The sequence below is a fragment of the Clarias gariepinus genome, chromosome 16 (genome assembly GCF_024256425.1).
Source record: "Clarias gariepinus isolate MV-2021 ecotype Netherlands chromosome 16, CGAR_prim_01v2, whole genome shotgun sequence".
Taxonomy (NCBI): domain Eukaryota; kingdom Metazoa; phylum Chordata; class Actinopteri; order Siluriformes; family Clariidae; genus Clarias; species Clarias gariepinus.
The window spans coordinates 12592531-12664619 of record NC_071115.1 but is presented as its reverse complement, the minus strand read 5'-3'; the positions used below and the strand labels follow the sequence as shown (position 1 = coordinate 12664619).

The following is a 72089-nucleotide window of genomic DNA, read 5'->3' as shown; positions in this document are numbered from 1 at the left end:
CTTATCTCAGATAACATCAAGGTAGAAAGTTTTTGCAGTACCCCGGAGCCATGATCAGACTTCATAGTTCACATATGAAACACTGGCCCCCCAGGAACTCCTTTAATGGCCTGAACATGTGGAAATCAGTTGGAATGTGTGGTGGATAAGGCCCAGTTGAGTTCCTTTATTGTGCAAGTGGTGTTGTGCCCAGTAAGCATCATCATGATATGATGACATGAAGCATGACATGAACCAGACTGATCATAGCTCAGATTTACTGGAAAAAACTTTCCATATCGATGTATCCAAGCACTAGTGCATTAGTGTAGTTGGGGATTATACAAAGAAATAAAGGTAGTTTTTACTGTCATAACTGTTATTCTATACAATCAAAAGTCCCGGTTAGTTCTGAATTCCCGTCATAGTCTATATATTGTGCACAACAGAAGAAACATATTGTTAGACTTGTGTTTCTTTTAAATGTGCTTTAAGGTAAAGCTTTCCTGGCCATTTGTCTGGACTTGGATATGTGTCAAAATTCATTTCCATGGCAATCGCCCATACAGTACTGTATGCTACAGATGTATTAAATACAATACCAGAGTTCTTCTGTAATAAATATTTAATTCAATGCCAGAATTGCATATATTGAAAAATGACACACATCCTTCAATATTCTAATATGATTAAAATGTCCTCTCAATATATTAATGCAAAATTTATAAGTTAAAAACTAATTTGTTCAGCTACAAATGGCAACCACACACCATCCTCTGAATTAATCATAAGCAAATGCAATCATACAGTATTCATACTTAAACTTAACGAATAGACACTTATTATTATTATTATTATTATTATTACTACTGCATCAAGGGTTATGGTTTCAGAGTGGAGTGTATTGGAGGATTCTGGAGGGATTCGTGTCCCAGTGTGACTGCAATGCATAGCCACAATTTATGAATCACTTGCAAACTTTGCGTCAGGTTCAGATTCCTATCTGTTTTTGACACCATACCAATAACAACACTTCACTTCAACCAGGACACACATGAACATTTAAGAATAACATCAATGTGTCATTTTGTGCTAAAACTGTAAAATGTGAGTGGCTATCCTAGCTATGTTACCTGAAAAGTTAATTATCCACATATTCACCCATCGAGTGCACATGGGCGTAGCTAACATTGATTTTATTATGTTGTATTTGTCCAAAAGCCTGAGTGTCAATCATCTATGTTGCATTGCGTGTTTCAATTCTGTAGACAGAAGCTTTCGTTTACTGTTTATTTATTTGTATAATGTACTGTGTGGCTGTAACTGTTTATGATAGCAATTGTAGTGAATTATAGTATTATTAGTGCTTGTTTGAATGATGTGCAAGCTGTTTTATTGTGGTCAGCCCTTATTCACAGTAAGTATTATCATGAGCAAGAGAAAGCGTGGCATCTTAGAAAAGTAAGATGAGAGCAGTAAGAAAATAAGCAATAGTCAAATGATACTACAACAAGTGATGAGTCAATGTTCCTTAATAGAACAGCAAAAACCATTCAGATCAGATACAAGTGATTTGCTGATAATATTATATTCTTTCACTTTGGTGCATTTAGAGTACAGACAGAGAGAGAGAGAGAGAGAGAGAGAGTGAGAATGCAAGGATGCTGACAGAGCACATGACATGGCAAAAACTGGTTAGGACTGAGAATTATGACATCACCACAGTCAAATCCTGATGTTGATTGAAGCTATGATATGATAAGAAGTAAATTAAAAACAATTTGTTAAACCTTTGGTCAACAAATAAAAAGATATATGAATATCTTCATATAATGTCTTCAAATAATAAAAGCACAGATTTTTGTTTATTACCATATGGTTATGGTCATAGTTTATAAACTCCTGAAAAAGAGAAGTAAAACCATAGTAAAATAATACAATACACTGTCAGACATTATTGTAAAAAAAAAAAAAAAGAAGAAGAAGAAAAAAAAAAAAGACTATGGCGTATCGGGGGCCCCCCCGCTACTCCCCCCCACAATGCTGACTCTATGTCTACAGCAATGATTTAAATGGTTATGCCTATAAGCACCGACGCACAAATTCACATTAACATTCTGCACAGTTTTATACTCCTCATCCTGCAGTGCTTTAAACACACCCTCTCGTAACAGCAGAACAATCCCGACCATGCAGACCACCATGAATTCCAGTGATTTGTGGGTAGTCATCTCTATTTTGCTTGCACATTGAAGGATGATGTAACCTGACATGGTCAAACGCACCTAATAATCCTGTCAAAATCCAACACTTAACAGATATTGATTGGTCTGTCTCTGCCATTCACAGAGCTGATAAGAGACTTTTAAAGCTGCAGATGTTTAATTCTGACTCTGAGTCTAAATAACACAGTCTGTGTCACTTTGCCTTTTTTTTTTTTTTAAAAATGTATTTTTAAACAGATGTGACCATTGTGTTTCGAAGTGAATGAGCAGTGATTGAGCAGTCACTTGCACTCCCTGGTTCTCTCCCTGGCTTGTGTTTCTCTGGTTCGGCTTGGCAGAGGTCCAGAGGGTTTTGAGCCTGTGCCTCAGTAATTTTGCTGTCAGAACCGATGAAAAATATCGACTTTGGCCCTTGTCCTTGACAGGGAAAAGTTGCGTGTTAGTGGTTTAGACGCAGTGTGTGGTTGTGTCAGCCGACCTCACGGTAACACGTGCTAAAAGAGGGTATTGATATAACAAAAGGTGTTCAAGTCAAACTGGGTCTTGTAACGAAGTTTCTCATGAGTGAAGGCATGAATCCGATTGAAATTACAGAAGACTTGATGCACAGTATGATGATGAAAGTTTTTGCTGCATTGAAATAATTAAATGGTGCAGTGATTTAAAGAAGGCCGTATACAGTATTTATGAGTGACGATCCACAAAAAGGTGGCTCGGAGCCCACTGCAGTTGTTCCAGTGAAGCGAGTGGAAAGCACTCCAACTTACTCATTCTCTATACCACTTATCCTGTATTGGGTCACGCCTAGTGAACTTGGGGCACGAGGCAGAATACACCCTGGATAGGGTGCCAGTCTATTGCACACACAGTGCATGCAATTTGGAGATGCCAATTAGCCTAATCTGCTAACTGCATTTCTTTGGACTGTGTGACATTTGGATGCTCCTTATAGAGTGTGAAAATAACTCACGATGCTGATATTGTACACTTTGGTGATTCAGGAATTGTGCTTATTCCTAAATGCCTGGGAACGTTCTCTTTTATAAGAACAGACCAGTTGTTAGGGTTATTGATATAGTGTAGTGTGTTTGAACTCTGGTACCCAACACATACATTGTGTGTTGTCTGATCCCATGTAATTTGCATGCAGAATATATGGGATTTAAGCAGATAAAGCATTCACACTTCTTAGGACTCTTTCTAAGATTCCAGTATTCCAGGGGTCTCCACCTTCTTGTGGATTTTTCCCTGGGTATAGTCTTATGACTCTCTTAACAACTCTTGTTATTAAGCAAAAAAATTATTTTGAGAAATAAAATGTCACTTACAGTATGCATCAAAACATTCGATCTGATGGTTCATACCTTACCAATAGGAGGATTAGCAAAAATAGGAAACATGTCCTGCCAAAAAGAAAGTGAGTGGCATGGAAAGAAATGACCCCTTTGGAGTTTGTATAATTATTGTTCTGGGTTTCAGTAAGTACCTGACAGGATAAAGAAGGCAGAGGCCAGGGCAGTTTTGGAAAGGGAAAGCTTTGTAAGAAAAAAAAAAAAGGTTTTGTAAGTCGCTCTGAATAAGTCCATGCACACAGACCTGAAGGCAAGAATCAAATCTTCCACCTTGGAGGGTTTAACCTGAAAGCACCTGATTTTTGAGTCACTTCATGTATGACAATCATGTACTTGGTCCTAATCAAAACCCCCGCCAGAGTCCTCCAAACACAAGGGGGCACTTCCAAGTAGCAAGTAGCCTGGATCCTGGTCCTCAGACTGGATTTGATGACGTTGCCACTAGTGCCCATGTATTTCTATTAATTATTTTATTATTTTTATTTTTTCTATTAATTCTCCTCTTTTGTTAAGGTATACACCATCAGATTGAATGGTTTGATGCATACCCAAGTGACATTTTTTTTTCTAATATTCCATTACCACCATAAAATCTCAATGCAAAATATTGTACAGTATGTGTTGGGTACCAGAGTTCAATGTACAAAAGCCTAGCACCTGATCTGCTCTTGCAGAAGAGAATGTAACCAGGCATTTAGTATTAATTCCTACTGTATCATCAACTGAGTACAATATCAGCACCATGAGTCATTTTCACACTTTATGAAGAACATCCAAATGTTGAGTGATTTTTATTCTCAATAAAAAAAAGCATCAGCAGCAGAAAGATTTTTATGCTCAGTACCCCAAGGAACTGCATTACAGTGGACTTAAGTGCTTCTCTGCTACAGTCTGAAGCAATATTATAGTTTGATTGCTTTTATCACACTCTTTCTTTTAAATATAAATAGTTTCTTTGTTATAGGAAATGCTATACGAATGATTTCTTCTATCCCAGTCTCTTTAGATTTCCACCCATTATAAATGTTTCTTTCTTTTTTTGTCATTTGAAATAATAGATCTTGGTAGGCGGTCCATTTCAGTCTCTTTGTCACTTTTTTAGGGTGAGTATTTTTACCCAGTCTCCGAGGTCAGGAAGGTTGTGTCTAACTTTAGCTGAAACTAAGATCATCATGGCACTCTGTGCATCGTAGACTCAATTAACCAATCCCTGACCTGCTAAATGAGGTCACCACTTAGGCAGAATCCTGCTGGGGAAAGAAGCTAAAATGGTCTTTAATTCTTTTTTACTCTGGTGAGATAGTGGCTAATAAAAAAAATAATAAAAAAAGGTTTGCCTTAAATAAACACATCGACGTGACCTAGTTGCTCAGATTTGGTGTTTAAAAGTGGAACCGTTATTTCTCTTTGTCTTGAAGGTGTCCCTCTTAAATACATTAAAATTAAATCTAATCAAGGGATCTAGACAGACACGTAGAGCAAGAAAGACAATACAATTATCCTTAACAGCACAAGGCTTGCCTTTGACCTTAAGGGACCAATAGACTTCATCCTGTCTCACTAAGGGCTTAATCAGGTTTTTCTTATGTTTACTTAATGGTCTATTGGAAGAGAGAAAAAAAAATGTGGATAATAAAAATTATACACTGGTGTAGACTGGAGGAAAAATGCATGTGGGTCATGGCACAATTTTGTTTTGCTTCTTTTTTTCTTTTTTTTTTATAAAAATATGGTTATTGTTTCAGGTTATGAAATGGCCAAACCATTTTGCATTTTATTTTGCTAAAGTCCAAAAGCAGGTAAATTTAGTGTCTATCCATCTATCCAGCCATCCATCCAGGAACCTCTGTAGTTCCATCCATCCATCCATCCATCCATTGCAGAGATTAGAGGATAGACAGAGTGGGGGAAAAAACGTAGGGAATATTTAAAGTACTGGGATTAGATAGAGTGTAGGCTTATTTCTAATTCAAAGACATGAGATAGAAGAAATGTGTGTGTGACATGTGTAAAACTCTGTATGTGTGTGTGTGTGTGTGTGTGTGTGTGTGTGTGTGTGCCATTCATTAAATGACTATCATAGATGCCAGCTTTCTTTCTGCTTCTCTTGGTGTGACAGAGTGTGAAAAGAGAATTGGACTATTATCTCTGCTGCACATACGATAGTATTTGTGACAGTGGAGTCAAATCTTTCTCGATGATTAATTCATCTTTGACCTCAAGCTTTATTTAAATACATATCTTACCACCATTTTATACCGTGAAATACAGTAAACTGACTCTATTTCACTTTTTATGAAAGTATATTACTTCTTTGGCAATCTGCGTTAGCTCGCGACCTTTGATGCTAAGCAGAGTGAGAAGGTGTGTTTTTCCTAAAGTCCACTCAAGGTAAGAAACACCTGATCGGTGTTTTTAATTAGATTTAATTAGCAGCATTATTAATAATGTCAGTGGAAGGTCCTCACAAGGATGGTAGGACAAAAATGTTGCTTTTTAAAGTATGTAATGCTGCGTGGCCAAAATTAAAAGGTCAAAGTAAAATGGTCTACTGCTGTAGGTCTGGATTATTTCTTATCATTTTTGGAACATTCACTAAAGAAATGAATAATTGCCAAGACTTGCATGGGTGAAACATTTTGGGGACAGCTGTAGAGTGATTCACTGCTTCAGTGCTTAAACTAATATAAAAGTCCAAGCAAGAGCTCAACTTCCCTCTTGCTAGAGGTTTGTGTGTGTGTGTGAGTGTGTGTGTGCGCGCAAACATGTGTTGGGTGATTTTGTACCGTATGTGTGTCTAAACATCAACCAAACATAAAAAGTGCTGACTTAAGAAATTCTGTTCACAAGGGCTTTAAACCAGGCTTTAAGGTCCTCCGCACACACACACACACACACACACACACACACACACACAAACACAAACAGAGAGCGACCCTGCTAGAATACTGATTTCACTTTGGTTTTTTTCTCCTCAAGCTGTGGACATGACAAGAATAGGAATTGAGGGAATGAGTCCTGCAGCAAAACGAAAAGAGTGGGAGGGAAAGAGAGGTAGAAAAAAATACAAAGGGAGGAAATTTTACACCTGAGGTCTAGCATGGACTGGGCTCCTAAAAAAATAATCAAAATGGAGTGCAGGGAAGAGAGGAAAAGATGAGAAAAGGAAGAGAAAGTTACGAGCTCATGACATATTACATGAGACAGAAGAACTTAAATACAGTATGATGTAGAAGAAAATTATTTTAAAAAGATGATTCAGATAATCTTATGGTTGTTTAACTTATTTACTGCTCAATTATGCTGACGGCATCCACTTTGAACTATTAATACTGGTGGTGTGACATGCTGTAGATGGTGTGTTTCCTGAAACCTGCTTTCTGGAAGCTTGTTACAGCTCAGTCTTCCATCAAAAACACACTGTTATTGCCTTTCTTGGATATCCCTGATCATGCGATGATTTGGAACAAAGTCCGAATGATTTTCCTAGATGGGATTCCATTATTTCATCCTGTCTTGTTGAGTTCAGTAAATGTTTCAAAGATGCAGTGGATTACGTGTACAAGTAAACTATTAGACTCCAACAATGATGTTGGACAACGTTTTATATTTCCAACAGTGGACGCATGCAGTAAAATGTCATTTCATTTGCTTTCTCTAAGATAACTGAAATAAGGCCATCAGACAGCAACTCAGATATTCTTGTGTTCGCAGCTTAACTTTGGCAGCCAATAAATAATTTTTTTTCTAAAAGTATACTACACCATGTATACTATACTATAATAAATACTACAGGTTCTTACAGTGAGTAATAATTACTATAGTAAATACTACAGTTTACTACAACATGGAGTCAGTTGCTATAGTAACTGAATATAAGTAGTATTTACTATACTATAGTAATTTACTATGGTTATTGACTCCAAACAGTTTACTACAGTGTGCATACAATTGCTAAAGTCAATACTACAGTTTTCTAAAGTTTGTACTAATTGCTATAGTAAAGATTCCAGTTTACTTATATAATATATAATAATAATATATAGTATAATATAATAATAACTATAGTAAACTATAGCTTTCTTTTACTCTAACTAAGCTATAGCACACGGCCGGGTACATCCTGTCTGTTGTGGCAACCCATCACAGGGCACAAGCACATACATTTATACACCCACTACCCACAATTTGGAAACATCAATCAGCACCAACCACAAAAAGAACAAATAAACTCCAAACAGATACGCATTAGGGGCAAGATCAACCACTAAGCCAATGTAGCATATCCAGAAACATGGTTGGTGCTGTATTTTTACAATTCTTATAAAAAAGTTAACAGCTGTCTGCCATTCACACCACATGATTCATTAAAGACAAATTTATTGTGTCTTTCAAATAGAATTTCATTGGAGAAGAATAATAAGTGATTTTAGGTAAAAGGGGTAATGGTGAATTTTGTCCATTTTTTATTCCTTTTATTGTCCTTTTATTCATTGACATTTATTTCCATAAGCAACTATTTTGCCCAGAGCAACAGTATATCAAAGCAATTGCATGGATGAATAGCAATGTACAAGCTGCCTAGGGCAATGTCATTGAATGCAGATCTTGCAGGAAAGACTAAACTTTAAAACCTTGGAAGGTTGAAAGCAAGGTCAAATTATCATATAAAAGAATAATAAAAAAAAATTCCACTAATTTTATAATACAAACACACTTAACTGACCAATTTATAATATCTTTCTAAGTGCATTTCTGTTCTTAATAACTCATCTCAAGTTTCAAATTGTGTTTAATACATCCCAGTATTGTATTGTATACTGGGATGTACTGTATGTAACCCAGAGCCAGCCATGGGTCTCTAGAGTCCTACACAGGGGATTTCCAAGATTATGATTCTCTTTTCTTGAACATACACCAAAGACTGATCCAAACTGCAGTGTAAGAGCATTTTCAGAACTCATCCCACATCATCATGACACATGCTCATTGCACCACCATGTGCAGGTGAAAAAAAATAACCCTCACGCCTAAGTAGGAGCATAGTGTAGCAGTGAAATAGAGGTAAGAGGTTATATTAAGAATAATGGATCTATATGGTGTGTTTATCAGAGGGTAAAGAGGTCAGCGAGGAGCAGTTGGACAAACAAAAGGCACTGAATGTAGATGTGCAACGTGTATTGTGTATGTGGTGTGTGGCTAGGGTGAGGAGGTGGGGAAGGTTGGTACATATATGTGAGAGCATTCTTATGGAATGCTGATAGCTATGTAAAGATTTGACCAGAAAAGTTCAGATACTTGGATTAATGAATTTGAATGTGAAACAGCAAGCATTTATTTAGAATTGCCAATTATTTAACTATATTGGTCTTATTATTTGAGGCCAGCAAGTTGGTGCCAAGAGCAATACGTAAACAGATCCATCAAGCAACCTGTCCCTGATTCACATCAGAGAAAGAGGGAGAGAGAGACTAAGCAGGTGGACACACATTATCAGTAATAGCACGGCAGAGTGAGAAGACTTGGTTCACAGATTTCTCCCCAGACGATCAACATTGATGGGTGCTGTAATGACTTGGTATCGAACCCAAAGCCCACTCATGTTCATCAGAAAACCCACATCTCCGCTTAAAGGACACACTTATAACTAGTGTTGGGTCCAATCGCTTTAAAACCAATTACGAATGATCATCTCACTCAGAGTGCAGTTTTAAATTGCAATAAATTACTTTTATTAGACTTCAATCCTGCTTGCCAGCATGTTTACAACCACCAGGTGTTGGTACAGAAAATCTGTTTTCTCATGATTTCCTCAGCACCTGGTTGGCCACGCCCACTCTCTCACGCACACCTGTTCCTAGTTAATGGCTTCATTATATCTCATTAGCTTGTTCATATATTCTTATTTGTTTGTCAGATCTAGTGTCTCTTTTCCATGCCAGGTGTCCTCAATGTCATTTTCAAATGCCCCAGTCCTTTTTTTTAGTTAATCGGTTGAATGATAGAAAACATATAGTTATTATATTACATGCATATATCAATTTAGGAGATGCATGCTCATTTATGCAGCTATCAAATCAGTCAATTACATGGCAGCAGCATAGTGCATAAGCTATACATATATACTACATTGCCAAAAGTATTCCCTCGCTTGCCTTCATATGCATATGAACTTAAGTTATGAGCAGTGACTATTCCAACAATTCTTATTCCATAGGATTGAATATGATATTGGCCCACCATTTGCAGCTATAACAGCTTGTTACGTGTTAGATGTTAGATAACATTTAAGTGAGATTTTTTGCCACAGGGGTAAACCATGAAGAGTCGTCAGGCAAGTGAATAAAGATAAAAGCAGTTTTATTTTAACCAATTTCAAAAATGTAAAACAAAAGAAATTAAAGGGAAAGGAGAAAACTGAGTGACACCAAAACAAAGAAATTATCAAAAGCAAAAGAAGTTCTGATAACTAAACCCCAACCCAAATACTCTAACTACCAAACAAAAATGTAGAAAAGAAACCGGAAGCTTCGGCGCATGCGGCGCCCAAACTAAACTACTCTAACTAATAAAACAAAAATACAAAGGTGGTGGTCACTCCTTACCTGCTATTAACAAAAAACTAAATTCTAAGTTACCAGTTTACCTGTCTCCTTTCTCTTGGGTATTTTAGCCAGACTTAAATAACAATAAAGCTGGATTAATTAAGGCAAAGCAGTGCTTAAGGTTCATTACAAACGTCATTCAATAGCAGGTGTTTCATACGTCTCGAGTGTTCGAAGGTTTAAACAAGCTACAGCAGAATCAGGCTAACTGATAGCCGCCGAAGACAGAATACAGACTAAACACGGCAAGCTTAAATTCACCACAAAACCAAAGCGCAGTCAACACAAAATGGACAGCCGCCCGCTGGCCGGAAAGCAGGACGACTGACGGCAAGTCAAGGGAGCCCCGCCTCTTTTATAACGACAGGTCTGGTTTCATTGGAGGATTGGCGAACCCCGGACAACCACTGTGCTGAACCTGCAGTATACTTTAGAGAGAGGAGACAAAGAAACAGATACAAGAAAACAACAAATACACGAGGGAACGTAACACAGCTTCAACTCTTCTGTAAAGGCTTTCCACACGGTTAAGGAGTGTGTTCATGGGAATTATTAACCATTCTTCCAGAAGCGCATTTGTGAGGTCAGACACTGATATTGGACTGGCTCACAGTCTCCACTCTAATTCATCCCAAAGGTGTCCTATAGGTTAAGGTCGGGACACAAACCAGTCAAGTTCTTCCACACCAAACTCGCTTATCCATGTCTTTATCGGCCTTGTTTGTGCACTGATCCGCAGTCATTGGTCTCAGCCCCTTACTTCCAGTGAAAGGGACTCTTAATGCTTCAGCCTACAAAGACATTTTGGACCTTGTGAAAGCCGGCCGGAAGAGTTGTGGCTGTTATAGCTGCAAATGGTGGACCAACATTATATTAAACCCTATGGATTAAGGCAGGAGGGCGAATACTTGTGGCAATATAGTGTCCGTATATTTCAAGAGTGTCAGGTTAATTGTGTCGTAAAGTTGAATAGCAAAATGGGGGAAATATGACAACAGTAACTACAGTTCTCTTGGTGGAAATGACCTATTAATGAGTGAAGCTGACCAGAAGTCAATGGTATTTCAATAATTACTCTTTACAACCATGCTGAGCAGAAAAGCATCTCAGAACTCATAGGTAAACCAACCCTTGAGGTGACTAGGCTACAAAAGCAAGAAGAAACAAAAACACACTGATATTCCTCATGTCAGTCAAGAACAAGGATCTGAGGCTACTGTGGGCGCAGGGCTCACCCAAATTAGACAGCTTTACCTTGGAAACTAATGGCCTGGCATTCTGATTTTTATTTTATTGCCCATTTGTTCATTTTAAAGCATGATATTTACTCATTTCAGTGAAACAAATAGCACACACTTAGTTCTTATTTACAAGAGAAAAGTCTGTATGGAGCCGTTCTTGTTCTTAATCCCTTTTCAGAGCCATTTGGAACTGTAAATCATTACGTGCTGAATAGGTGATAAGACTAAGTCAATGTCACCGTAAATTGGCACTCAGAATGTAAGTGTGTGTGTGAGAGAGAGAGAGAGAGAGAGAGAGAGAGAGAGAGAGAGAGTCCACTGCTATGATCTGGAAGCCAAATGAAATAATGTTGATTCAGTGCCAAGGAACAGAATGTCCTCGCTGTCATTACATACAAGTTTATATCCGGACCGCACTGTGATCATTGTGATCATCATTATCATCATCATCATCATTGAGGTTGATCTTCCTTTTTTCCTTTCAACCTTCAACAATGCTGAATTGGAATCATTGTCCTTAGAAATGTGACCTATTGAAGCTGCCAGTTAGTCTAATGATAGAGTCATTTGTCAATTGAGAGAGACAGAGAGAGAGAGAGAGAGAGACAGACAGACAGACAGAGAGAGAAAGACACATTCAGATATATAGGTGGCTTAAGCAGGAATTGATTTAGTTGACATATAAGTTCATTGAGAGTTTTTAGTATAGACTTATAGTAGCACTATTTGTCTATTTTTCTTTAATATAGCAAGTGACACGGTGAAAAAGATGAACGAGTAGAGAGAAGGCACGAGGAAGAGAAAAGCAGCAGTGTTAGATGAAAGATGTGTTGTGTTGTTAGATAGAATGCAGGTCACAAAAAGGTAAAGCGAAAGAAGCTTAGAAGAGATTCGTTTTGGAGAAAACCATGCTTCTCTCTTGATTCTCTCTACCTGCCTCTATTCATTACACTCTCCGACATCCATCTTTTCTTTCTCAGCTTTGCCGTGTTATCACCTCTTTTCTTCACTTTTTCTCTTCTCATTTTCTTTCCTTCTATGTTTTTGTGTGCCGTTCTTCATTACAGCTGCTGTCACTCTCGGTAAGGCATGCTGAGTGACTATCGGTGTGTAAGTGAGTGTTGCAGAAAATGAGAACCGTTTTCTGAATAAAGACCGCAGGTCTGGCAGATTGTTAATTTGTGAAAGAATTTCAATCTCCTTCAGTAATGTCTGCTCAACTTTACGTCTTTAGAGGATTTTCTGCCTCTACAGGATGTTTTTTTTCTTCTTCTCATTATACACATTTGCATTCACTTTCCATTCTTAACTCTTTAGCTCATTTTATTTTTGTAGGATCTCTTATTGCAGACATTCTTGATGACAAAGCTGTTCATGATCGTATGCGTGTGTCTTTTAGCTTTGCTGAAAGAGCTGAACTCACCGTCTAAGCTGACTCCAGCTGTCATATCACCAAAGGTCAAACTATTGATCTAGTAACAGGCCAACACTTCAGAATCTCATAACAGGCACGATGCTCAATTATTGTTTTGCACAGCATCTCAGTGTGGGTGGGTGTATGTGTGTGTGTGTGTGTGTGTGTGTGTGTGTGTGTGTTTCAGTTAAAGTCTCAATAGTCAGGATTATGATACTACCATTAATCTCCTGAGTCCCCGAACCAACTGCTATGTACTGTACTATATCACAATTCTCCCCACTATTTCTGTTTATTAGAGGCTGATAACTCTTTAATAAACATAGGACTCAGCAGTGACCACCCAACATTGATGATATTACAATGCCTATGTGCGGATTCAACCACATGGTGATTAAGTATATAAAATCCCAGTATGATTTTACATTATTTTTAAGCAAACTTAACATATAATTCACTTTTCCCTATGCCAATGTGTAAATAGTTTACAGCGTACCGCCTGTATGATTATACATAAACATGACTTTTTTTACCACCTCAAAAATAAGCATGCATGGCTTTTAATATGCGAGTTTCGAGACTAATTTGTACTCGAGGTGATTTGAGGCTGGTGAAGGCATGTGTAATAATGTGACTCGTGCATGTTTTTTGGAAAGTTAATTTAAAACTATTGCAATTCATAACTGCATTAACTTTCCCCCTGTAGTCTTTGAACTGTCTTTATCCCCAGTCAACTATCAGGAATATTGCAAAAAATATATTTTTCATATCTTCATATGAAGCATGGGCAATATACAGTAGTCCATAGTCATTTTAGGACATTCACATATCAAGCAAGTGGTTAAAACAAACTATATATATATATATATATATATATATATATATATATATATATATATATATATTGTGTGTGGGTATATACAGTGGGGCAAAAAAGTATTTAGTCAGCCACCAATTGTGCAAGTGCACATTTTAGGATTTTGAAAGAATTTATTTGCAAATTATGGTGAATAATAAGTATTTTGTCAATAACAAAATTTAATCTCAGTACTTTGTTTTATACCCTCTGTTGGCAATAACGGAGGTCAAACGTTTTCTGCAAGTCTTCACAAGGTTTACACACTGTTGCTGGTATTTTGGCCCGCTCCTCCATGCAGATCTCCTCTAGAGCAGTAATGTTCTGGGGCTGTCCCTGGGAAACACTGACTTTCAACTCCCTCCAAAGATTTTCTATGGGGTTGAGATCTGTGGGGCAAAAAAGTTTTTATTCAGCCACCAATTGTGCAAGTTCTCCCACTTAAAAAGTTACATCTCATATATATATATATATATATATATATATATATATATATATATATATATATATATATATATATATATATATCCCACTGAAAAAGTAATTACTTCTCTGAAAGGATAAATTAAATAGATTCAGGGGCTCTGAACAATTACTGCATGCATTTAGTTGCACAGTTTGCCAACAAATTGACATCGAATTGGCTAAAAAAAAAAAAAAACAATGAATGCATTAGTAATTATAAAGCTTATTTAGAATATAAAAATGTAAATTATTGTTGCATGCACAAAAAGATGAAATCTGAATGAGCTTAAATATGAATCCTTAAAATTTTACCTGATGTTCACATTAGCAAGGGTTTATGTGCACATTCATAAGCTAAAATTTCAACAACAGTGAGTGATGCAGAATTAGATTTCCTCAATTTTATGCAGATTAGGTATGACGCAGCAAAGCAATAGATCTAATCCTATACTGCATGTGGACTGGTGTCTTTACCCCTCAATTTTATACATGACTTTATTAATGTCACTTAATTTTTACCTGCAATTTCCATGTACAGTTTGACTCACAACAACACATTAAATCAATTTAACATTTTATATATATACACAGTATATTGCAATTAAAATGTATATATATATATATATATATATATATATATATATATATATATATATATATATATATATATAATAGAGATAAATGGATGACTAGGGACAGTTAGGGACAGTTAAAGGGATGTTCATCCTTGGACCAGTGATGCATTGTGGAGTGAGCCAAAACTTAACATACATATAAAGGCAAGTGTATTCCCTACACCTCTGAATTCTGTTTTGCTATATTCTGTTTACTTTATGCATGCAAGAGAAAAAAACATATTTTTGCTTTTCTCCTCCTTTCTCATATATGCAACTACCTTTATTTAAAGCAGTATACCATTCAGTTACAGTAAATACTACATTACAACTGGCTTGTTATGTAAAATGTGTAGGTATTTTTTTATCTTACAGTATGTGTGATGGGAATTCTCCATTCTTTATTGTATAACAGCTCTCCTACTGTACTTCCTCCATTCATTATTTAAATATTCACTTATATTTCCACACATGTCAAATGCAAATGTTGCAAAACAAAAAAAACACTCTTCAAAATTCCATGTCATTAAAAATTAATAGCAGTGTAGGACAACTGCAGGGGGCAAATAGCTTTTTAATTCTTTGTTGTTGGAATAAATATATTTTTTTCTATGCATGTTTGCCCCACATGGGGGAAAAACATCAAATGATGCGATGAGTGAAATTTGCTTTCATCAGTAAACAGGACACTCTGTGAGAACAATTCTCTTCCACTAGTCTTTACTTCAAACTTGTATCCACTGCCTGAGGAAGAGGCTCTGATTGGCTCTCAATTTACATAAACAAAACCATCTAACCAATCATAATTAAGATGAAATTCTTGTAAATCTTTCATAATACAAGAGGGGGAAACATGTGAAGCTTCAGACCTAACCTCAAAGTTGATTTTTTTTATTTATTTATTATTGTTTTCTGCTGTATTTCTGTTGAATTTCTGCTGTATTTCTGATTGGGGTGTGCTGAATGCTGAATGGGGTGAACAACTTTGTGCATGTCAAAATATTTACAGTCTGATTAAAGGTTTTTGAGCACGTAAACCACACATCGGATCAGCTTCCATTTAAACAGTTATGTTGGAATTTCTAAAGCACAATGATTTTAATTGGATATGGAAATATTGTTTCATATTTTTTCCTATATTGTATGTAACTATAGCTAATGAGAAATAGTGCTGCAAATCAAGTAAACAATATTTTTTTAATTAATGAATGGAGGAATGCATGCCTATAGTATTTTTTTAAAAACTGTGCTAGACAGAAGTTAGCTGTGCTAGACGGAGGGGAAAAAAGTGATAATGAGTCAGCAAAAATGCACTGGCTTACAAACCCTTTTCGGAAAGTCACACTTCAACTTCAACAAGTAAATTTAGCACATGGTAAACACTATTCGCATTTTCACTTTCAGACTTGTCACATATAATGCATTTGTTTTAATACCATTATGTACCTATTTTTTTCCATATTTGTAGAACACATGGCCTTATTCCTTACAGGTTGTTTTAGTTGCTTTTTAAGTCAGATGGATGCTGGAGTCTATTTAAGCATATTCAAGATCACATAGTTCTCAAATAATCACATAAAATGTATGTGACATTTCCCATAAAGTCATAAAGATGTGTCACACAAAGGACGGACGCATGCTGTGGTAACGAGAGCACTACTGCACAAACTGAACTGATTGTAGCCTATTTAAAGGAGCAGACTACACTATTCCAGATGGCAGACTAATTTTGCTAAATGAGGCAAAAAAACAACAACTACAAGCAGCTAATTTGCTGAGTGCTGATTTCATGGCATTTTCTGCTTCGTGTTTTTAGCCTTGAGAGGTTTCTTTATTAGGTCTTACTTTAATTAATTATTAATAATCTATCAATTAATAATTAATAATTAATATTCATCATTCATTATATTTGCAATATGTTTTCATTTAAAGGTTTTTAAGATGCATGAAATCTTTATTCTTTACTTAGGATTTTCTTTGTAACTTTTTCTGTCAAACTACTATAACTGATTATTTTCAATTTCTTTGCTTTTAACTTAATCACATTCAATTTTAATGTTCCTGTTTGGTTGCTGCTGGTGATGATTTTTAGATACCATACGAATGTAGTTTCTAATGTAGTTGGAATGTAGTTGTTGTTATTATTATTATTGTTATTATTATTATTATTAGTAGTAGTAGTAGTAGTAGTAGTAGTAGTATCGTTGTTGTTATTGTTGTTGTTGTTGCTACGGCAGTATTTTTAAATACCATAAAGATTTACTCTCTGTGCAAGGTTTTACATGTGGATTTCTGACCAAACACTATAGCACACATCTTTATATTGTACAAAAAAAAATTCAATTTCTGTGCTTAAGTATAGTAAAATAACATACAAAAAGTAAAAAAATAATTGATGGTGCAACATTTTGCAGCATTTTGGTGACCAGTTCTTGTATAAAAAAGGGTCCTCATGCCCCCAGAACCACTTTTTTTTTTTTTTTTTTTTTTGCTACAGGCCCATGCCATCAGGAAAGGGGGAAAACAATCAATTGATGTTGTACTGACTTCATTTTATTGCCACATAATGTTTCTGGGCCTAGATGTGACTAACTCAAGCAGCCTCAGAACACTGCCTTCACAGCCTTGTACAGTGGGCACTGTGCTTAATACTTCCTCCTTATGCTGACACTGCCATCACTCTTGAGTAAGGTCAATCTGGACTCATCAAAACACATGACCTTTTCCATTGCACCAAAGTACAATTTTTGTGTTCCCTATAGAAGCTTTTTCTTCTGATTAGTCACACTAACACGTGGTTTTCTTACGGCCACACAGCTGTTCGGTCACAATCTTGTGAGTTCTCATCACATTGGTTCTGTGGAAATACTTACTTAGCTACTTACTTTCTTACTTACTGACTGACTGACTGATTTACTTCCTGACTAACTGACTCACTCACTCACTCACTCACTCACTTACTTTCACTATTAAACCGCTGTAATTTGTACTCCTGGTTGCTTTTTACAATGCAGCTTCACCATGTGCTAAAGTGATCTCCAATCATGATTTTCTTCCGACCACATTTCTTCCACAAACTGAAATTACAGTCATTTCACATCCCATTAGTAGTTCTTTGACAGATGCCGGCCAATAATTTGACCCTGCTAAAACTGTCAGGCAGTGTGTTATAAGGGTATAATGTTCTCATTGTTTTAGCTAAATGATTTCAGTGAATGGTAGTAATATCATTTCTACATCATACAGTTCATTAAACTAAAATTCACACACTCGCTTTTGGTAACTGCTTTATTCTGATCAAGGTTTCAGTAGATCTGGATCTGGAGCTTATTCTGGTAACCATGGTCGCAATGTGGGAGTATTCAACCCCACATGGGATGCCAGGTCATTTTAATAGGATGACAACAAACATATATTAGTGCTTTAAGCTCTTCTTAATTTTCTTAATTCTGCCTCTCATGCCAATATTAGAAAATATTGTAAGGCAATAAAACAGCCAGAATGGAGATCACTGGATGTGTGATGTGGGGAAATTTGATTGCTCGCTATCTTCAGAAACACGTTAATGTATTTTTTTCAGCTGCTCCTGTTGAGTGGTTGCCACAAGGACCATTTGATTCGCACAGCAACTTGGCACCGGTTTTACGCTGGATACCCTTCCCTTTACATTTTATCAGGGTTTGGGACCGGCACTGCCTCCAGTGGCTGGGGTTTGGGCATTGGGTGGGAATTGAACCCAGGCAGGAAACCTACCTGCCTATCACTGGGCCACCAATCCCCCAACTTCAGAGAGACATGTATGTTGTAACAAATTTAAGAGACTTGGCAGATTGGCATTCTGGTATATTTCCACTTTACAGCCAGTGTTCTGGATCCACTGTGACACTGACCAGGACAAAGTGGTTGAACGAAGGAATGAATCTTTGAGAGATTTGGCTTTCCTAGCCCCTAAATGTTTAGCAGATTTACATTCATCAACCTATACTGACTTCAGATACTTTAGAAATTTCATTAGGACAATTTAAAAGCTGAATGAAACAACCAATCTACTAGAAATTAACTATTCATTCGGGTTCTTCAACGTCTATAATTGTTAGTGTTCAGGCAAGTAATTGTACCAGTTTGAATTAGCGCAGCATATGCCTTGTGTCTACAAGTTTGATCCCTAAGTACATTTTAGTGCAGGTTCATGCTTTCACTGCTGCATTACACTTAGCCTGTGGGAAATAAATGGATCAGATTAAAAGCCGAACCCCTGAGTGCACATGAGCAGCTGGTGCATGAACTGTTCTTAATGGCAGCGTAGCTTTTCTCGTCTTCTTGTCTTCTCCTCTCCTCCATATGCAGAGCCCTTGTAATTGATGATAATTAGGATATGGTGCTCTGGACTAGTGAAGCAGCTCCTGAGAGGGTGCACCTGAGAAAAGCCCCAGAGTGGAATTAGATTCTGAGCCGCAATGCGGCTGAACTTGGTGCAGCCTGAAGCAGTGAGCGCGTAACTCCAACAGCATGGCAGACTACGCTTAGAGTTTAAAGAGAGAGAGAGAGAGAGAGAATTACAAGACTGAAATAAAAATGTTGTAATCAAAGTGTCCTCTGGGTTCAGGGGAAGATTTATTGTTTGCCCTGTTCTCCCTACACTCCCTGTGTATACAGTATAACTTCCGACATGCATGAGCAGTGCTGCATTGCTGGAAAAAGGATGTATGGGTCAGACCCAATCAGAAACCATGTAATCCACTGTGTCCTTAGACCTTTTCTTGCATGGCCAGTTGTAAATCATATCCGCTTACTTTAAGGAAGATGCAATCTAGTTTCAGAACAACAACGACTAAAATCACTGCAGCATATTATTTTCAAAAGAGTACAATATTGGATGTCGTGCAAGAACACACACTTTTTTAAAGGTCAAAGTGTTTGGTGTGAACAAGTACAGACATTCCTGAATAGTACTACACCTGGTGTGTGTGTGTGTGTGTGTGTGTGTGTGTGCGTGTGTGTGTGTGTGTGTGTGTGTGTGCAACACAAGTGCCACTAATAATACTTGTCAAAAAATGAAATGATGCACACGCACACACACACACACACACACACACACACACACACACACACACACACACACACACACACACACACTGCAGTGTTTTTCTCCCAAAAAACATAAACCAGGCATTACGTTTGCTCTTAACACTAAATGACCCGGTCTCAGTCTTGTTAATTTACTGCAGATAATAAAAAAGCTCACCATTTTCTCTCCTCGTATTGAGCTCATTTCCTTTTCCATTCTGTGGTTGTATTAAACATATGGATTAGTAGAGACTATTAAAGGAACACAGAGAAGCAGCTGTGGCCTCATCAGGAGTTCATTAATTTAGAGAAACTATCTCTTTCTCTCTTACTCGGTCTCTTGACACCTGTAGCGTGTTCTTCCCAGTGTTTACCGATACAATTTAAGTGACTATCTGTCACATCAGAGCAGCTCAATAGAAGCCAGCTGAGCCACACTACTCTCACGTACATGCTTTCTCATCTCGCATCATTCCTTTGGTTAAAGGAAAAAAATCATTCCTTTGGTTAAAGGAATGTTGCGAACAAATGGAAGTGATTTTTTAAAAAATTTTTACATTTACATTTACATTTTTCGTCATTTGGCAGGCACCTTTATGCAGAGAGACTTACATTTATCTCCTTAAACATCTAAGCAATTGGGGGTTGATCCTGTCCAGGAACGCTTAGTGCAGATTTTGGTTCATTTTTAGATTCTCTTCTGGAATATGGCCCTTTCACAAAAACCAGTGGACTATTATTAGACTTTTTTATTTTTTTTGAGTGTCAAATAGTGTCAGTTGCATTTTGAGTCTGGTTTATCTTCACGTCTGAAATACTGACCTCCCAGGAACCCAAGGAACATTTTAATAGCATTACATTTGAAAATTGCATAGAGCATTGCAGGGGATATGGGAGTTACTCCCAAAAAAGTTTTTGTAATGTGCAAGTAATGTTTATATGATTGGCTGCTCAGTTCCTACAGAAAGATCCCGTAGATCCCACAGATCTCACAATTCCTCACAAGTCCCAGTTTGACTTGAACACCTTTGTACATCACTAACAAAAACTCTGTTCTTTTATTTTTGCCCTTCATATTGTGTGTGTGCATGTGATTTAAAGTCATAATTACTATATTTTTAAATAAATAAAATAAATAATAATATATTTCTCCCATTTAATAGTCCACTTCAGAATGTCCACTTCTTACTGTTGCCTGTATTTGGGTCTTGTAAAGGTCAGTGTGTGTTTTAACCTTGTCAAGTAACGTCCACACTTAAGCATCATTAACATCATGAAGCCAACTGAGCTTTGGTAGGGTTTAACCTTTTGTTTTATTTTCTGGGTGACATTTTATGTTTTACAGCAGCTTTTTTTTTTTTTATCTTTAATCCCATTGGGCGTTCTGGCTATGCCTTCCAGAACCTCTAAATTCATCTTGTTACTCTGCTTCTCCTTCTTGTCGTTTCTATATTTCCCTCTCTCTCTCTCTCCTATTCATCATGCACTTCACATATAGCTTCCTTCATTCATTCCATAACTTTTACTTCTTTTATTCAATCAAACCTTCACCTTTCAATTTCTCACCATCCGCCCTTGGGCTTGAATTTGGTTTCTGTTGTGAACTGTGCTGAAATATGGAACAGCAAAATGCATTCTCATAGCCCGACAGCACCAGTGGAGCAGAATTACACTAGAGAGAGTGAGAGCAAGAAAGAAAGATGGTTTTCTATAATCTCTTTGCCATGCCCTGCTGGCAGGGTCATGTGATAACCTGCAGATGCCAGCAGGTGTCTCATAACAGCCAGGTTGGCTGGAGACTTGCCATCTCATCATCAGTGCACCTGACCGTGACAGCTTAGCACTGTCTGTCTGCCTCTTGCACTCATTTACAAGCTTTCTCTCTATTATAGAAGTTCAATATTTCATTTATAGGCTTTGAAGGTTTTTATGATCACTTTGAAAGTAACCCTGAAAGATAAATATACCCAAGATTATGTGGCACTTTGAGTCCTCATCTGTTCTTTAATATAATTTCACTACCATAGATAAGGGCCTCAGTTGGTCTATCAGTGCTCAGTGGTGTGAAATGATCTGGAAGGGATGCCATTTGTTTTGTTGTAGAAAATGTGTCTTTTGCGTGCTCTGTCAGTTGGTATTGAACTTGTTGTTTGTGGATGCCACAGAAATATCATGTCAGAATGCAGCTTGTCTGAAGCCTGCCACTGAGTCAGCTCTGCAGTAAACTATCGCTGCACTTTTTTTGACTTCACTTATCTTTCTTCACATCACGGTTTTTCTCTGATCCCTTTTCATTCTTACTTTTTCCTGTTCCTAATCTCTTAGAGACAAGGCTAGATTAAGGATGAATAGGCTAGATAAGATAAGATAGTCTAAAACATAACTGATTTTCTTAACAATTCTCAGAGCCTGAGAGCACCAGTGGAGCAGAATTACAGAAGAGGAATAGAAACTGAGAGCAAAAAAAACAGAAAGATGATTTTTAGGGTAATAATATATTAATAATAATATACCTGGACTGACCATGATCCCATCACCATGGACACCCAAGGCCCTATGTCCATGAGGCCAAAAGTCCAGCTAGCCCAACTCAGTCCCACAAAACAGTCAATGGCATCCCAACTGCTGAAAAAGGTCAAATCTAGCCATGAGAGAAATGTATTAAACCACCTAGCACAGCCTGCCACATACAGTGCTTAGTAGGTAAATAGTTTAAGGTTGTTGACACAGGCTCCAAATTTCTGATCAGATCGACCGTCCTGTTTCACAGAGGTCCCACACCTCCCAAATTATCCGCCATTAAAATTCTGGTGCTGAAGAACACAGCCTACCACACACAGCGGTCCTTTGGAGCCATAACCATAAGCCCAGTATATTGCTGTAATAAGAAGAAGATATAAGAAGGAAATTAAGATATTTACAGACCTGACCACCAACTGCATGGTTTATTTTTTATTTTTTGGCTATATAGTGCCAGCAAAAATGTAAAACTACTTGATCCCATGCATAAATTTATTTCACTACTTTGCCCCCTAGTGGAGTGACAGAGACTCTCTCTCTCTCTCTCTCTCTCTCTCTCTCTTTTTTCTCTCTCTTTCTCTTTCGACATCGCTGGTCAACAAAATTAAAAGGATTTTTTCTTACTCTATATTTTCAGTTCCTCAAAACTGTGATGGGAAATGCTACCATTTGAAGCAATGATACATCATAAGCTTTTTGGAATTTAATCACTCTCTAAGTGATTAAATTCCAAAAAGGGTTCTCTAAGATTTCACTGTACACTACCCATCAAATGAAGGTTCTGACTTTTCTGACTGTCTGAATCTTCTTGAGATTTAATCTTTGACAGTTTTGTGTGGAAGCCTTTTTTGGAGCTGGTCTGGAATCCTGTCTTGTCTGTCTTTGTTCTCGCTGCATGTCACTTTGTCTGCTTATTCTTTTTTTGTTTTTCTAACTTGAATAGGATTCTTTTCTTCTTGTTCCTTGTCCTAAGGAGAGATGAGATGAGATGAGAACCTCGAAAATACAATTCAGGAGTTTCTTTTAGAAGAGCAATTATAGTGCTCTGTGTATGGGTGATGTCTAATCAATATCTTTTACAACCACAGCCAAACAGGATTAAACATTTCAAGTCCAGAGGTCGCATTTGTTTAGTGTTTTATTACACGCTTGCATTGTTTCGGATATAGTTTGTGGGTTGGTTTTGGCAGAGATTAGCAGACAGATGTAATTGCAGCAATGCACATTAAAACATCTTGCTTTGCCCTCATTTCACCAGATGTTGCAGCAGCACACACGCAAAAAAAAAAAAAAAAACCTATTGCCAACCTCCCGTTTTACTAACACCTTACTTTTCATCTCTTCCCTCAGTCCTATCTCTTGGGAACAGAACTACTTGCTTTGAGGTGAACCTAATGGCCTGCAAATGGGTTTGATAAATTTAGTCCTAACAGTGAAGGAACTCTGTATCACAGATGGACATTAAAAAAGGGAGAGAGAGAGATAGAGGGGGGGAGGGAGGGGGGTTGTTAATTGAAAGTGGAATATAGGGAGATATTAGAAAAGAAGAGTGATGGATTCGGCCTACAGGGAAAGAAAACAGTTTAGCCAGATATAGAGCACATCTGCAAGACCCAGATTTATGTGGAGGAAACTGTTAAAGCGGAATATGACACACAATGCTTTGTGCCATTTTAGTCAGTTATTTACAAACAGATCGATCCTAATATTAGAATTATGTTATTTTTATTAAAGAACAACTAAGTGATATTTATCACCAATGCAATCTCACAATACACATTATTCACATCTTTACATTTTTTCAAATAATTAAGTTCGGTTCTCTTATTGTGGAGGACGCTTTTGCATGTAGGTAATTTGTCCACAGGGTCTTATCAGGGTCAAGGCAGAAGATGTGCTATTCGGTTGATATTGCTGTTTAGTGCACTAGAATTAGAAGCCGAAAATAGCAATAAAAAAGAGCAATAAAGAGAAAATAAGCGTAAAAGAAGCTAATCTCAGAGGATCCTCAGTGCAGGCAGCTATAACTGGAAAAAGTTCATAATTACAAGTGACTTTCACAATGATAATAATGAGTTTGTGATTTTGCTGTGGAAGCCGGCAAAGAGTTAGTCAGCTGAAATAATTGTAACGTATAATAATAATGATAATGTATAGAGGATAGAGGAAAAAGGAGGAAGAAAGGCAGACGCTCGAGTTTAGCTGTTATAGCAGGTATTGCTAGCGTGGCTATGAAATCCCCGTGCTAGTGCTGACTCACATCAATGCTCTGTGCATACTGAGCAAGTCACATCGAATTTGAATCTGACCCAGCACATTCAAGTCACATGATCACTTATCGGTTAAACTGTATATTCACTATACATTTAGGACTACGTGCGAAAGTGCCGTTAGAGCCTTTCTGAAGAACATGAGATTTGTAGTGTTCAGACAGACTTTGTACCTTTATAGGGCAGAAACATGATTTGTAAATAGGTACATAGTATACTTTTGATAGGGTGTAAAACAAAATAGCTTTAAAGAAGAAAGTTGTTAGTGTCGTTTTATCCAAGATATCTCGAACCTTATTTGATGAGAAAAGTGTGCAAATTGAAAAATGAAAGACGTGAGGAGCAAAGGCCCTTGTGTTCTGCCGAAGAGAGGGAAGGATGGTTAAGGATGACAATAAAAAGCATTTCTCATGGTTCAATTTTTTAATACTAATGATACACACTTGATGTATTATGCATAATAAGTTTTACAAGCTTATAGGTTTTCTAATTGCATTGTTTCTGTCATGTGATTGCGTGAGTAAATTAAATGTGTTTATTGGATTTTTAGGGAATGTTAAAGCCAGAAAGGGTTATTTACACTCTGTCATTTCAGGTCCACATTATTAATAAAATACGAGTATGTATCAGTTAACATCCACAATATGTTCTGTAAAATAGGACAATGTGTGATTTGGATGTTGTGCGAATGGCATGTTATATACTGTACTTAACAAAGCTATAGTGGAATGCTGTAATGTAACTTTGTAGTGCAACTTTCTGTTTCACTTTCAAATTGATATTTATCTTTTTTCCTTTCTCTCCTGCTATCAGCAGCAGGTGTATTTGGGGATCGTGATGCAGTTATAGTAATGCTTTTCATAATAAAAAATTAGGCAGAGAAATAACAATGTGTGTGAGAAGCTAATGTGTTTGTCGCATCTGCTTTGTCAACTTCTCTTTTTCTGCGTTGGGATTTTTAACAATGGTATAACTGTAAGATACCACAGACATATGTCAGCTGATCCAGGTCATAAGGCACATACCCATGTTATGAGAAGGTGCTGCAGTCACAGTAAAACTAAAACTGGTAGGGAAGGAGGCTGATGATGCTGCAAACTAAAATTTTTCTATAATATTTATAATGTTTCTTATGATCTTCTAACTTGATCTAATTTGGGAAATGAGACTCATTAAAGAGAACACAATTAAAGCAAGAGTTTGCTATGTTTTTATTTAAACTTAACGAATATGTTATTGATACTTGCATATGTAATGAACCAAAAGTGCAACTGCAGGCTATTGTGTAAAAACTGTGGGATATGGAGTTATAGCTTTTTGCAAAATCACACAAACATCATACATTCACAACCAAAATAATTTTAACGTAATATTTAGGCATGTATGCTTTTTAACACTCTTGTGACTCGAAGAAAACATGCACAAAATATTTTTGCTAATCAGTTTACAATATTTCTTGCTTCATTGGAAAGTAGTTATTTTTTTCTGTAAAACTGCAAAAAAATATATATAAATTTATTCTGCTGTGAAATTATTCACTTGGCCTCCAAGAACTTTTGGGTAGGTGGTATGTGTCAAGGTAACATCCATATAAATGCCAGGACACAAGGTTCTCTAGCAGAACATTGCCCAGAGCATCATACTGACTTCACTGGATTGCCCACTGCCAAAAGCCAATATGGGCTCACTGATCTGTTCTTCAGCTAGAGAGCTCCATACACAGCAATGATGGGTGTTTTGACACCTTTCTTTCATAATCATCATTCCTTTTTCAGCAGTTTAAGCTTAGTGTCCTTCCGTGGACCATGTGGTAGATACTAACCACTTGCATACCGGGAACACAGCACGAGTCTTGTCATCTTGGAGCTGCCCTGACCCAGCTGTCTAGCCTTTACAATTTAGCTCTTGTTAAAGTCACTTGGATCATTACACTTGCTCATTTTTACTGCTTCCAACAAATCAACTTGAAAAACTGATTGTTCATTTGCTGACTGATATATCCCACACAAGTGCCACTGTAAGAGGGCGAGCAATATTATTCACTTCACCTGTCACTGGTTTTAATGGAATGGCTGATCAGTTTATTTTGTTAAACATAGTTGTAACTCTGCAAGTGTACTTCTGACCATGTATTCATTTAAACCCTGGACCTGAACCTCACCCCACACAACATATCTCTACATGACAGGAAAACTTTACAATATTTCTTTGTAATTGTGGTCTTAATAGATCTGCTAAGCCTGGAGAATTCTGGCACTTGCTTTTGATTTCTATTTGTCACTATCTGTTTCTCTCTTCCTCTATCTCTATCTTGTTTTTTATTTACAAGAGATAAAGATAATTAATAAGGCAAGAATCCATCACCATCACCATGCTTGCTCTTTGCCCTATTACTGTATTTGTGTCATGCTGATTATAGTTTTATTAGTTCCTGGATCTTCCTATACATTTTTTACTCCATATATTTTTTTAAATTACTATTATCCTTTAACAAAGACAATTATCATTCTAATAACTATTTACTTTTTATTATACAGACATTTTGACAAACTGTCTGGCCTTGTGAAAGTACATTTCCATTGTTGGTTGCTCTTTGGACAGGATATGTTAATAATAAACAGCAGGACATTCCCGAATAAATCAATAATCTAACACCTTATCAAAGGTAACTGTCACGTGTTGGACAATAACAAATATGTACACAATTTATGATTAAATCAATAGTGTTGATTAGCTTACCAAAAATGTGAAAATAGGAAAAAGACAAAAAAAAGATTTATTTTTCCTAACATTAAACAATATATTCACAAAACTAAGGTTTTAGCACTGCCACTTGTTCCTCCAGCAGTTTCACAACTCTATCTCTGCTGTACCTCATTTGTTCATTAACATGAAAATACACCTACAGTATTGGTCAAAAGTTTGGACACACCTTCAAGTGTTAATTTAATGTTAATTTTTTTATGTTTAGTGATCTATTCTCTACATCCCTGAACAATACTGGAGATTTCAAAACTACAAAGAGCACATATGGAATTATGTAATTAAGCAACTTTTTTAAACATTTGCAAGTATTGTCAAGTGCCTTTTGAACAATCCATGAACCACCATGATGAAACTGGTTCACATGAAGGCCATCACAAGACCAAATCTTACCCCTGCTGCAGAGGAGCAGTTAATTTAGAATTAGCAGACTCAAAAATCACAAATTAACAGCGCCTCAAATAAAGAGCGGTTATAAAGGCTTTCCCGAGCATAACTTGCAGACTCATCTCAATATCAATTATTGATATTATTGCAAATTTTGGATGTCTTCAGCATTGTTTTACAGTGTAGAAAAAATACAAATCAGGAAGGACCATTAAATTAGAAGGTGTGTGCAAACTTTTAACTGGTACTTTTCAACTCCTTATAATTACAGAACTGCTTCTCATGGGAGGATTTGGGTTTTCACACCATTCTGTGAAAACTCCAGACTCGATTGTGTGTAAAACTCTCAGGAGATCAGGAGTTTCTAAAAAAAAAAAAAATGCAAACCAACCAGTCTGGCACCATTCACCACCTCCAGGTCAAAGTCACTGAGTTCTCATTGTTTCCTTCTTATGTTTGATAAACCTTTAAGCTCAAGCTTTTGAACTGTATCTGCATGTTTTTTGTTGCCAAACAAATGGCTGATTGGGTCATTGCATTCATACATAGATGTAAAGACATTCCAAATGGTTAATATAGCTGATTTTATATTCATATTTATACAGTATGTACATTTATTGGAAAAATCAAATCAATTTTATTTCCTACAAAGCAAGTCTTCACTGGTTGTTCTTCTTTTGTTTAATACTGCACCACTGTATCAAAGACTAGCTTTCGATTCCTAGGTGGGGAACCTAGGTAGGAATCAGTGCCAGTCCCAAGCTTGAATAAAATGGGGAAATTAAATATGCAGTTTGGATGATCTGCTTTGGCAACCCCTAACAGGAGCATGTAAAAAAAAAAAAACAACAACTAAAATTTCACAAGTAGGAATGGTGGTCAGTAGAACTGTTGTTAGTGCTGACTGCAGCTTATTCACCTGCAAAGACAATGCGATTATATCAGGGCAAACATCACTGAGGTCGTTCGAGGTCAGCGCTCTGAAGCTTAAATTTCAGTCAGTTGACATTTACCTGAGCATAGGACAACAATGTGAAACGGCAGCTAAAATGAATGCTGCAAGGTGTGCAGTGTTCTGTGCATGTATTCATCACCTGCAGGAGCAGGTGCTCAAACTCAAATCTGTTCTGCAATTCCGGGAGAAAGGGGATTTTCAAAGGTCAAAAGATCATTCTAGTATTGCCCTCCTGGCTTCTTTATCAACAGAGGGTCTAAACTTGTTCTTCCTAAGCTTATGTATGGTTTTCAGTTGATGTAGCAGTGGTGTTCATAGGGCTTTAATTCACAAAGGGTTCACTCAAGCTTTTAATCTTTTACTACAAATTTGCTGAATTGATAAATGAAGTAACAAACATTAAAGGGTAAACTTTGTGGGGGAAACAGCAGACCAAAAGAAAAAAAACCTGACAATAAAAAGTGTAATACAGATGCAGAACTTATATAGAGAATACAACTTAAACGATACAGATTGTCTGATTTTTATGCATATTTAAATAAGAATACCTAAGTTAATATTTTACTATTTCTTTAACAAGTTAACACAGGTCTCAGAGCTCCCCAAAAGTGTGTCTGTTAATGCTCCAGCTGAGATAACGCATTTTTTAATATCTCAAACTCTCTGTGTTTCACTCCTCTTGCAAATATTTCATTGCAGTGTCTATGTACACGAGTTACTGCTAAGCCTTGCACTACCAGAGAACGGCAAAACTTTAAAATGTAAAAGGCAGTCTTTAAAATGACTAAAAACTGAATTTAGGTGCCTTTTATGTCAATTGTAATTACAATTTATATAATGTGCTGAAACAAAATAAAATGCGTTATTCAAAATTTTTGCAGCTTTCAGTTTTAAAAGGAAAAAAAAGGAAACTGATGAAATGTGATAAAAGGTCCCCAGATAACTCTAAAGCACTTACTCCAGACCAAATCTTAAAAACGCTTTTTATTAACGTTTATTCACATTTTTTTTTTTTTGTCAAAGTTTCAAATAAGTCATAATATGTCAGGCTGTCTCAGTTCAAAGGCACAGTTTCCATCGCAGAATAGATAATATGCTGAGGATGGATGCATCATGCAAAAGAGACATAAAAGAAAATATCTACCGGGCACTTTTTAGAGGTGTGTAATGAAACCCTGGAGGAAATAAACTTTGCATGATACAAGGAGTGGAAAATAAGTTTCCTGCGAAGTAAAATTTTGAAGCACCATTAGAGGTTACACAATGCATAGGAGGAGACATGTAAGGCTTGTGTGGGAGTGTGGGCCTGTGTTTCTGTGGAAAACTGCACATCTCATTTCTGCTGAATAAGGAACTGGCTTTCAGTTGCACATTTTTTAAATGCATTCACACGAACTGCATACGACTTCTGTTTTTCTCGCACTATATTATTTATATGTTTATCACCTCATTTACCTTATTCATTCAAGTAACTCGTCAACCTAAGAAAATATATTAACTGTCTCTTTTTCTCTAACTCACCCTTTGTCTATCTATTTTTCTTTATCTAGCTGCAAAAATGGCAATGAGCAGCATCCTGAACGCTGATGACATAAAGAAAGCCCTGGATGCATTCAAAGGTAAAGAATGCATTTATTATTAGCTGGTGCTGTTTTGTCAGACACATTCTTACAGCAGAGTGATCATTGCAGCAGGTTTTGGCCTTCAAGGAAGAATCACACTTAATGATGATGAATAGCCAAAAACTAGACATTGTCTACAAATGGCGTTCTAGTCAAACCGGAACTTGTGATGAAATTTCTTGTGAATGAAGGATAAAACTAACTGACATTTACAAAAGTCTTCAAGCCCCGTATGGGGAAGATCCTCTTAGCCGCGGTAAAAAATTTTAATGCTAGAAACATTATAAGAAAGTCCATAAATCTAGAAATTAAGCAAAGGAAAAAACTGATTGTTGAAGATCCTTGTATAACTTGTCGCTAAGTTACTACAAGTTACATTTATTTAATAGCGCATCTGTCTATGGAAGCTGTAGAAACATTCATTCATGAACAGCACTTGCGCATGACGGGAACTCGGCTGGGAGTTATCCGCCGCATCCCCTGTATAGTCCTATCCTCGATGCAAGAACACCCCACATATTTTTTTAACCAATGACCAACACTTTTGTTAAGATTAAAGTGACTTGTACACAGTATTCACGATTTAATTTTAAGATGTTGTTGTAGCTGTTGACTCATTTGACCATAAGAAGTTCTTCGAGATGGTGGGGCTGAAGGCAAAATCGGCTGATGATGTGAAGAAGGCCTTCCATGTACTGGATGCTGACAACAGCGGCTTTATAGAGGAAGAAGAGTTAAAGTAAGACATGCACATCCAGCATGGGTTTATCTATTCAGTGTGTGTTTGAGGTTAATTCTCAATGTCTCTGATGTTTTTGTGTGTGATGTGAATTAAGGTTTGTACTGAAGGGCTTTGCTTCCAATGGAAGAGATCTGACTGATAAGGAAACCAAAGCCTTCTTAAAAGTTGCTGATAAAGATGGAGACGGCAAGATTGGAGTGGAAGGTGGGAAATGCAACAACACAACTGATTAAAACAAGAACACTTGGTTTAAGTTTTTTTAATACACACAGATACATTCAAAAGTACCCTGTATGGCCAAAAGTATGTGGACACCTGACCAACACTCCTATATGTGCATCTTGAACCTCGCATTTCGAAACCATGGCCATTAATATATACAGGAGTTTATCCCTATTTGTTGTTACAACAGCCTCCACTGTCCTGGGAAAGGTTTTCACTTAATTTTGGCTGTTATTTGTGCTCATTTAACCGCAAAAGCATTACTGAGGTCAGGTATTGATGCATAGCAAGAAGGCCTGGTGTTCCATTTCATCCCAGGGGTGTTCAGTGGAGTAGAGGTCAGGGCTTTGTGTGGAGCATTTGTTTGGGGCATTCAGGTTTATAAGGTTCTTGATTTGTATTCAGGGCATTGTCATGCTGGAATACTGTAGTACCTCTTAGTTCCAGTGAAAGAAAAACTTAATGGCACAACTGGAGGTGACATTCTGGACATTTGTTTGCCCATAATCAAAATATATGGGTGTAATTATAGTATACATTTAAAATTCAATGATTCTTCTTAATTTATTTATCATATATTTTGTTATTTCCTATACTGTACAACAGTACTGAACAATGGTATCAGATAACACATACTGTAAAGATTATCTATATCTACTGTAAAGAATCTGGAGCAAAGCTCACAATGCTACACATGAACGGTTATTAGGACATTGTTTAATATCTCTTAATATATCACTTTAATTGTTTTTAAATTTACAAAAGAGCAAGAAAGACCAAAGACCATTGATTAAGGTGTGTCCACTTTTACCTGGTAATTTATATAGTATATTTCAAAAATTAAAGTTAAATACTTAAATTCATAATAACTTATATTTTCTAAGTAAAAATCTCTTTCTCTCTCTCTCTCTCTCCCCACCTTCCCTTCCTTATCTCTCTTTTCAGAATTTGCTGCTCTTGTCCACGAATAGACAACACTGTCCAGGCCATCCCCATCCCGAATGACTTCTTACACACACACACACACACACACACACACACACACACACACACACACACACTACATTTTCACTCATCTCCTACAATCATGCTATTTAATTTTCCCTGTTTTTTATACAAATGTGTGTTTGTGTTAGTGTACAGGTGAAGAGGTGCAAACCTTCATCTTGGAAGTATGTACAGTGGATACTTTAAGAGGAACAGCCCACTCCCTTCATTTGTATTATTCTGCATTTCATGTCTTTTCTCTCTTTCCCTTTTCATTTTATCATCTGACCGATTGCCCTTATCTCCACTCTCTGACATTGCTTTGCCCTTGGCCTGTCTCCATCTCTTCCTTTCTATTCTCTGGTACAGAGTTGTTGTGAAATACACCAAATGAAGGAAGTCAAACTGTGAAAGTAAAAAAATTAAATAAAACATAAAATTATGCCTCGAGGGCCCTGACTCACTGTGGGTCTTTATTTTTGACATCTGTCTTTTTGCTGTTTATAGTTTTTCTTACATATAATATACTAATCCTGTAGAGCTTTAGGGCATGAGACACACACACACACACACACACACACGTGTACATAGAGTTATAGAGTGAGGTAAGTATCGAATACATGGTATTGTGTGTGTTTATCTAAATACAAGTTGAGTCAGAGCACTGTGTATTGTGACTTTGTTGCCTTGTGGCCAGGACAGAAACAAAGTCCCTGTCAAACCTGCTGTCATCATTGGGTAAAAAGTAACACAGCATGACCAGGAAACCTGATCCCTCCAGCACCAAACACTGTTACCTTAATCACTTTCAGGCAAATATTCGCAACACCTCAGGAATTCATAAGCTTGTAAAAATGGAAAACTACATCATTTTACATCACTATTTTAGACTACTTATTAAGTCAATGACAATAAAAAATTTGCATGTTTATTTTATTCAAATCGAAATTATTTTACATTTTACAGTCATGTCAGTTTTCCTTGTGAAACTTTGTACTTTCTCGTCATCTTTTTATTGCAGAGGCTTCCTGTCATAAAAAAGATTGCGCGTTGTTGCTTTCTCTAAGCTCTACATGGAATGTACTTGATTAAGGAAACTACTTATTACTTATTAAAGGCAGTTTGATTTAGAAATGTATTTTAAATGCACAGCACCGTACAGCGGCACCTGTATTTAAAAACACCTTTATTTACATTTGACATACAAACACCATTTAACTATAAGGATTTATCCCAAATTCTCTAAAACTAGATATAGTAGCATATAAGCAAAGACACTCTCTTCATTTGTTGCTTGTAGTTGCATTCAAATAGTCAAGGCTTTATTGTCTATTCTGGCAAGGTACCTAATATAAACCTACTACCTAGTGTTAGCATGATGTGAATTCTACTCAGAAAACCCAAGTTTACTCATCTAAGCTAGCTATCATTAGCAGTCATATTTATTAACATTTAAGGACTATGTGTTTATGTGTGTGTCCCTTTTGAAATCATTTCAGAAATTGTGCAGTTAGCTCATGTTAACTATGCTATAAACATTTTATGAATGTCTAAAAGCTCTCAGAGATCTTTTTCAACTTTTTAATATTAGCTAGCTAGCATTAGCTGTGATGAAAACAATTAATGATGATCTAAACTCCTGTCAGAAATCCTGTCAAGTTAGCAGATGTTAGCAATGTTTTAAACATTTAAGAATCTTAAGCTCTGTTACGTCAGTCATGTTATTTATGTAACATTAGCGGTAACGATTATAAACATTTAAATATGACTTGTATCAGTAATCTTTAGCTTAAATAGCTACATGGCTAGCATTATCCAGTAGCATTTTTTACATTTATGAATACGCCTTACAAATCCCATCTGAAATCCTGTCAAGGTACAGTACCTATCCTATGGGACACATTTTTTGTCAGGAATGGTTCAAACAGGTTAAAAGCAACAATTCACACGCACACACTGCAAAAAACAAAGAAGAATTTGAAAAATATCCTGACATTATCTTACATTTGAGTATAATTATGGCAAGTAGTCATATACAGTACAGGGCCGGACATCATAATAACTTATGTTTTAAGGAGATCCTTCTGTCAGAACTTCTGTTTAAAAAAATGTAAAAAATAATAACACATTAATTTGCATAACAGAAATTATAATAAAGTGACTTTCAAGTAAGGTATCAAGATATGAATAAAACATTATTTCCTATAAGAGCATGGCCCAAAGTGTTTTATTTCTTTTTATTTAACAGTGATTTCCCAAGAATTACAACAATTTATTTATTAACAAACAAAAGTGCCTTTTATGGCTATACAATCGAACACTCTTGTTGGAACACAGTTAGCTATGATTACACTATGCCTTCACAGTTCTTGCATTAAAAACAGCAATCAAAACAAACAATATTTTTTCAATTTATTCATTATTATTCTTGGGTAATGTAGCTTATTCATCCAATTTAGGAATCCCTGGTAATAAATTTTTATCATAGGAAATCACTACTCTACTACTCTACTATACACTTGCCATCACTACTAAACATAAAGTATTTACACACTGGTGTATTGTATATACACAAATAGGATATAAAATGGAGAAGTGATACATCCCTGATCTTTTGAAATAAGTTCAGGCTAAAGTGTCCCAATGGAAAATCAGTAATGTTTTATAATAATAATAATAATATATTTACAGAAAAGAAATTTCACTGCAAAACAAAACGTATAAAAAATATTTCGTGCATGTTTTCTTTCAGTCACCAAGGTGATAGAAGGAACAGATGCCAAAATATTATGTCAAAATAGTTTTGATCAATATTTTTTTTTCGCAATATGCTATAAATCCACCTTCCACAGACTTGTTAAAATTAATAAATCAGTCAAGTGTAAATATGCAATTTTATATCAATAATTTGTTGATTGAGTGTTAAATGAAATTTTTTGATTGCATTGTTTGTTGTGAGTCAAACTGACAGTAAATTGAAACAAGGAAAGGGTTATATGGGTTCTGAGGTTTGTTTTACACACCTGTTTTTAATGACATAAATCATTTAAGACCATGAGGTTAAAAAAGATTAAAGGCCATTTTAAAAATTACATTTCCAATAAATCATCAGCATCATCAGGCCCCTTCTCTAGTTTCAGTTTATTTTCGTAATTGATGATAGCACCTTATCATTTGAGTCCATGACTCCTGGGGTGAATGCATTGGCTGTAAAACACAGTAAATATCCTTTTTCTTGGCTTTAACATTTTTCAAAAATCAATCAAACGCATTTAGTTAATTCAGGGAAGCCACTGTTTTGCCCAGATGGTAATCTCACCTCCCTGATGTGGCAGAAAGAATAAATTGATGTGGGGGTTGTGGGTGGGGGTGGTTATAGGTTTCATTTTGCAATTAAACATTTCTTACTTAAAATCAGATATAAATATCACAATAAAAAAATGTGCCATTTTAAGTGAAAATCCAAACAAGCTATTTTTTTTTTTTTTTACATTCCCCGTGAAATACATTCAATGGACAAAAACACAAGTTCCCTAATAGCATCTAAGCCTCATCTCAGCTTTCATCATGTCATTCCTTCTCTCTTACTAGGGCAAGGATTTACAGCTCATAACCTAAGGTAGAAAAAACTCTGGTCTCATGACTTTTGAGAGAAAAATGTCATTTTCCTAGCAAAAGACCTTCTGCAGATGAAATATGAGCAAGCAACATCCGAGGCACTCAGTTACAGCTGTTCAGTCTACAGAATGCATAGCACTGATTTATTAAGTGGTGCACTCTGATGAAGACGGTTTATGTGTCTGTCAGTTCTTACTGGTTAAATATGTTAGAATACACGTGGCGCTGATCTGTCATTGGTTGTGGTGGGTTTCAGCTTCACTGTCGCAAATGGATTTGTACCTCTGAAAAATGAAACATAGAAAAGTTGAGGAATTACGTTAACAGATTTTTGTACAAACATAAATGTTGTGATAAAAACTTTCTTCCATTTTATTTGTACCTTGGGAAAAGTTCTGGTCGAGCCCCATGTTTATCTTGTTTCTGCTGGAGAAAGATTAAAACATTAGACATTTACATATAATATGTTTGTTCAAAGAAATGTTTCCTTTTGCTGATCAGTTTGTGAGATGGCTAACAGATTAATTGTTTAAATAGATAGATATTTTCCTAAAGCAAAATTGTGATTATGTTTTACATTAGCCATCTTATGCCTATACCTTGTGTGTCACAGCTTTTCATGCACACACAAATGCATATTTAGTAACAAGAAGGAAACAACATGACCTTCCTCTGTAATTACAAGACCAGCATTAGCACCAGATGAAACACACACCATGCAAGGACAACATACACACTACAGCACGTGCGCGCGCACACACACACACACACACACACACACACACACGAACAGACCCTCAGCAGCTGGAGCTGCCCCCCTGCATCCACCAGAACGATGGCTGAGGCATCATGGAGAAGAGAACTTTGCCACAGTGCCTCTGCTGGCCAAAGCAGTAAACTGAGACTTAGTAATCGGCACTCAACACACCACATCGACGAGTAACATACCAGTGTGCTAAGTAAAATGAATTTTAAGATGATGGAAAGAACACTACTTCTTTGCAAATTTTTATACATTTGGGGCGAATCTGTCCTGTATTTCCTGTTGAGCTTAGCTTGTGGGATAGAAACAAAAAAATTGGCTAAAAGGTTTGAACTCTTTACATGCAGCACATAAATTAGACAGAATAATTGCAAAGTTGAACTATTTACCTGTCTAAGAGATTAATTAATATGATGGTATGATGTTAGAATTGGGGCGATTCCTTAGTGGATTTTACATAATAAACACCTTCTAGTGCCCCCACTTTGTGTCCCCACTAGGTTTGCCAGATCACACCAGCAAAATTCCCTTATTCAGTGCTTAAAAACCAGTCCACTCTAACAAAACACAGGCCAAATATTATTTTTACTTGAACTTCTACTGTTGCCCATAGGTTTTTTCATGGGTGCCTATTTTGTTTCAATAAAATTTAGTCTAGTTTTCATTAACAACATAATAAAATGTATCTATATTTTTTCTTTTCTTCATTATTGGTCAAAAGAAAATTGTAAGTTCTATAAAAATCTATATAAAATGTATAAAGTACCCTAACGTGTCCCTATAATCAAAAAAAAAAAAAGAATCATCATGCCTCATATTGTACTTTAATTTTAACAAATGAGATTTAGTACTTTAAATTTTACAAGTGGACAGTAAAATTATATTTGTCTCATACTTTTTTTTTTTTGATCTGAAAAATTATCTAATCCATGACCGAAAAAAATTATCATAACTATTGATGTTATGATATATTTTGTCTGTATACATTTTAATTACATTTAATAAATGGTAACAATACAGATAGAACAGTAGTTGTGTGTAATTGTGATAATAGCACTGATGATGTTTCTGGCGATCCTTTTTATAAGGGTAAATCTTCCCACTGCATTTTAGTAGCATCTGTGACAGTAAACTGCTTACATTACATTTTCATGGATGCTTAGAAATCATTTATTTAGCAGCATCTTTAGTTTTTACCCTTCACTAGATCGTGACTTTGCCCACTTACACTTACTTTATTCTCAAAAGAAGTGGGTGTGACTGAACGCGAGCCGCTCGATTTGCTTGAAGGAGGTGGTGGAGGAGGCGGAGGTGCATTTGTTCTGTTGCCAGATGGTTGGTCAAGAAGGTTGTCCATGCTACTACTGCTTCTAAGTGAGCCAGTGCTGAAAGAGAAGTCAAAAGTCAGGAACAAAAAAAAATGACAATGTCTGTGTTATTTGCAAGTGAGATATTGGCTCACCCGTGGTCAGGCAGCCAAGATGTGTCCTCCATTGGACCGATATATGCAGCTGGGAACCAGCCTTGTCTAAAAATAAACATACACAAGCATAATTGCATCACACATACAGTAACCTATTGCTATAGCATGTAAATTTTACCTTGCTAATCAGTATACCACAACATTGTGGAAGTTTTTTTTCTGATTAATCAGAAAGTGTTGATTAATTTTCTGTAACAGCTTGCTACATTTTTTCTATTATTCTCTATAACTCAAAATGCACAGATTCACAAATCTATATAAAAAAAATATTATAATTATAATCTTTCAATCATTCATGATAATCATAAGTACCATTATTTATATGGTGAAGCTTTCTTTAAAGCAATGTCTATTAAATTTATGGAAGAGTCAGCATTTTCCAGTGATGAGATTTAAATCTGTAACATTTGACGATTTCTGTTATGGGTTTTAGTACTGTTCTGTTTCTTAATAACTACACAAGATGATTTTTTTTCTTTTATTTCCTTTTTTTTTTGTTGAGGGACTGACTGTTTATAGCTGTTTTAACAATGACCAACCCTTATGTTATATTGGTTTATTACATTATATAACATTACGTTCACTAACAGGTGACCTGAGCAACACTGGTTTCCAATAATACACCAGCAAAGCTGTGACAGGATTATGGGAACCCAAGGCTTACCTATGCACATGGGGACCAAAGGCCAGATTGATCTAATCCCACAGAAAAGCCAATGCAGCACAAATTAGCAAAAAAGCCAATGCTTTTTTGAAAGTAAGACACCAGAATACCCAGAACACCACAGCGTGCCACACACAGGGCCCAGCAGCAAAGAGCCCAATGTGTGAGACAAACAAGTCTGAGCCACAGAGAATCCAACCCTGCAACTGACAGCACCCAAAGGATGCCCTGCAACTGTGCTGGCAACAGCCAACACAACACATCACTAGAGGCTCTTCAAAGCCATGCTGTAAGGAGTCAGATCTGCCCCAATGGCACAAGAGGTTTAAATGATAATATTTTTAGTGTTATGGCTGAGTTTTTAAGTAAAAATAGATGGTATTCTTTAATTTGAAAAAATATGAATAAAGACATTTGGTGACATGATGTTGTAGGTAAATATTTAACATTTGAATATTTTTTCAGTTAAATCATCTCTCCTCACCGTGCTGAACTCTCAGAACAACCGTACAGCCAGCCATTTCGAGGCTCTGGCACAAGTACTGTAATGGTTTCTCCTTTAGAGAATGGCAATAGGGTGGAATTCGAAGAGGGGGGGTGTGGAACTAATGCTCGCATCATCCTACTGCCACCTGGTCCACGAGTTTCTCCAAGTGAGTTGGAGCGGGATCGAGTCGGTTGGGGGGATGGCCCTAAAAAGGGAGGAGCAGACAGACAGGAATTAAGGCATTATTAGTAAGTAATGTTAAACACTGGTTTTTTTTATTATTATTATTATTTTTGCTTGTGCTCCGAACTCTCACCTCTAGAAGGCACTCTGCCTAGGGGCTGTTCTGCCCAAAATTGACTTTGATCCTCAGCCTGAAAAAATGAGCAAAGCAACAACATGAGCAACATCTGTCCATTTAAATATATGAAATTTAGACTGATAAAATTTTTTAAAGCTTCTTACCATCATGTCTTCCTGTCTGCCTGGACGTGACCCCCTTGACTGATTCACTTGCTCTCTCCAACCTTCTGCTTTCTGCTTCAGGGTGTTCCCTGTCTAAAGGATAAACACAGTTCTGCCCTTTTGCTCAGATAAACGTTGAGAGATTAAAAGGTAGAAGTGGCAGCGGTTCTTCATTACCATACTCAAACACCATACTTAAGTGGACTTTCAAAGTACTCATTACCAGCCATGAATTCCTTTTCTTCTCTCCTGTCATGCAACCAATGACTGTATGTTACACAGTAAATGAATGGGCTCAGTGTGCTCATCCAGTCATTCCAGGGTGCTTCAAATGAAGTTTATCATTGTAGAAACAAATATCATGAATTGTGACAATTTTAAATCTTTCATTATTATATTCTTATGTACAGTAATGAGATCTATAGAATAGTAAACATTACACAACAGATAGTTTCGATCGAGTAATCTTAATTGCACAAGTGCTGATATAGATCATAAAAGCACTAGCACGTTTAACTATGTATGTTATCAATCTAACAATCATTAATTACACTAACTGACAGTTACCAGCATTGAAAGTAAGTCAGTTTGGTTCTCAGTATTTGAAAGAGGGGAGAGCAACTGCCTGCCAAAACTCACATTTAAAACTAGTCACATAAGCACTTTTTGCAAGAAAACGCATCTCATAACATTATGTTATCTTAAATAACTCTTCTAACTTGTTCGGAATTGCCTCTTAACCATTTGTGTTTTTGGTTTATGGCTAACACAAACTACAAACTAACAAGCTTCTAACACGAGGCTGAATCCCAAATCCCTTTCTAACCCCTGATCCAGGAATTGTACACCATAGCTTTCCATTTAATGTTATTTGAGATTTAAAACCAGGACCCAGAAATTAGTTGATATTCTTAAATGAAAAAAAAAACATTTTGATAGGTTCCTCAGGACAGTCCACCACCTCAATACCACGGTCAACCACAGTACTTTTATCCATGTTAATTACACTAACTGTCGGCCACTAATTGTAGGTTGACAGGTAAACACTAATTCTGCCAGTCATTAAAGGATAACTGGTTAAATTAACAAACAAATCATAAACTGTTGATAATAAATGACATTTGTAGAATTGTTGTATAAAAGCAATATCACACTTGTGGTCATTCTGTTGTGCTGAATATCAGCATGGCTTCAGTCATAGGTTTGGCATCCGGGCTAATATTCAAAACAAAAGACAACTTTGGGAGTGATATTGCCTGAGTAGCCTGAGGTAAGTTTTGCTGACATGGCTAATTTGTTGCTGTGCAAATAGCAGCTTAAACTGAAATCAATTCCAGTAGCGAACATATTTGGCTAGTCATCTACTAGCTTATAACAAAGACTTGGTGTGCTCATGATTGGCAAAACTACAATGACTGATATTATTAATATTTTTTGTGGAAAAATTGCATGGTTGATTTAAGAATGAAAAATTTAAAACATTTAAAAAAATATGAGCACATTTAAAAAAAGCATTTTTTTTTCTTTCAGTTGGATGGATGTTTTCATTTTTAAAATAATCTATTAAATAATCCATTCTTTCAATTAAGAATACTTTTCAGTATTTTATCTATCCCTGATCAAAGATACCGAAATTGCCAGACCCACGAAATGTCATTTTTGAGACAAATTTATGTTAAACAATGTTTTATAGCAATGTAGGACATTAATTCGTAAAACTTCCCAATAAACTTCAACTGTTTATTTAGAGAAAACTTAATTAGATTTAAAAAAAACTTTATCAGAGTTTTCTACATGATACTCGGGAAATACTGTGTAAAATCCCTTGATCGAGATATATTGCTCACAAAGTCAAAAAAGTTTTACCTTGTTCATGAGATACACAATGGACTGAGTGAGTCCGCAGTGTTTCTCAGCCAAAAAACGATATCTTCTCTCTTGTTCTTTCAGGGCCTCTCTATGGCTTTCCCTCAGGAACTGCACATATCCATTAGCATCCTACACACACCCACATTATTGGTATTATTATCATCTTTCTTCTCACACTTATATGCCAACACCAGCCTTATCACATCTCCTCTGCTTGTACCTGACTGCCTCACAAACCAACATACCGTCTCACCTGTGAACCCCCTCTCCTAAGCTGTCTCTCCAGAACCATTGCCTGGTTCCTCACCTCCATCTCATAGCACCTCTTACTGTCCTGTGGAAACGATATGGCATCATAAGTAAGTTACACATATTGTTTAAATGTTTTTTTAATAGATTTTAATGCTGTTAAGAACTGTTACTGACAAATATGTAGTTTTTATCCAGTCTGCTGTTGTTTTCCATTTCATGAAGGACTTCGTTATGGAACCAGTGAAACTAAAATACAAGTGACACAATACCACACTGAGACAATATATTGTGACAAAATCAGTATGAATTACTGTACGGTCTAAATTACAATTAAGGAAGTATATTTGAAAAGTAAATATAAAATGATTGAAATGAGTAAAATTATAAATCATCGTTGTTACTATTTACAGACGGGTATGGTTTAGTATAGTACTTCTACCTTTTTATTCTGACCTTTTTTGCACAAATCAAACAAAATATGAAATGTAAATTAAATATACAAAGCAGTTATGATTTAAAAAAAAAGAAGAACTGTGTTGGCTTAATTTACAGGCAGATGTAACCGCGCCCAAATAATCAAAACCAGACAGTACACTCCCACCTATTCTCTTAGGCAAGAGGCGTAGGGCACATTCACACACACTGAACCTAATTTGCATGTATTTGGACTGCAGGAGGAAACTGGATTACCCAGAGGAAACCCACCCAGCACACAGAGACAACCAGACACACAGCACAACCTGCATGTGCACTCCACGCGCACACACACACACACACACACACACACACACAAACCCATGGCAGGAATCAAACCCTCTACCACTCTACCTCTAACCACTACACCACCATGCCACCTCATATCATAATGATAAATTAATATTACTAACTGTTATAAACAATTATAAAGTGGTTGGCTTTCTCTATTAATTGTGATCAGCAAGCAATTTTAATTTGGTGCTTTTATATAAACTAAATTATTTTATGCTATTTACCTGCACTTTTTGGAAGGATATTGTTTTGGTATGCCTCTCCTATTAAAATGTATGTGAAACCGCCTATTTTTTTTTTTTTTTTTGCTTCAGTGACAAGAGTGGAACCTTCCATTTTTGGAATTCTTGATGGATTGATTTATGGATGCTTTTTGTCTATTCCACCCCCCTCATCCCCCCAACACCCCCCCCCCCCCCCACCCCCAATGTACACTTTAGAGATAAACTTAATGAAGTACCCAGTGTTTTAACCCAGTTTAGTAACTGTAAAAGAAAGAAACTTACCACACCTGACAGTTCACTGGTAAGTCTTCTCTGACTCTCAGAAATCTGTATTAGTATGTCACCTATCAATGCAAACATTGCACATTCATACACAAATTAATAATATTATAGTATTAGAAATTAATATTAGTGTGTGTGTGTGTGTGTGTGTGTGTGTGTGTGTGTGTGTGTGTACGGGCATTTATCTCTGGTGTGGTGAGACTTTATATCTAACCAACAGCTGTGACTGTGAGGTCACAGCTGTTGGTTAGATATTATTTATAATTTATGATTGTAGAATCACCTCCATTACCTGATAGCACAACACTGAAATGTACACACATACACTTGTGTCTCGTTTCTCTCTCTATCTATCTATCTCTCTATCTGTGTGTTTCCCCATATAGGAGGAAAGATTTAGAAAATGGTGCCAAGTAAATAATAAAATGTGCTCTCTATCAGTATGTGTGAAAGCCACAAAGCTAATAGCAACAATAAAGACTCAAAGCTCAGTAGAGTGTTTGCATGTGCTATTTAAGGGCGTTTTCTCACTGGGGTTCGGGAACCGTTTCTGAGCACACTTGTAGCAGCAGAATGCAGAGTTAAACAAACTGCAGCTCGAGTAGCACAGTGTGCGTGCAATACTGAAGTGTGGAAAAGATAAACAATATGATAAAAAAACATCCAGTAAGATCGAATCAGAACCCCACTGTCCCACAACACCATCTACCTTTATCATCCGAACCGAACAGCGTGGAGCCTGGTCCAGCAGAGAGCCTGCGAGCGAGCAGTAAGTTAATATTAAATACTAAATTTATTGACGCTGATAAAGAGAGTCTCATATTATCACGACATTTCCTGGTATTGTCTGTGGATCTTGTGGTGACATTTTAAATGCATATAATAAGATGTACAGGATGATCCTTTCATATTAGCTCACAACAAAATTAATTACTCATGTCTGCTTATTTTAAGGTTTTAGAAAAATTCTCTGCCAAAAGAGTAAAATGTGATAAACTTAAGTGTTGTGCTTATTTAGCTATTAGAGTTACAGGTACTTACTCATTTTATATATAAACTCCAGCACATCTAAGAGACATTTATGAAAATTAAGATGCTGATGATCCACATAAGCTTTACACACAATTTCAGGTTATCTGTGATTGCTCTGACAAAATTTGGATGTTGGAAGAATTATATTTGTACAAGCTGTTATGGTGGCAACCTTCAGCTAATCTCTTACTTTAATACTTTCTTGCAGACAGGTACTGAAGGAGACACAGGCTGAGACCTCTGACAGTAGCACAAGACCAGCTAACAACAGAAGAAAGAGGCGAGACCTGACGTGCAAGAGCAGGAGACTCTTGTTGCCTAGATGAAATCTCACTTTTCGAAACATTTTAATGTGTAAATTTTTCTGTTACAACACTTGCTTGAATTATATTTTACTTAAATAATTTTTAATAAACCATTTTGCACTCTAACCAGTATTCTGTCTCTATTCCAAATCATCCACACATCATAGATTTTACAGTATACCTTTATTTTCAAAAATACAGTATAAACACACTGCAAGCAAAACATGTTAAACATGTTAAAACATTGATGCAGTGTGAGGTTTCACGTTCAATAGTTTCAGCACAGCAGCCAAGTTTAATAAGCTACACATAACAAGGTAATTCTTGTTATGTGTAATTCTGTCTTTTGTCTTAGTTGGATTCCAAAATCTACGGCATGACAGCTTACAGATACAAGATTTTGTGTGTTTGTTACAATAAAACTCTGAAATATACGACTCTGACACAGACAAAAGACAGAATTACACACAAATCTTTTTTTACGCACGAATATTTTTGACAGTGATTTTATTCCATACTATGGATTACGCACGAATATTATCACTTAACAGTGATCTTATTCCATATAGAGGGGATTAGGGAGGGGGAGAAATCGTGTGCAGTGAGAAAACGCACCCTAAAAGCTCAGTGGCCTTTTGGGTTTTGACAACTAATACCTCAAACAAGCACCAGTCCCCACCCAGTCCACTAGGTCAGTCAATTAGGCTTTAGGAAGATTACAGTGTGGCAGCTGTCCAATGTGGACACCAGTTCACTTCATTATGTAAAATACTTTACTGTGTACAGCATTGCTTAGCAACATGGAAAGAAAACAATACTGATAACTTACCTAGTAAATGGGATGACATGGTCTGCAGGGCCTGTTCACCCATCTTACCAAGAGCACTAAAGTAGGTTTCGCTGGTTTCAGCTAGAGCTACAGTACAAACATACAAAGTGCACTATTAGCATATAAACTTAAACATAACCTACAAGAAAAAAATTACTACCTAAGGTGTTTTATTGCATGACATGACAAATGCTATTTTCAGACTTCCCCTTCTCACAATTTTTTCCCTTAAGCACAAAATGTTGTCTATAACCATTTCTTCCCTTTCCTAAAAAGCAATATACTTTCACAAGCTTTAAGCATACATATTTTTATGCCACAATGAACAGCCAAATTTTATAGCAAAAGAAATACAGTAAAAAAAAAAAAAAGAAAGAGGGAAAACAGACAAATTATCACTTTTTTTATTTGTCATCAAGCAAAATTATCATACAAAGTTGTCATTGCTGTTAATTAAATAAAGCGCTCATTGTATTTTTGGAGAATGTTGAAGCCAGGAAAAAAAGTTGTTTACTGTCTCTTAGTTCCATTGAAGTTTTGCCAGCACTCATGGACTGATAGAAACTGATAGAAAGTTCTGCCATCAGCTACCGAAATAGTAGAGGTGCTGATGACTCATTTTAATCTATAAACTTTTTGCTCTTTTTTTAATGTTTCTCATGACTTTCAGAAACTTTGTTAGCAAAAATGTTTTGTGTGCAAAAAATGCAACCCTTTTTCAATCTTATTCTAGATTACTGTCAGTATGACACTAAAACACAACAGAAGAACGAGTTTGATAAATATATTTTAAAATACAACTCATATTATGATATTGTTAATACTAAATTGCATATTTATATTATCACAAACACATCTCCAAGCGGATTTATCAGTTTTGCCAAACTGTGAGAGTGGGATTTATAGCAAAATAAAACAGCAATTAGACTGACATGCCTACAACTATTTTGGATAATATTTTTCCATTAAAAAGAAAATAATGAAGATTCAATTATTTGTCACATGTACCTTACAGCAAAGTAAAATGATTTTTTTACAGATTTAGCCAGTTTACATGACCACTGGCACACATGGTTAAGAGCCTTGCTCAAGGGCTCTACAGACTGGCATTGCTGGGGACCAATCAGTAAAACTGAGCCTTAACCTTTTGAGTCAGTACTGCCCCAGGTAATTAATGCATTAAATATTTATGGATGTTTTCAGAACTTATTGTTATAGTTTTGATTGTTTTTTAAGCCATATCTTTTTTTATTTGCATGATTGTATTAACAAAGCAGAGTGTTATTCAGATGTGAAAGAAAGTTGACAGCGGGCACCCAGATTTGAACCAGAGGTATCGAGCTGCAAGCAAATGCTGTAAATGCTGTAACACTTAGCTATAACCCCAGAACAATAGTTTTACATAATTGTTCCAATGATTAATTAAGGCAAAGCATATTGATACATTTGGTTGAATATTTTGATCAATTGTTTTTTAGACAGTAACCTATCCCAGTACTGTATTTATTTATTTGTGATTTTAACTCCCTTGTGACTCAAAGAAAACATGCACAAAATAATCTCTATCAGTTAGTAATACTTTTTGCATCATTTGCAAAAAACAAAACAAAATGTTTTTCTTAAAACTGCCAAAACGGATTTATCTTGTTTAGCAGTAAAACTTACAAAATGAAGTCATGAGAAAGGGTAGTGTATAAATGATAATTGTGCAGTTAACATACTGCACGATTTGAATGCAATCCAGACATTGCTTGTTTTATTTAAAATAAAAGAGGTATTTTAATGAAGACACATATTTCAACTCATACAATTTTTTTATGTAATTTTTTGCTGATAATACAGTACAATCATTCAGTCAGGTTAATTGCTCTTTTTCAAACAATTGGTAATAAAAATATCACCTGAACTTAGTGATCAGAGTGATCAGAACTAGAGTGTTTTTTAAAATATGCACAAATTTACATTTAAAATGTAAAAATTAGGTTCACATATAATCCACAGTTATATATTTGTTGTTTCATAAAATTTTACAAAATATGAAAATATGAAAATATTTCTTGAAATCATATTATGAAAATAATATGAAAATTTCAAAAAAAAAAAAAAAAACAGTTTTAACGATATTTAAATATTATCATTTTTTTATTTCTTTAACTAGCTTTTTATTTTAAAAAATTGATTTTATAATTTGTAACAGTTTTTGGGGGGTTGGACTTTTTCAATTAGCAATTGCAACCACGTTTATTACGATTCTATTCAAACTGTGGCTTTAATGTTATTAATAAATGCTGTTCTTTAAAAATGTCATTATTTACAAACGTTCATTATTTGTTCAGATTAATTTAACCATTATGTAATTTATGTTGCTGTTCCTCAGTAAACCCTAGTCTTTAGTCACCCCTCATTTCTTTATCTTAAATTAAATTATGCAGATTAAATAAGAAATGGAAGTAGATATTCGGCAAAGCAATAGGCTTTAAAGTGACTAAAGATCCAATTTAAAAAATTGGTTGTTTTTTTTAACAACCTCAGCAGCAACCTCATTTCCCCTCTCCTCTGTTCCAACCACTCAGCATTCAGCATCACCAGTTCAATAATTACTGGCCTGATGATCTGTTATCATCTGCACCTGTGCCAAGTCTGGCTCTTGGAAGCAAAATATAAAGAAATGAGGAATGATTTAAGACTTCTGCGCAGTACTGTAAATCAAAGCATCTTTATTACTTGTTGTTAGTCATATTAGTGAACTGTTAACACATGTTACAGTGGCTACTTTTGAACTGTTAAGCCAAAGTTCAGCTTCTTCTCTTTCTTTCCCGCTCACACACCTTCCACTTTACTCAATACTCCCAGCTTTCATATAGCACTCAGTCAAAGCAAGTTCATTACCTTGGAAAGCCTGAATGTAGTTATTACCAAGTGCCGCTAGCCTCTGCAGGCTGGGATTGAACTGGTCCATTAGGGTCTAAGAGACAGAGAGAGACAGTTCTATTTGCTCTATATATGAATGAGTTTTCAGTTGCAACAATTCATATACAGTTCAACAAACAGGTAGCCAACTCACTTCACCCAGACCTGCACTGTACAGATTTTATGGGCATAAAACATTTTAAATATAGAATATACTGTAGATAATTTTACAATGGACACTTTTGTATATCGAAAATAAAAATGCTCACACAATCCTTCTGTTTTAGTCATTCATTACGGTCACTAAATCACAATACTCTTAATGTCGGTAACATTTTTTGTTAGTAGTTAAATAAATACATTAATAGTAATTACAATAATAATAATAATAATAATAATAATAATAATAATAATAATAATAAACTCTTATTATCACACACTTGGTCAGTAGCGGCCCATACTAAATTAGACATTTCCTTGTTGCCTTGTTTGAATATTTCTCAGAATGCTAAATGCATATATATTAGAAACATTTACCAACTTGAATGATAAAATTAGTGTGTATGTATGTTTAAAGCTCAACTTTAAAAGTAATAACAGTTTAATTACATATTTTTTATGTGCACAATATTCTATACGTATATTCAAGGTGAAAAAAGCTAAAGGTTTCACACCAGAAACAAGGAAAAGTACACCCTTTATTTCTAAAAGTGATAGTAATAACAGTTTAATTACATATTTAATACATATTTAATTACATATTACATTACATATTAATTACATATTTTTTATCTGCAACATAAATATGCCCTTTATTTCTAAAAGTGCACCCTTTCTTGTAGTTTTTGTTCATTCAGTTAAAAGGTATTCCTCAGATTGAACAAAAATAACTGAACACATTACACATTAACACTAAAGTAGCACTTTGAACGGATTTTTCAGCATGAGGTTTTCAGACTCACCGTGTATATTCCCAGTGTGGAGCGATGGAGCTGGTCACTGTTGAGCCCTGACATTTTGCAGCTTAGATATTCTGATAATCAAACAATTAAATAATATTCTTTAAACAAATGAAAAACCACTCGGTCTAAGAGATGTTCACCGTCTTAATGTCGTCTGTTAACTGGTGCCCTCAGTTTCTTTGTGTGTGTGTGGCAAGAGAGAGAGATCAAGCAGGTGGGCAGTTATTGACACTGAGCTGTGAATTATTTAACAGAGGAGGACAGACAAGGTATGGGCGTGGACTTAACCACCTGAAACAGACAGATCATCCAGTTCATGCTCTTCATGCAGTTCACGTCTTCTCTACGTTTTTTGAGTAACATTGTTACTACGTGTTAATCCTGATCCACTTAAATTTAAGAACAGTAGAATTAAGCCTGACAGAGAAACTGGTTATCATTACTTGAAGTACAGTATTTATGATGTAAAAAGCACATTGCAAAAAATTATGAATAAACACACACACAGCTCTTAAATATTTGTTCACTAATTTAATATTGTACATGTATTCTTACAGATGTTATGGCAACGAATACAATAAGAATATTCTTTAGCATTGTTGTGCAATTTAATTCAATACTATAAAAAATATTTCATCTATACGCTTTAGAAGTAGATTATACTTTATATGCATTACGTGGAACCATGGCTCTTAAAGTGAGGTCTGTGAAGCATAACAAAGGGTCTTTAAAAAAAGAAACTTATCACACAGATTGATAAAAATAACATGGCTGTGGGTAACAAGGGGTGTGGTCAACCTCAAACAGGAAGTTAAGGCTAAAAAATTAAAGTAACAACATGGTGGATGGAGATGAGAAGTAAATCAATTTTTTTTTTCCAGTTGTTTTTCAAACACTGTGGCAATATGTGAACACCAATCAATTTATTGTGCGTTTTATTTATTTATTTAGTTATTTTGGACTAATCAAGTAAACCAGTATACCTGCTGGAAACCCACCAAGCATGGGACATGAAAGATTTGAACCCTCAACCCTGGAAGTGTGAGGAAAGCCACCATTCTGACCTATATCAAAGATGCACAGTGTATATACATAGGTGAAGTGAAATCCATATATATACTATAAAACAATATATATACACACATTGTGTGTGTGTGTGTGTGTGTGTGTGTAGAGAGAGAGAGAGAGAGAGAGAGAGAGCGAGAGACAGAGAGAAAGAGAATGGAATGGTAAACCAGGCAGGTTTCTTTAGAATATATAAAATTTTATAGCCTTAAAAATTCTAACATTTTGCGCTTCATATAAGAAGTTTTTTTTTTTCTTTTAAAGGGCAAAAATGTATAGACAATGTGCAAATTCAAAAACTGTCCCGAATTCCCCTCTGACGCATGCGCACAGCCCAGTCGATGCAATTTAGCATAACTAACGACGATTGGTTGAGCGCGGATGTGATTGACAGTATCCCCGCCTACCCCTGTCTCCTAGCTGCAGCATTCCCCTACTCAGGGTCACGTGACCGCGTGGGCCCACAGTCACTGGTCGATCTGTGCGCGGCTGGCTGCTTGTGTTTTCCCCGATCAGCGCGGGGCTCCTTTCCGTGTCCTCACCGGGCGAAGCGTCGTCTCCTGTCCCCAGCTATGGAGCTTTCAGCGGCGGGGGACCGCGTGTTTGCCGCCGAGGCCATCCTGAAGCGGCGCGTCCGTAAGGTTGGTGTATTTTCAGTTGCGATGCGTTTTTGCGGCCTTCGATTAAACTTTGCTCTCTCTCTCTCTCTCTCTCACACACACACACACACACACTGAGTGAATTCATTTCAGTGACAATGCCCTGCTTTAGGTGCGGTTCATGAAAGGCTCGGGTTATTGTCTGGTTGGGGTGCAGGGTCCAGACGCAGCGCTGTAGATGCGGTTAGCCCTGCTCGCAGTGTGGCATTCGGACAATGTGTTGTGATGCAGAAAGCGTTAGCAGGCAGGCTAGTTGTGTGCCTGCCCTGTGTGTGTGAGAGAGACTAGCGCTAGCCCGGGAGACGAACACAGCTGTTTTGTGTCTGCCCGCCTTGCTAATTTTGACAAAGAGCAGTCTGCCTGTGCTCGAGAAATGGCCAAGGCTTATTTGGACCAAACAATAACCTTAATTCAGGTGACTTGTATATCAGTCTCTAACCACAGCTCGTCTCATGAGCCCTTTGTTTGACAAGCCTTGCAAAAAATGAGCTTTTTGCTCTGCTTTCAAAGTGTTGTGTCTATTTTGTTTCTGTTGTTTTTGCTTCTTGACTGTCTGACTGTCCCATTTCCCCATGTGCTTATGTTATCATTCCAGGGTCGTATGGAGTATTTGGTAAAATGGAAAGGCTGGGCTATAAAGTAAGTCATCTGAAATGTGAATTGTTATTATTTGGTTCGTAATAAACATACCTTTTATAAAATACCTGTGTTTCTATTGCGTGTGTGCAGGTACAGCACTTGGGAGCCAGAGGAGAACATCCTCGATGACCGACTCGTAGCTGCTTTCGAACAAAAGTGAGTTTGATTCTCAGTCTTCTTGGTTACCCCACACACACACTAAGTTTGTGTGTTTCCTTAAAATCTAATATGCGAAGAAACATTTGTCGTGACAGTGTTAACCTCTCGACTTGTGCATGTTCGGGTTGCACTCGTCTGATTCAGATTGTCGTGTTTGTCATCAATACGTGCTGTGCATGTTGCACTGACTGACACAAAACAGACCTTTCATGTAAACAACGAGCACATCTGTATTATCACATCCATAATGGTTTGTATAATTTAGTGACAGAAGTTTCCAGAGAGTGAGATTGTTTCGTGTAAGCATTTCAATATCAGTCCTTGGCTGATACTCAGAAATGTTATGTCAATTTTAAATATTGAAAATAAATAGGACAATTAAAGAGAGAGAGAGAGATATTAGTGCATTTTCCTAAAAGTATACATTTACTAAAAGTAAATAAGAAGAAGAATCAAATTTAAGACTTGCATTCATCTTTTTGTGGCTATTTATAGGAGTTAATTTGTATTCTATGGCTAGGCAATATAAAATATATATATATATATATATATATATATATATATATATATATATATATATATATTATAAATACAGTCTGGATTGCAATATATGCAAGTTCATTAGTAACTTTCTGGACCTACCACTGATGTGTTTCTGATGAGGCTTTAAAGAAAGTGGTACAGCCTTTTTTTAAATCTTCTTAAAAAAAAACTTATTTTTCACACCCTCTTATGCTGTCCTGTCCATGATAAACGATGACTTTTTGAAACGCTAGTGAAATTTTTACTGATGAAGAAGAAGAGGAAGGTAAATGCACTATGCAAGGACCTAACACCTTACAGCTTAGTCAGTTTAACCCAAGGTATTTTCATTAGTTGTGTGATCAAAACCTTCAAAGAAATACCAATCTGGAACAAATTATATTGGTCATGGTGCCAACTGCACATGTGCAGTAATGAGAAACAAACTATATGCAGTTAAGGACAAAAGTTTACATACACATGCATTAAAGGGCACTCTTTTTTTTTTTTCACAGCTCCACAAATTTTAATTCAAGCAATTAAAAAGTATAGATTCCAGAAATAAACGTAATAAGTTTTAAAAGCTTTTGATTGCGACCTTAGCTGTAAAACGTATCCTAAACCTCAGAAGAAGAAAAAACTGGGACCTTGTAAAATGGTCAAATGTCCAAATTACCTAACTTTTTAAACAATTGTATTTAAGTATAAAACCTCGGAAACAAACATCCAAAAGTTAATAAAAAAATTTCTAAAACGTTCAAATGAGCCACAAGATAGTGGAGGAACAGGTGAGGGAGTTGGCGCTTTTGTTAATCCTAATTCTCTCATCAGATGAAACTGTTTGGCTCTAATAATTGACCTTAATGTATCCTTAATGTCTAGAAAAATCTAAACCATAGAATGGTTTTAATTCTAACAACAACATTTAAGCTGTTAAAAATAAGGGTGGAAGAATCATACAGTGAGGGTGTTGCTTGAAAAAGGCATTGGTGCATGTCGGAAAATAGATGCCATCATGAGGAAGAAGAATTCTCTAGATATATTGAAGCGAGACTTCATGACATCAGACAGAAAGTTGAAACTTGGCTGTACCTGGAGTTTTCAGCAACATAAAGATCTCAACTTTTAAACTTGTAACAAAATGGCTTAAAGGTCACAGAGTGGAAGTATTGGCATGTCCCGTAAAAAATTTGTCAAAATCATTTTTGAGCATGGGAGATGAATGACACTGGTTCTGACAGGAGGAACGGGCAAAATGTTCAGCAAAGTATTGCAAGATGTTTATGGAAAACTACCACAGACATAGGATTCAAGTTGAGCAAATAAAAGGCAGTGCTTTCAAAGTGTATGGAAACATTTGATCCTCTACAAACCCAATATAGTAAATTAAGAATGGAACTAAAGGAGATTACTTTGCTATATGATCATGAGTATGTGTAAAAAAAAAAAAAAAAAAAAATCAGATGTATGGAAACCTTTCATCTCAACTATATGGTGCAAGTTTTTTTCAGCACACACATTGTAGACCAATCTGTCACAGCCTAGCGACATTTGTGGTGTGAGAAAGTGCAGAATCATTATGTAGAGGAAAGAGAATTGGGGAAATTGTCAGCGCTCACTGTGATCTTTGATGTCTATTGATGTTGATGAGTGTGCTCTGCGCCGTTATGGCTGTTTGATGTGTGGATGTTTTGGTGTGCTCTATATGAGTCAAAGGATGACATTATGAACAATTCTTTGCAGGAAGTATTCAAGCAGGCTACTTTACCTTTCTAAGCAGTCTTAACAGCTATGGTCCTAAACTCTGTGAATCAGTACTGGTAGACCTGGGATTGAGAGCTTGTGTGCAGGATTAGAGGAAGAAACAGAGATGGCACAAGGCTGTGTAACATGCCAGCCAAAAGGAGATTACAGTAATCTTAAGGATACAATTATGAAAACCTAAAATGAAATGAGTTCAGATTAATTTTCAGCCAAACAAGCAAGAAGCAGAATTTCTGTTTGATCTGTTTTATTTAAGTGAGCTGGTACCCATTAATGATTTTAGATAGCTGGTTATTGAGCTAGGCGGAAGAGCTGTGATGGACCTTGCACTGGGAGTTAAACCATGTTGCTGAGTTATCTTGGCAAAGAAAAATATATGAGGTGAAACACAGAAGTCTAAGGCCTGATTCTTGTGGGACACATTTGTGTAAAAAAAAAATAATAATAATAATAAAAAAATGTTTACAGATGGTTATAAATTGGATTTGATCCAAAAGATAAATTGTTAACGAAACAAGAGACATACTTGGACTCTGGACAGCAGATTCGAACAGATGTCATTAATAACTGCAGTAGTTTTGAACGAATAAGAATGTTGATTGCTCCAGTATCATCCAGAAGAAGTAAACCATCTTAGTGGTGTGTTATGGCTAGAAACTTGATTCATAGTAAAATAATCTTGTAATTAAAAGCCAACTGCTCTTTGTTTGGACAGACCACAAAGAAGATTACAAATGAGTTAATTATTAATAATGCTGTTGAGTATTACATATTAAGTACGAGTTTTATGTTTCAAGCTACAGTCATATTCTATAACCCTACACCTCATGTGCTTTTTATATGCTTCCCCCAATTTCATTGTATCTAAAGTGAGGATGCATGCTAAAATGTATGACTGACCAAAGCACCTGAATTATGAAAAGTGTTCACCCTCATCTTTTTTTGTCCCTCCAGAGAAAGAGAACAAGAACTTTATGGACCAAAAAAGAGAGGACCCAAGCCTAAAACACTCCTTTTAAAGGTAAGTGTACTTTTTTATGTGTACCTTGCATGTTCAGTTTACCTTTTGTGAAAATATACCCCATTCATTTTCTTTATCTTTCTCCTTAGTCACGAGCACAGGCTGAGAGCTCACCTAGAGTTCTTGAATTCAAGCCTAGTCGGCCTCAGCCATCCTCCAAGCCACCTCCTCCACCCACACCCGCATCCGCACCCTCGTACCATCCCAGTGGCTCTTCAAATGCTAAGCTGCAGTCTGGAGCTGCCCAACCCAAACTGAAGAAAGACATCCACCGGTGTCATCGGATGGCACGACGTCCTTTACCTCGCCCTGACCCTTTAGCTCCACCAGTCGGTTCTTCTGGTCCCTTCTCTTCCCGTCCGACGGTCAGCCCTTTCTGTGAGACCGTCCGCATCCTTAACCGAAAAGTCAAACCCCGTGAAGTCAAAAAGGGACGGGTGATCTTAAATCTAAAAGTAATGGACAAGACTGGACCAGCTAACAATAAAAGGACTCCAAATTCTAGCCATCAGTCTCATGTTGGGCGCCAGAAAGTTCCCTCCCGGAACAGAGTAATCGGGAAGAGCAGGAGGTTTGGGGAAGTATCTTTTAGATGCCTGCAGCCACCCATGAGCAGTGCTGGATTTTCGGTTTTTAGAAAGCCAATTGAGGCTTATTCAATGGACCCTTCTGAGGAAAAGCCAAAGGCTGAACAAAGTGGTCACAAAACAGGTACAAATCCATTGGCATCTTCCTCTCAAAGCTCAAAATTTAAGAATACAATACCTGTGTCTGAAGCACATGCCGAGCCACCTCGATCTGCTTCAAGCTCCGAGGTCTCGGACAGTGAACCTCACCCCCCACCTCCAACACAGTTTCACACTAATCAGTTACCACAATCAGGTGAAGCCAATTCTCAAATTTCCCATGCTGCCAAATCCTCTCCTCAGCTAACAGACTCGAAAGCCAAATTGTCTCAGTCAGCCATGCCTTCCTCTCCCATGTTCTCTTCGTCCTCCTCTTCCTCATCATTATCGTCCTCCTCTGAAGACAACGAGCGCATCCTGGATCTCTCTGTGCCTCATGGAACCGACAGGCGAGCCAGACAGCGCCAGCACTTTCGTGGCCGCCGACAGCCCAAAGTTCCTGATATTCCCATATCTGAAGAGGCCTCAGAGGAGGAACAGGACCTGGATTGGCATCCGGAAATGGCCGCACAGTGTGCCAACGTTGTCATTACAGACGTTACAACCAACCTCCTTACTGTCACTATTAAAGAGTTTTGCCATCCACCTGGACTACCGGCAGTGGCCTCATCTCCCTGCTGTGCCAATCATTTATCTTCTTCAAAAAAGACAAACCCTTAGCCACAAAAACCAAAAAAAAAAGAATACTCTCTGAACTCAGATGCCACACATACTGCCTTTTACAGTGAAGATGTTTGAAATTGAATTTTGCATATGCAAATCAGAAGTGTCCCAACCACACTGTTTTCTCCTTGATAGACTGAGTTGCCTGGCCTGGATTTGCATATTGGAACACGATTGGCTCTTATATTTTATGATGTAATAATGCTTCCCTTTCCAGAATGCTGTGGTGATAATTTTGCACTTTGACCGGTCAGTGCACTTAAATGAATGCCCCAAAAGGATCTGATCACAAAAAGCATGTTTGAAACTTGATAGTGAGTTGAAAAGGGTCCTTTTTTTTTTTTTTTTTTTTTTTTAATATATATATAGAAGTGTTGTCCCATAATGTTGGATTGTAGAGATGAGGTGGGGTGGGCGGGGAAGAATGCTTATTTGTGGCCCCGTTATGTTTTAGGCTAATACAAGATCCAATCTCGTACTGATATTGCTGTCTCAGTAAACACAGCTGCTGAATATAAGCTTTATTTTGAAGCTGAATAGAGGGCATTAACCTGACCGGCTTCTCACCCTCTTCCAGGTGAAGATTAATGTCGATCTCTTATTGAACATCTGCGACATCTTTAGCCTGAGGCAGACAAATGCATTTCACAGGATGCACTTGGTGTGATCTTTCTTCATTTGTTTTCCCTGACCTTTATCATCACATTGTGTGCTGATCCGTGAAAAGACATACATTCGGTTATTTAAATCTTTTTAGCCGACTGAAGAGTCTGGTGTAATGATTAACTGCATGAAAGCACCCAACACTTTTATGACTGTGTAATTATGGGCTTATCAGAGTCGTTTATTTTTTTTCTTCACCACAGCCTGCAGTTAATAGTTCAGAGGTCCACTGCGAGGATCCATATTCGCAGACTTTCTATTCTTTTTTTTTTTTTCTATCCTGTTTTCAGAAGAACATTTATCAGGACTCAGCTCTGTGAAGAAAGGCTACATATTGTAGTAAACTTGATCTGTCTAGAAGGTTGTAATTAACATTTATTTTTTTCATTTAGTTTAGTACTTGTGCCATGTTGTATCCTTTTAAAAAGTAGATTAGAAGAAGAAGACGGTTATCTGATTGCATTCTTTATTGCTTTCGATATTCTTCTTTACGTTCCTGGTAAAGCAAAAGGTTTTACAATTTACACTTGGATATCATTATATTACCACAGCATGCTCTCAGGATATGGTTCTCTTCTATCTTGAGCCATCAAGTCACATTACCAGCACTGGTATCACCCATAATTTTTTTTTTTTTTTTTTTTTTTTTTTGGCTTTGGGAAAGCCTTTGAGGATAATCCAGTAAGGTTTACTGGATGTTGATGGTAGACTAGACGTGCGGCGCTGGCCGCCATGTGGCAGTTATAAAGGAAATGCCTTGTTTGATCTCTTTCCCATGCTGATATAATTTTCTTAGCCTCTAGTCAGGTTATAATTAAAGGCGAGCTTTAAAGACTGCAAGTTCTTAAACACGAAGCAGAAACTTGTAGCAGCAAGGAGAGTACAGTTGCAGCATCCAATTAAATATGGAGTGACTTTGTGCCATCGCGACCAAGGACAAACTTATGTCACTTGATTTAATTCTTTAATAAAATTGCAGGAAGTGACTGCTTACTGCTAAAATGAGATTTCTGAATCCTGGTTCATGCTGATTGACGAGCCGGATATTGTCATTTCTTTACCACTGGTCTGTCATTAGAAGATTGTCAGTGTATAGTGTAACATGGGGAACACGCTTTATTGCACATTCTGTTATAGAATACGGCCAAGAATTTACTTGGATTCATGCATTCATATTATACAAGTAATAATCTTGCAATAATGCTGAAATGGTGCTGAAAACCACTTTCAGTGAGTTCTTTTTTTTTTTTTTTTTTTTTAACAAAAGATTGACAAAATCTTTGTAAACTATTGACAGAAAGCAAGCTCGTTTACAAAATGATTAATTCAGTGCTGTGGGATCAGGTGATAAACTGGTGCTAGGGTCAACTTCCAATCCCCCCCACTACCACCACCCCCAACAGGTTGAGTACCCGTACAGAAACAAGTACTTGTTTTTCAAACCACCGGCTTTTAGATCTCTGTGCCAGATAAGCAACAAATCTTCATGAAAACGTTTTCATGACAGCATCTGTCCCTCACATCTTTTATCACATCTAATTCATGACCACAACTTCCTTATTAAATTATTTTATTCGGTCCCTGATGGTTTATAATAGTTTAATACACTTAAGCATCGCCAAACTGAAGCTCTTGTTTTATTGTGATGCCATATTGCTTTGGCAAGATCTCAAACGTCTGTACAAACCAGCCATAAAATAATTTCCAGTAACATGGACAGAAATTGATGTGAAGCTTAAAATGATTTTTTCTTTTTATTTATTTGATAGTAGTACTTATTTGGTAAGTAGTTACCTATTGGTGATAGAAGCACTGCGATAAAAAAAAAAATTCAATTCTTTATTTTATTGTAATGGTTTCTCATGATACCAGAGGGTTTTATACAGGTTTTTAACCTTGACTTGTACATCTTGGCATTTTTCCTGCTCTAACGCACCTGATTCAGCTATTAAACAGTGTCTTAGAGCAGAGAAACACTAATCTGTGCTTCTCCAGGACCAGACTCGGGAACCTGAGCTCTAAGGCGTCAAGGATCTGTAGGTTCATGATCATTATGATTTAACAGGAGTTTAATAGGACACGCTTTCACTGTGCAGATCACAAACTCTGATGTTATGTAAAGATGTGGGTTTCTTTGTTGTTGTTGTTTTGTTTTTTACATGAAGCTCTTTTATAAAGCATGACTATAATTTTTGTTTGAACTACATGTTTTGCGTGACCTCTTTGTGTGAGTGATTGAAGGCATGGAGAGAGAGAGAGAGAGGTTCGGCCTTATCTATTTATAGTGCTGCAGTATTAACGCTGATGGAAGTGTACACATGGTTTTTAAACCAGTTTCTGTCTGTAGGTCTTGGTGTTCTTTATGCTGATGTAATCATAAAAAAGCCTTTAAATATTGAACTATGTATTGAGTTTAAATTAACTCATTATATATATATTTTTAAAATCTTGAATGTTTTTCTTTTTACATTAATTTAAGTGAATTTGTTTTTGAGCTGGTGAAAAAGTTATTTTAATTGTGCATTCTGTATAGGTTTTTTTTTAATTGTCTGGCAAAATTAAGAACATAAATTTTTGTACTGCTATGAAGTAGGATAGCTTGGGGGGGGGGACTTTAAATAAATGCTTGATTGTGGTTTTTTGCAAACGAATGTGTGGTGTGGTTGCTTTACAAACTTCCCCCAGCTTTCACTCCAACAGTGTTGGCAATTAAACTGACAGACCTGGAATCAGACTCAAAGGTTGTGATTGTGCTAGATTTGAGTATGATTTCTTTGCTCCACATTCACACTGAAACACAAGTAAACCACTCTGGCCTTTTTTTTATGGTAATATGCGTGCGGCATACAAGAAAGACGGGGGTGTGATGTGGCATGACGCAGAGCGGAGTAACTGTTAGCGTAGAAAAGTGACTGTTTTCCTATAACGGCACTTCCTGAAGTGATTTATTGCTCTTGCACATCAACTTGCATAGAATAACTTTGAATGATTAGTGAAAGAATGACAGATTAGGCTTTTTATTATTTGTAATTATTTGATGTTTATGAAATATTTATGTTTAAGAGAAACGGGGAAGTCCTTTGTCTTAAAGTCTCCGGTGATGGACACGCTGGAGACTTATATTTTAAAGAAAGCTATCAACAAAAACTCTTCTTTTTTTTATAGGATAACAGTGATCTAAACTATTTAATAATATTTGATAGTGTTTATTCTACAGGGATGCAGGATGTGGCTTAATGCAAAAAACAAAAAAAATCACGTTTTTAAGATCTTTACAAAGATACAGTAGTTTCAGTGATATACATCCTAGAGATCAGCATAAAGCGGGGTTTGAGTAAACGGTGTTTCCACACCGGTGGAAAGTCTGATTGCACCTTTTTTTTAATAATTTTGCTCAGATGTACAACTGAACAATTAAAATAATACCTATGAAGCTTAGTTTGATATCCTATGCTTAAGAATGTTAGGGAATATTGCAAACCAGCTGAGTGGAGTTGTTTATCATTAGTCTGTATTGATGTACTGAAGTTCTAACAAATAATAAAAGGGAAAGATAACTAGGAATGCTCAGTGTACTGTAATGGATCAGGTCAATGTACGAAGGGCGTTCAAACGTGTAAAAAAAAAAAAGGTGTAAAATTGACACAGAAGACTTGAAACACAGCATGGTGATGAGACTCATTCAACAACATTGAATGAGATGCAAATGTTTTACCCGAGGCCGTATGTCTATGAATGATGATCCTGGCCGAGGTGGCTCAAAGCCTACTGCAGTCGTTCCAGTGAACATTCAGCGAGCGTTTTAACGTTTAATCCTTGAGAATAATACAGTTTGTGGTAGGAACTGTACAAATCATTCACAAGCACCACATAACAGGAATTCAGCTGGAAGTTATTGCCACATCCCCTGTATAGTCCTGACCCCGCTCCAAGACATTTCCACATGTTTGAGCTGTTGAAGGAGGACAGTGTTTCAGACTTAAAGCAGGCAGTTTGAACATGGCTCTGACTTACTGAGAGAACTTTCTACCTTGATGGTATCCAATATGGGATAAGTGCATTAGTGCCACAGGGGATTATGTAGAGAAATAAAGGTAGTTTCCATCTAAAGGTGTTCCGTTATTCTACACAATCAGTCCTGGTTTGGCTAGAACACCCCTTGTGGGACTATGTGTAACAGTAAAACTAAAAGTTGGAGCCAAAGCGAAGCACAGACATGAGGCCTCCCTGTGATGTACGGCGGCCAACCACTTAACAATCAACAAACCTGAGTGAGGAGAAATAGGTAAGTTACAGTCGGTCATGAGAATGGAGGAAGATAGCATCCAAACATATCGTATCGTTCATTCGTTCATTGTGTATGCCGCTCATCCCGTGCTCGATCATGAGAGGGCCTTGAGCCTATTTCAGGGAACTTTGGGTACATGGGGGAAGGCCCGGAGAGAATCCACCAAGCATAGGGAGAACATGCAAAATAGACCACATATACAACTCACTCACTTACTCATCGTCTATACCGTTTTATTCTGTATTCAGGGTCACAGGAGGTCTGGAGCCTAACCTAGAAGACTTAGGACATGAGGCAGGGCACACCCTGGACACGGTGCCAATCCATCGCAGTGCAGACGCACATACACACACTCATTCACACACTACAGGCAATTAAGGAAGACCAATTAGCCTAATCTGCAGGTCTTTGGAAGGAAACTGGAGTATCTGGAGGAAACCCACCAAGCACGGGGAGAACATGCAAACTCCTTGCACATGGAGACGGGAATCGGGTCTGCCCAGTAATCGAACCTGGGCTAGAGGAGCAAGGCAACAGTGCTAACCACTACACCACCGTGCCGCCCAAAATATACCAGTTTCCAAAAAAAAACACTCCAGGCACATGAATATATACACAAAGGGCTTGACTTAAATAGGGTTTTAATCTAGACTTAAACACTAAGGCTGTGTCCGACCCCCTGACCACTTAAGCTGTTCCAGAACTGTAAGGCTTTTATAAGAGGAAGCTCTGCCCCATGCTGTAGTCATGCTGTAGACGTACAAGTCTATTTGTACCCAACTCTTGTTTCAAAACCTGTGACTTTGTTGTTGGACACTAGATGGCACCAACCACCAGCATACAAAGAGAAAACAAGCTTCTAGGCCTGGGGCATCTGCTTATTTCCTCCAACTAGTTGAAAGATGTTTCACAGATGCTCCATTCAAAAGAAATGAGCTAATTTTTTATTTTTTAAAATAAGTATTCCCGAAGAATTTAGAAGAACGTCACAAATGACATTTACCCATATGTGGAATGGTGCGGCATGATGAAATGGCCTTTAGGAAGCTATTAAAGGCAGCATAATTAAAGCTTGGAAGTGCACTGGGATTGCTGAAAATAGACTTTCTGCTATGTGAGCTCTAGTTTCTCTTAAAAGAGGTTGCCTGTGAAATGATGAATAAGAGTCTTAGCTCTGACTGAAAAAGAAACCGAGTAATTGAATGTGTGTTCCAGAGAACTGACGGCCGAGTTTGGTTTATTAATCTCTCCAAATGATTGTACTTTCCTATATTTTCTTCAGGATTGTGTCAGGATAGAGTGATCACATCAGGAGCACTAAACAGACTAGTGCCTCAGACTTTATCTGATCCCACATTATTTAAATGACCCTAATGCTAAACCAAATTTTAACCCGAACTAAACCCAAGTACTACAAGTGTGTGGGGGGGGATAATTAAGGGGTGGCATTTGCTCCCCGTTGCTCTCATAACATACCACAAGATACTATCCTTAAAGATTCTGGTCCATGTTGACATGATTGTCAACAAATCTCTTTTTTTAACCACATCCACATGGTTTTCTACTGAATTCAGATTTGGTAACTGAAGGTCACTAAAACAAAAAAAGAAAAGAAACGTTAAAGTTTGAGGTGACTTTCGCTTTGCAGCAGGGTGCATAATCATGTTGGAAGTAGCCATTAGAAGATGGATAAGTTGTGGTACATGTTCAGCAACAGTACTGAAATAGGTTGTGGCGGTGAATATTTGATTGATTGGTATTAACAAGCTCCGAATTTGCCAAAGACAGCATTACCCACACCGTTACACCACCTCCACCAGCCTACACTGTTGACACAAGGGGAATTCATGGATTCATGCGATTGTCAAATTCTGACCCTACCATCTGTCTGCCTCAGCAGAAACCAGGATTTGTTGGACCAGGCTAAATTTTTTTTTTCAGTCTTTATCCATCCAGTTTTTTATGAGTCTGTGCCCAATGCAGCCTCAGCTTTGTTCTTGGCTTACATACTGTACGTGAAACCTGACATGGGCTTCTGCTGTTTTAGCCCACCTGCCTCAAGTTTCGACAGGTTGTCCATTCTTTGTTGACCTCTATCATCAACAAGGCATTGCCGTTCTGCTGCTGATTTGATGTTTTTCTTTATTGCGGCATGCAGTGTAAACTCTGGTGTCTAATCTGTGAAAATCCCAGAAAATCATCTTAAAATAGTCCAACTGGCACCAAAAATCCTTCCATATGGCCCTGTATTGCACTTCTACCACATGATTGACTGATTTTGTAAAAACTTGCATAAATCAGCAGGTGTACAGTACATGTGTTTCTGATAAGTGCTCAGTAAGTGTATATTTAAGCATGTTATGTTCATTTTTGCTTGAGTACCATTGTTAAAATAGTGGTTCACTGTGTGAGATTAAACACCACACAGTATTGTTATGGTGTATTGCTCTGGAATGGTAGTGCACTAAGCAGTTTAATCAAGGCTGTACTGAAAGTAATGCAACAGTGGCTAAAAAGTTTTTAATTAACTGATATAGTTTGCTCTAATTGCATGTGTTAGTGGTAATACTGGTTATAATGGTTAAGGCTCTGGGGTTACTGATCAAGAGATCCGGGGTTCAATCCCCAGCACCCGCCACTGCTGATGCTTTGAACAAGGCCTTTAACCCTTTCTGCTCCATAGGTGCTGTATCCTGGCTGTATTACAGTGCTTGTAAGGTTGTTGTTCTTTTTTCGGCTGCTGCCGTCAAGTGGTCACCACCTGACCTGCACAAGCACTTGAAACAGGATTTACGCCAGATGCCCTTCCTGATGCATCTCTCCCATTTTACCTAGGATGGGAGGGACTAGCACTGCATCTAGTGGCTGGGAAAAAAACCCAGGTCTGCATTGTAGGAATAGAAAACGTACTAATGAGCCACCAATGCTCTCAATGTGCTATAAGGTCCATAGAAGAAATAATTGAATTTTAATGTTGGCCGAGAACTTTTCCTGTACACAACGATACAACTCAATATAGCCTGCATCTGAACCCCTTTTGTCGCTGCAGATGGTTTCCATCTGTGCTACAGAATGTTTATGGAGGTGACACCAGATTTATGAAGAAAGAGGATTCGAGAGTTGGGTTCAACGATGGAGCAAATGCATGCTTTGTGATGGAGACTATGTTGAGTGTATACAGTAGAGGAAGAGTTACTCTACCAATATGTGCAATTTGAATCAACTGTGGCAATTTATTTTTTTTTTTTTAAGGTTTTGCCCACTTTTGCATTACTTTCGGTATAGTCTTTGTATTAGAAGTGTACGCGAAGTGGCGCACTAGTCTGAATGACTTTTTTGTAGGGTAGAGTAGATGAAGAGATTTGCGTAGCGGTGAAGCAGAACGAGTGGGCGGGGCTTCGGTCTGAGACTACACTGAAAACACTGGCGGCATCATTAGGAGAAAGAATCCACTACTGATCTGCTGCCATATTAACGATACAGTCTACAGCCGAACATCAAGCAACTATTTGATTATTTAGTGCTGTGGGGCGTTTTATCTCTTCCTTTCTTGACCCGTTTCTCATATTCACCGCCTGAACAAACCGCCACCCTGAAGTTCATTGTGGTGATCCTGGCCGCCGGGATGGTGGCGTTTGTCGGAGCCGTGATCTGCATCATCGCCGCGGTGCACGGCGGCTCTCCTTCGCCCGCAGCCGCAGCCTCGACCGCCGCACAGCCCCTCGCCGATAACCAGTCCCTGGCTGCGGGTTCGGGTGTCCTCACCTTCCCGTCAGGCTCCGTGGCCCGGGCAGGACCGGTGGATGCGCTCCATGGGAGCAGCCCTGACTCTCCAACCTTCTACGGGATCACCGGGAGAACGGGAGGCGACAACGGCGAGCAGCAGGTGGTGAGAGTCAGCAAGCTGATCTGTACTCCGGTTCCGGCTGGAGAGTGCAGACCGAAAGGCTTCCAGGCGGACGAGCAGACTGTACACGCGGGGGATCAGTGGGGGGATCTCCGCGCTACGGCGGAAGAGCTCAGGCGCACCGTGGAGCAGCAGGAGGAGGAGATCCGCGCCGAGCAGCGCACCATCCGCGATCTGACCGGGAAACTCTCCGTCTGTGAAGGCGGCACGCGCAGGGGCGAGGGCTTGTGGGCTGGGAGGAGGGACACCCGAGACGGGCTCATGATGCAGGACGACGCGGGACCGCCTGCACTCACTGTCCGCGAACTGGAGAGAGCCATCATGCACATGAAGGAGCGCATCGAGAAACTGGAGGTACACATACGCTGTTCCTATAGTGGTGTGTGTGGGTGCGTGTGTGTTAGGAATGGTTTCATGGCAAATAATAAAGAAGTAGTTACCCTAAATCAAAGTGTGCGAGATAATCGAAATGGAATTTGCCTCCTTTGTTTCCTGTTTCTTTGATGTGTCACTACTGTATATGGAGGTTCACTTAGAAAGGCTGCCTTAAATTAGATCCCTTTTATTATAATACAATGAAAATATATAGTGTGGAAGGATAGTTGAGACTTAAAAGTAATCATAAACTTTGAAATAAATGCTTCACGTTTTAGTTTTAAATGTGAATATTTATTATTCTATATTCAGTATTCATGAATTCAATAAAGCCAAAGTGGAGCCTATATGCTCATAATCGTGTATTTAGTGTATTTGCAGGACTTTTTATATATATATATATATATATATATATATATATATATATATATATATATAATGTATTTATGTTAACCTAACAAGGAAATGTGAATGTTAATTAATTAATTAATAATGTAAGGCTGGACTGAAAGAGAAAAAGGTAAAGGCATTGGTTACAGTGTCCTCCCAGACTACACACTATGAAATTTTTATTATGGTGGAAAAGAAAGGAAAGGAACAATCTAGTACTTTTAGCCGTTAATATCTAATTATCAGTCTGTCGTGTCTCCCAAACAATATGTAAAAATTGCACACCAATAATCCTACACGCTCTACTGTACATTATTGCGAGTATTTTGTGTTATCGATGTGTCTAGCAAAAAAATAAAAAATACTTTATTGTGTCAATGGTTTTGCCAGAAGCTCCTTACAGCACAAAGCACAAAACAACAGGTGGCATGGTTTAATAGTTTGTCTTATAGTGAAAAAAATGCATTCAGAATTAAATTATATGACGAAACAGCGCGTCTAAGTGACCTGCAGGAACTCAGGATAGGCATTTGGCAGAACACAGGCGTTTACTGTATACACGCACACACCCACAGAGAGAGTTTAGCAAAGCAGTGGTAGGTTTTGGATGCGAGCTTGCTGTGCAGATGATCACGCATATTTTTAAGTCTCCCCCCCTTCACACCCCGCAGCTCGTTTCTGCTTCGCTCGCGCGCGCATCGTGCTCGGGGTGATTTACGGCTCTGCGCTAGAAACGCGCGGCTCTGATTGGCTGCAGTCCGAGCGCTCGCGCCATTCCCGAGTTTGATCACAGGAGTGCCGCAACGCTGAACAGCGCGCGCGTGCTCACGCCACTCTCCTGTGTGATTCATTCGAAATCAAAAACGTCAATGCTACTGATGATTAATTAAGAAGCCGCGCGTGCGCATTACATTACATTAAGGAGGACGGAAAAAAAGTGGAGTAATAAATGATAGGCTACAGCTGCTGTAATGCTGCCAGAACAAGTGTAGTATTTCGGCGTTTTTTTTATTAATTTTAAATATTCTGGAGCATGCATGATAAATTACATACAGCAGGTCTGAAGATGTATGAGTTCTGTAGCTGCTGCAGTGTACAGTACAGTGCTGTTTTGCTTGCAGTCCACAGTCCAATCTGATGATGATGATTATGATGCAATGCAGTTGCATGTAAATATGAATATGAAAATTTTCACCCAAAGTGTGCTAATATGCTATAAAATTTATATCAGGCTCTGAGCATGGTTTGAAACAAAGCACTGACTTCCTGCCCAATCCGCTGTTACTGTGTTTTGTCAAACCTAATGGTGTAACACCTGCTTTCTGGGAACAAGTGTTCTACTGTGTTCATATTTATGCTTTAGGCTTGTCAGGCAATATAGCCTCAACATCAATGTAAACTGGGATCAAAAACAGATTCAAATTCATCCAATACCAAGCCTGAGTTACACACCTGTATTATCTAACATTAATGATCAGTGTCACTCGGTGCATCCCTGATCAAAACTCATTTATAATGCATGAATGTTCTTGTAGGCAGAAATGGCTCCACTAGCTCACAACCACACAGAGTCAGGGCAAAAGGGTCAGAAGGGCAAAGGCAGTGTCTCGAGCGGAATCGCACACCATGGAGTCTCAGCACAGCGGCGAGTGGAGGATCTGGAACGAGAGCTGAAGCGTAAGATGCAAGTCCTGGAAGAGGAGAGGAAAACACTTCGAAAGGAAGCCAAGAAACATCAACAGCACATTGACCACGGACTGGACGCTGTCCACCAACGCATCAGCAGTCTTGAGCAAGGTGAGAAAGTGAGAACGAGAAAGGGATGGATTAAAGGAATGAATGTACTGTATGAGGGAGTAAACAAATGGTTGTATAGAGTAAACAAATAAACAGAAGGGAATTTCTCAATGTATTCATATATATAGTATGGATCCCTAAGGTTGGACACTGACATGAATGCAGAATTTGATCACTCTTTAAAATGAAAGGTTTAATGAGAAAGGTACTGATTTGAGAATGTAATGTATTGTTGCACCAGTAAACATTTAATTAGTTCTGACATAAAGAGCCAATGTTGTAAAAACATATGTAAAGGGTTCATTTAAAGAACTGTGCATAATTCAGCTGGGTTAAATTATTCCTTTGTATATCTTTGACTATGTCATATAATTGTGAATTATTTTCATAGACACTACCAGTCCAAGTTTCAGATCAGATTCGATATTATAAAAAAAAATTATTGAATTCATAAAAATTGCCATTTGTGATTGAATTGTTATTGCTTCTATAAAAGATTTTGAGCTTAGTATATTTGAAGGAGCTCATGTCTGTTTGGTGTGTGTGTGTGTGTGTGTCAGGTCTGTCTGAGAACAGGTTTCCAGAGGGTTACAGACTCTCATTTCCTCTGCGGAGCAGCTCAATGTATGCTGTGGTGAAGCGAGCAATCCCTATGCTGCATGCCCTCACTGTCTGCATGTGGCTCAGGCCTGCGCAGAGCATCCTGGGAACTGCAGTTTCTTATGCTGTTTCAGAAGACCCTCATGAGCTGGTGCTGCAGCAGTTAGTCCATGGACCTGTCGAGCTTATCATCAAAAATGAGGTATAAACCGTGGTTTATGACCAGGGAATGGCCACTGCATTTTAGTCAATTTGAAATCATGTCCAATCATGCGTTGTGTGTTATGTTAGTGTAAGGGGACAATAAAATGTACAATTCGATTTGATCCGGAAATGCAGTATTTGAATAAAATGTCTTCTATTTTGGGTGGCACAGTAACGTAATGGTTAGCACCCTGGCCTTAAACCTCCAGGGTCAGGGTTTGATTCACTGCCTCAGGTCTGTGTACGTGGAGTTTGCATGTTCTTGCCATGCTTGGGGGGTTTCCTCAGGGTACTCCGGTTTCCTCCCACAATCCAAAGACATGAAGAGTAGGTGAATAGGCATTTCCTGATTCCCTGTAGTGTCTGTGCGTGTTTGATTGGCACCCTGTCGGGGGTGTACAATGACTTGTGCCATGGGTCTTCTAAACTAGCCTCCAGGCTTAACACGGGGGATATTAGAAGATGAGTAAAAGAGTAAGTGTATTTGAATTTTTTAGTTGAAGAGATCAGTTCACACATTATATATAGTTATGACAATTTGTTCACCACTTACACCAGCTTAGCATCATTTAAGTGTATTTCTTTTTCACTGGTTAATTTCCTTTAAAATGTTAGTCGCAGTCCAATATAAAGCTTTCTAATATAAAATTCTTTAATACCCCTGCTCATGGCAAGCTTTCCTGTGACTGTAAATCCTCCCAATAATAACATAATTGAAATTCATGAGCTTCACTCACTGCCCCGAGCCTCTCGTTATGATCAGCAGATCAAACTGAGATGGTTTAAGCATACCCTAAAGCGATGTTTGAGAAAAACGATGCTGATTAAATATTCAATATTCCTTCCTTCCTCCTATAGGTGGCACAGTTCTATCTGAACCTCACCATGGGTTCTTGGCAGCATGTGTGTGTCACTTGGAACAGGAGAGGAGGAGTGTGGCACGCCTACGTGGGAGGCAAGCTGAAAGTTGAGGGGAAGGACCTGGCAAGCCGCCACTACATCCGTCCCGGAGGAACGCTTGTCCTGGGCCAGGAACAGGTGAGTCATACACGGGCTGGCGCTCAAGACGACCAGCTGAGCTGAAAACTGTAGTCATAATTCCAGAGATGAGAGCTAAGCAGGTGTATATACAGGGTGAGCATAAAAGCTGTACATTCATATATTTAAACCCACGCTAGATAGAGAGATATAAATGGTGTGGTATTACAGTATGTAAGATAAACAAATTTGAATATAATTTGCAGTAAATTATGTTTAAAAGACTGTATTCTTACATTGTGCTGTGTTTATAAATGCAAAATTATTAGTCATTTCAAAAGGATTGTATTCTAATTGTTGCACCCATTTTATTAATGTTGTATGGTTTTCACTCATTCGGTTTCACATAATCAGTGGACAAAAAACAAATATATTGTGTTTTATAAGACAATAAATTATTTTTTAAAGTAATACTACTACTACTACTACTATAACTACTACTAATAATAATAATAACATCAATAAACATGTAGTTGCATTGAATTTTCACCTCTAAACGAGTGTGATTAATTAGCACTTAAGTTTTGCATTTTTAAAAAAGTATAATTTTTTTTTTTAAATGGTGCTTTTTTTCACACTGCTACACTTTGCGACTGCCGTTCAGAACAGAAAAACATAAGTATTCAAGAAGAGACAGCTTCTAAACAGTGAACAGCTGTTATAGACATTTCTGAACATGTCATGGTGAATATGGAGAAGTTGCTTGTGTACTCTTTGGTTGTTCACTTGATGAAGCTTAGAATTCATGAGGATTTCAAATATGCAGACCTGACACAAGTTGTCCTTTGTATTTAAAAAGTAAAAGTTTTATTTGTAATAATAAGACAATGCTCCTGCTGCTGTCTTTTCTTTCGTGCAGGGTTCAATGGGCGGACTTCGTTTCGAGGCAACACGGGCTCTTTTAGGTGATCTCTCTCAGTTTAACATGTGGGACCGGCCGCTCACTCGTGCAGAGCTTTCCGCAATAGCCCACTGCAGCACGGGAATGCTGGGTAATGTAGTCCCTTGGACCAGCCGCGAGGTGGAAGTGTTCGGAGGGGTCACCAAGCAGCCGGCCGAGCACTGCTCTCATCACGCTAGCGTGCAGCAGTGAGGTGGACACGTCAGGAGAGGATGGGGTGGTGGGTGTCTGAGACAAAGTGGTCAGATGAAAGGGGACTGGAAACGCTTGTCTGGTTGAAGCAATTACTTAATGGTATAGTTATTGTTTATTTTTTATCAGGAATATTTTTTTTTTGTTGATATTTTGTAAAAGAGAAAGGATTAACAAAGTAGGAACTTGTAAGACAAATACGTTAATTTCTTTTTTATTTGGAAATAATAGGAATATTCACGTTCAGGCATCACATCAGTTTGATTATTTCTTTGCACTTTAACTTTTTGTTATTCTTCATGTTGAAGATACAGATGTTACATAGTGAACATCCTAAACTCCTTTGGACACAATCTATAAACTGACTGCAATGCCTACAGAGGGGAAAAATCTGAAAGTATTTAAAATTAAATGCAAAAATGCAATTTAATGTTTACAAATTGTGATATTATTAGTTTCCAGTTTATTTTCCCTAAATTTAGTCATTTATTTAAAAAAAAAAAAAAAAAACAGGATGCTTTGTTTTTCTCACCACACGTCTTTCATGCCCTGATGTAATCACTGATGACGGGCCTCTCCTAACACAATGTATACATGCCAGTAAAAGCCATTCAAAGGAAATGTGGTCATTTTAGCAGCTCAACTGGGTGATTATTGGACTCAAAAAAGTCATACCCTGGTTCTGATCACGACTTTATAAGGAACATTGTGTTTCTGTCCTTTCATAATAACAAGGTCTGGTTTTCAGTACAGGATAGATGAGCACGTTTGTGAACAGCACAAAGTTGTGTGCCGTGAATAAGCTAGCATGGACATGAATAAGACTTACTCACTGGATGAGTTGACGTTATAGTCTTTTATTCATGTCTAAGGCCAACAGTTTTTCTTTTGTAAAATAAGCTACTATACTTTAAGAACTATACATTTGTTTAAAATTATTAAAATATAATATAAAATAAAACTAATCACGTTCCATTATTTTTCTCTTCTTCTTTTATTTTATTTATATATATATATATATATATATATATATATATTTTTTTTTTTTTTTTTTTTTTTTTTGTATTTAAATTTGGGGTTTTAAATCATAATATTAAGTAAATACAGTAAAGCTAACAGGAAAGTTTTGTACTTGGAACGTTTACCTGGACCCATTTATGTTGTATTTTATTCTGGTAGAAATCTTGGCTCAAACTGTTTTTTCTACCTGACCTTCCTTAAGGTCCATAAACCATTCTATAACCCATGATGCAGTGCATTTTGTTAAGCAATTGTTGTTAATACTGTATCTATACGTTAAACTTTTGATAACTGTGATTAAATCCACATTCCATATAAAAAGAGATCCCATAAGAAG

At 37.2% G+C, this 72089-nt stretch overlaps 3 protein-coding genes across 4 annotated transcripts in view; 2 read left to right on the top strand and 1 right to left on the bottom strand.

Moving 5' to 3' along the window:
• pvalb6 (parvalbumin 6) overlaps positions 1 to 32732 on the top strand; it is a 37430-nt gene extending 4698 nt beyond the window's left edge. Inside the window, exons 2-5 of the mRNA XM_053514626.1 lie at positions 30264 to 30332; positions 30942 to 31074; positions 31172 to 31281; positions 32245 to 32732. Coding sequence (XP_053370601.1) covers positions 30272 to 30332; positions 30942 to 31074; positions 31172 to 31281; positions 32245 to 32270 — 330 coding nt within the window. The 5' untranslated portion in view covers positions 30264 to 30271 and the 3' untranslated portion in view covers positions 32271 to 32732. The remainder of the gene's footprint in view (positions 1 to 30263; positions 30333 to 30941; positions 31075 to 31171; positions 31282 to 32244) is intronic.
• A 2224-nt stretch (positions 32733 to 34956) lies between these two features.
• On the bottom strand, positions 34957 to 49379 carry baiap2l2a (BAR/IMD domain containing adaptor protein 2 like 2a). Of its 2 annotated transcripts, none has more exons than XM_053514218.1 (14): positions 49200 to 49379; positions 48217 to 48292; positions 45328 to 45414; positions 43162 to 43223; positions 42062 to 42133; positions 41889 to 41969; positions 41633 to 41764; positions 39767 to 39859; positions 39618 to 39675; positions 39299 to 39506; positions 38130 to 38195; positions 37902 to 38052; positions 36287 to 36330; positions 34957 to 36188 (listed from the first exon to the last, which is right to left on the bottom strand). In XM_053514218.1, the coding sequence occupies exons 1-14, from the start codon at positions 49251 to 49253 to the stop codon at positions 36113 to 36115; spliced, it is 1260 nt and encodes a 419-aa protein (XP_053370193.1). In that variant the 5' UTR covers positions 49254 to 49379; the 3' UTR covers positions 34957 to 36112. The 2 variants fall into 2 exon arrangements, with proteins under 2 accessions (XP_053370193.1, XP_053370194.1); XM_053514219.1 differs by having other exon boundaries at positions 36287 to 36327.
• A 1314-nt stretch (positions 49380 to 50693) lies between these two features.
• cbx6b (chromobox homolog 6b) lies at positions 50694 to 71683 on the top strand. Its single transcript, XM_053515282.1, has 11 exons — positions 50694 to 50905; positions 51519 to 51562; positions 51653 to 51718; positions 54962 to 55028; positions 55118 to 56373; positions 58810 to 58822; positions 64804 to 65589; positions 67536 to 67797; positions 68358 to 68599; positions 69460 to 69639; positions 70499 to 71683. The coding sequence occupies exons 1-11, from the start codon at positions 50837 to 50839 to the stop codon at positions 70730 to 70732; spliced, it is 3219 nt and encodes a 1072-aa protein (XP_053371257.1). The 5' UTR covers positions 50694 to 50836; the 3' UTR covers positions 70733 to 71683.
• The last annotated feature ends 406 nt before the right edge of the window (positions 71684 to 72089 follow it).

Bases quoted from the DNA above. Each gene is read 5' to 3' on its own strand.
- baiap2l2a (XM_053514218.1), bottom strand. From the start codon at position 49,253: ATGTCAGGGCTCAACAGTGACCAGCTCCATCGCTCCACACTGGGAATA. The intron at 42,134-43,161 runs GTAAGTTTCTTT...CTTGTATTTTAG, and splicing joins CCAGTGAACTGTCAGGTGTG to TTTCACTGGTTCCATAACGA. The intron at 41,970-42,061 runs GTCAGTAACAGT...TCGTTTCCACAG, and splicing joins TGGATAAAAACTACATATTT to GACAGTAAGAGGTGCTATGA.
- cbx6b (XM_053515282.1), top strand. From the start codon at position 50,837: ATGGAGCTTTCAGCGGCGGGGGACCGCGTGTTTGCCGCCGAGGCCATC. The intron at 51,719-54,961 runs GTGAGTTTGATT...TTGTCCCTCCAG, and splicing joins GTAGCTGCTTTCGAACAAAA to AGAAAGAGAACAAGAACTTT. The intron at 67,798-68,357 runs GTGAGAAAGTGA...TGTGTGTGTCAG, and splicing joins CATCAGCAGTCTTGAGCAAG to GTCTGTCTGAGAACAGGTTT.